Below are 72,089 nucleotides of genomic sequence, written 5' to 3' on the forward strand. Positions count from 1 at the left end.
CGACCACAATTTCTTGCATCAAATCTGCAGCTTCCCCTATGACACCCTGCTCTTCTTTAATCTTTGCTAGTTTTTTAATCAACCGAGCTCTCTCAATTTCCACATATATCTACAGATAGCAAATTCGATTTGTAGAGATAATAAAACAACAAACCAAATGAGATTACTGAATTGCATTAGTTTACCTTTCCTGCACAAACATTATTTAGCGTCTTGGTAAGCTCTATATGAGTTTCAAGGTTTGGTGTCTCATCAACATGTTGCATTCCTTGCTGAACAATTGTCATTACAGCCTAGGAACAAGCAGATTTTGTTAGAAAAAAACGTTTTAGGACAAATATGAAAAATGAGAGATATATTTTCCATTCAACTAAGCATGCCTTTATATAGGCTTACAAACATAACCATAGGAATGCCAATGGTTTAAAGCTATAAATGTCATCAAATGCTCATAACTCACATAACTCCTATAACTCAAAAATCACTATTGGTTACAAAAAACTAAAAGTCACAAAACCCAAAAGTCACACTAAATGCCACAAATAAGGTTTAATAATGACAAACTTTTCAACATCCCCCCTTAAACTTGATTTGTTACACCAAGTAAACTCCTCATTTTGATAAAAGTCTCCAACTTGAGGGGCTTTGTGAAAATGTTCGCCGCTTGGTTTTGTGACTTGATATATTTGAGTTCCACTTCTTTTTTCGTAATGCAATCCCGAATGTAGTGAAATCGGGTATCAATGTGCTTGCTTCTCCCATGAAATACCGGATTTTTGGCTAAGGCAATGGCCGATTTGTTGTCAACAAAAATCTCCATTAGACCTTCCATTTGAAACTTCAACTCCTTCACTAAGTTTCTTAGCCAAATTGCATGACATACACATGAAGTTGCTGCGACGTACTTTACCTCGCATGTTGATAATGTGACTATGGGTTGCTTTTTTGACATCCATGTGAACGCCGTTTCACCAATAAAAAACACAAACCCCGTAGTGCTCTTTGATCATCCAAATCACTACTCCAATCACTATCACAATAACCAACAATATCAAAATTGCTAGAAGAGACATAGGAAAGACCATACCCAATCGTCCCTTTGATGTAGCAAAGTGTCCTTTTTTCCATTTTGCAATGTGTTGCTGTCGGTTACTCCATAAATCGACTAATAATTCCAATCGAATAAAGAATATCCGGTCTTGTACATGTCAAGTATCTCAAACTTCCAACAAAGCTTTTGAAATATGTAGAATTTACCGTCTCTCCTCCATCTTGCTTGGTGATTTTAACTCCACATTCCATCGGTGTTCCAACTGGATTAGCATCATTCATATTGATCTTCTTGAGCACTTCTTTAGCATAGCCCTCTTGGGATATAAAAATCTCATCTTCACCTTATTTGACCTCGATCCCAAGGTAGTAACTCATGAGACCAATGTCCGTCATTTCAAACTCCTTTGCCATCTCTCTTTTGAACTCATCAAACATGCTAGGACTGTTTCCGGTAAATACTAAATCATCAACATATAAACAAATGATTATTATGCTTTTACCTTGCATTTTGATGTAGCGGGCATGCTCATAAGGACACTTCATATACTTTTTCTATTGAAAGTACTTGTCAATCTTCGAATTCCATGCTCTTGGTGCTTGCTTTAAACCATAAAGTGCCTTCTTTAATTGAAGCACTTTATCTTCTTCACCCTTGACTTCATAACCCAATGGTTGTTCCACATAGACCTCTTCCTCAAGAATTCCGTTCAAGAATGCTGATTTGACATCCATTTGATGTATCTTCCAATGATTGTGGGCTGCCAAAGCAATAATCAAACGAATAGTTTCAAGGCGAACAACAGGAGCAAATACCTTATCATAGTCGATGCCATGTCATTGGCTATACCCTTTCACCACTTGTCTCGCCTTGTGCCTCTCAACATCGCCATTGACTTATCTCTTTGTCTTGTATACCCACTTCACTCCGATCGGTTTGTGCCCTTTTGGAAGCTTGGTCAACTCTCATGTGTCATTTTTCTCTATCGCTCGAATTTCTTCATCCATTGCATCCTTCCATTTCTTGCTTGCAATGGCTTCTTGAAAACTAATAAGCTCACAATCACCAAAAAGACAATAGAGAATTATGTCATTTTGATTTTCATTTACCTCATTAAGTTCCCGTAGACTTCGAGTTCCTCTTGGGCCAATTTCGTTCTCCGAATCGCTGGATGAACCTTTAGATGATGATCGAGGTGGCACTGAAATGGGCAAACCTTCACCCATTTCATCCTTAGTCGGCTCATTTTCATCGTCTTCTTCAAAATATGGAAGGAAAGCATACTTCTCCTCTTGTATATTCCAATCCCAAGAGGCTTCCTCATAAAAAACAACATCATGACTAATCATTACCTTCCCATTCAAAGGATTGTAAAGACGATAACCCTTTAAACTTGCATCATAGCCGATGAAGATGAGTTTCTCGCTTCGATCATCGAGCTTGGTCCTTTTTTCTTCTGACACATGAGCATATGCAATACTCCCAAACACCTTGATGTGACCAGTCCCGGGCTTTCTTCCATTCCATGCTTCTTGAGGCGTCTTGTCAAGCACACTTTTGGTTGGTGCTCGATTTGTCAAATAAACTGCACAAGCTACGACCTCCGCCCAAAATTCCTTCGACATCTTCTTTGTCTTTAGCATGCTTCTTGCCATGCTCAAGATTGTCCGATTCTTCCTCTCCACCATGCCATTTTGTTGTGGTGTCCTTGGGACTGTTAACGGACGTCGGATGCCTTTTTCATCACAAAATTGTTTGAACTCATTTGATGTGAATTCACCACCTCGATCGGTTCTCATGGCCTTGATTGTAAGGTTGCTTTCATTCTTCACACATGCCTTAAATCTCTTGAAGATTTCAAATACTTCTGATTTTTCCTTAAAAAAGTACACCCATGTTTTTCTAGAAAAATTATCAATAAAGAGAAGGAAACAAATCTTCTAGACTTCCAAAATTGAGGTGCCCGAACCGTAGATGCCATAGCCAAGAGAGATCTTCATAACACGTCTTCAAGCATTTTGGAACATCATTACATATATTCAAAGGAAACATTCGGTTTTTGGTTATGGAGACTTTAGCAATAAGTCTCTCATGATTATCCCTCAAATACAAACAATTGTTTTTCATTTGAACTTCAAAACCTTTCTCTAACAATTGTCCTACTCAATATATTATATTTTACATTGGGAATGTAATAAACATTTGTGATATATTGATTTTCTCCATTTTTTAACCGAATGAGAATTTTACCTATTCCTTTGATGGCGGCCAAAGAATTGTCTCCAAAGGCAATATTACCTTTCTCCATCTCGTTCAACTCCACAAACATCTCGCGTTTTCTACACATGTGATTCGAGGATCTTGTGTCAAGATACCACATACTATCTTGACTCTCTTCTTCTCCCTTTGAAACCATAAATAAGGTTCCATTCTCCTTTGCATAATTGGATTGCCCTTGATGGGCTTTTGATGTGCTAATGGTTGATCGGTCCTGATGCTTTTGATCAATCAACTCTGTTTGAGATGAGTAACACTCATTCGTATAATGTCCATATTTGTTACAATTGTAACATTTTACCTAAGATTTATCTCTCCCGAACCTTCCACCACGTCTTCCATGACCTCGACCTTCTCTTCCTCTTGAGGATTCAGACGAGTTTTGAGAAACATCAGTGTTGGCTTCACCTTTTCCACCATGGCCTCGACCACCACGACCTCTTCCACGTCCACGACTATTCTTCTCCTTGATTTTGAGTTGGAGAAGTTGCTCAACGATCTCTGTTTGCTCCATCCTCATTTTCTTTTTCTCCTCATAGGCTTGTAACGAGCCTATAAATTGTTCAATTTTCATGTTCTTGAGATCCTGTGTCTCCTCGATCGTCATGGCGATAATCTCGAACTTTGTATTTAGGCTTCATAGAGCCTTCTCCATGACACGAACATCGGTGATTTCTTCATCATTCCGTCTCAATTGGTTGACGACAGCCATTACTTTTGTGTGATATTCCGCTATCACCTCCGTCTCCTTCATTTGTAAAGATTCAAACTCACCACGTAAGGTTTGCAACCGTACCTTTTTCACACTATCGGCTCCTCTATGAGTCGATTGGAGCTTATCCCATGCCGCCTTTGACGTCTCCGCATTGGTGATGGTCTTAAACGTATCTTCGTCTACCGATTGATATAAGATATAAAGAGCCTTCTTGTCCTTCTTTCTTGTCTCCTTTAAGCATTTATTTGCGCTTGATCGGCTCCAGCTTTTGCCTTTTGGAAACCGTTCTCCACGATCTCCCACATGTCTTGTGCTCCTAGTAACGCTTTTATCTTGATGCTCTAATTGTCATAGTTGAGCTTGGTAAGCATTGGTAGTTGAAGTGGACCTATCCTAACGTTGGCCATTTTCTCTCTCAATAGTTTTGTGTGTTGTGATAGTTTGTGTTTGAGGTGTAGACAATTTTTGTGTGATAGAAAATAGTAAACATTGTAACAAATACTAAAAGAGCGATTTAAAATAGTATTATTGTAGTTGATTCTAATTTATAATAGTTGAAAACACCAACTATTATAATTGGAGCCTCCATGAAGCAGATTCACTCCACCCCCTTAAAGTTGGGAGCTCAAACAAATCCTTAAATACTATGAACTAGTTGATGGAGGTGATCGTCGTAGTTGGTCAGCGAAGGGAGTCGTTGGAGCTAACCATCTGTTGCATTGAATATTGATAAAGAACAATGTGATCTATTTCCTACAAGCTTTCCTAAATTAGACCCAAGTATAAACTTAATGAATGTGTCTTAGTAAGAACCAAGGTCGAACACAGAGACTTGTAACTAAAAGTAGATGTTGAACTTTGTGGATGAAATGAACGTAGACACAGGTTAATCAAATGAATGCAATGATAAATGTTCGTACAACTAAATTGATGAATTCATTATAAGTGATGGTCAGAATGAATGAAGGTAAATGGTGAGAGTGGTAGTGGAGATATGATGCGTTGAATGTGGGTGTGTGATGGTGATGCCTTGAGAGATGGAAATGGCGGTGGTGGTGACAGGAATACAACACAAATGGAGCAGTGTGCATTGAAAAGGGTTGAAAACAAGTTAACGAAGTAGGGTTGAGAAGATTTACTAACATTCTCTTAAGTGATGCATAAGTATTTGTTCATGCCTTTAACTTATAAAATAAAGATCTCACCCCTTGGTGTTCTATGCCACATAACTCTTATCTTTAGGATGCATGCTCAAGTTAAGAATGGACAAAAGGTTAACTTTATCTCTAAAGCTACTTTTTCCTTTATTTAATGAATTCCACAACTACTTACTTGAAGGATTGTAAGGTTTGATGCGGAAGCGGAGATCGGTCCCAATTTTCAATTTTCACAAAAATCAAAATTACAAAGACCTAAATATGCATTCTAGAAAGAATTTACAACATGCTTTTTCAATATGCAGTAAAAAGAAAAAAAATTTAAGGTTAGGCACACTTTTGAAGCCCAATAATTCTTCACGAATTTTCTCTTGATCGATCACGAACAAATCTTCCTCCTTATGAATCACGATCAAAACCCAATTCCATATTGGAATGCCACTAAAAGTGAGACCTCCGTATTCTTCTTAGTGATTGAGAATCACATAAAAGTGTGGGGCTCTGTGATAATTTTGGGGAGAGGAAGAGTCAGAGAATTTAAGAGAAGTATATTTTTGTTTTTTTAAAGGAAGAACTTGGGAGAGCGTTATTGATCCACACAGACCATCTGTGTCTTTGGGAAGAATAAGAGATCAATCCCTCTCCAACCGCCCTGATCCCACGATCGAAACTAGAGAGAGAGGATGGAAGTTATTTTAATAACTCCCTCCCTTTTAATAATAAATTAAAACAAATTTTAATTTAAATAATAATAATACAATAACTAATTTATCATCTTATATATAACTATATATTATACAAATATAACACATAACATATAGTTTATATTATATCAAATCTAATATAACGTATAGTTTGTAATTCTTTCAACAATCTACGGTATTGGATTCATATAATCATATTCGAATCATATTCAAATATTTATTACCTCTCAAAATAAACTTTATATTATAATGTATCAAATACATTATATTAATTATATACCCCTAATTAATCCAAAATTAATTTGATTCTCAATGATCACAATCGAGCTACTGAGGGAACCTTATGAACCTGTAGATTGAAGCTTCAATGGTACTTGGATAATTAGTTAAACTTCTTTAATTAAATTAACTAACATCCATTAACTGTCGGCCACTCCACTAAAGACTGACAGTTGCACTCTTCGCACTACAAATATATTTTTGTGTCCATTGGATATAACCAGTCAACAGTGCGATGATCCTTCACACATTTCTCGTAAGTACAACTGAGCCAAAATAACTGTTTTGCCCCTTGATAGATCTTTAAGAGAGATATATTTTCTACGTTAATTCCCTCAAAATTGTATTATTTGTTTGCTTTTAATATTCATTTTGTAGGTAAAACAGTCCCGAGAGCGATTATGAGTCATTTTGAAAAAATTGGGTTAAAAAAGATCAAGAATAACTAAGAAATATATAAAATTGAAGAGAATCGAAGTAATTACCAAAATGCCATTAGACCCAACGTCATGACCCTCCTAGAAGCGTTGAGCAATGGTTGAAGACAAAAAGCACCCATCTACTGCAAAAAAGGGCAGTATTGCAACGCTCTCAACAACGTCGCTGATAGAATACACAAGCATGCAACGGAAGCAAACGAAATCAATAAGCACTCTAATTACATTTAATTTGAGTTCCAAAGCATGCTATTTCAGAAAATCAAAAGTGGGTTTCAAGTTTCACATACCTTATGAATTCTCCCAAATCCAAGCTGCTCATCACGTCAGTTCAGCTCCAAATTGTTAGTGAACCACTAAGAGATCTTCTCTACTATTCGCAGCCTTGAATTTGAGTGGTGGAACTCGAATTTGAGTGAATTTGTGAAGTTATTTATCTGGGTTTGAGAGAAAAAAGAAGATGCGTGCAAAAAAAAAATTTCTTCAGCTCAATCATCTGATATCTTCTTCCATTCTGAGGTTTTTATTAATCTTTAACATGTAAGCACTCACCAAATACCACATTGCCACTAGCTGCTTGAAGATGGAAGTGGAATTGTGTGTGATTGCATGAAGAACACCTCATGCTTGGGTATTTTGTGGAAAAACCCACTTAGCCTTTAATTTTCCAATTTCTCAAATTTTAAATTTAAATTTCAATTAATTCTTTAATTAACTAAAATCTGATTTGATTAATTCATTATTAATCAAATTTAGAAAAACAAAATCCAAATTTCTTAAATTGGATTAAAATTAGAAATTAATTAAACATATTTAATTAATTAATTAATTTAATATCAAATATTAAATTGATCACACAACTAATTTTAAACATGCAACCTATTTATGTAATTAATATTGAAATTAACATTTAAGTATTATAAACTCTCAAATTTTGTTTAATTTCAATAAATTAAACGTTAATTATATCATATATAATTATACAAACCCTAATTTGAAATCGAATCTATTCAAATTCAAACCATAATTTCAATTTGAAATTTTTCAAATTGAAATTCAATTTGAACAATTCAAATTGATATTATTCCAAATTCACTCAATTTATTAATTCAAGGTTAAATTATGTGGACACAAATATATCTACTTGATAGTTAACGAATACTGACTAATTTGGTCTAAAAAGTGTTAGTCAATTAATTTTAAATCGTTGGAGCTCATGATCTGTAGGTCCATAAGGTCCTTCTACTACTTGTTAAACATGAACACCTAGAATTAATAAATTGAGTGAATTTGTAATGATATCAATTTGAATTGTTCAAATTGAATTTCAATTTGAAAATATTCAAATTGGAATTGAATTTGAATAAGTTCTAATTCAAACTAGGGTTTGTATAATTATATTCGATATAATTAAACGTTTAATTTGTTGAAATTAAACGAAATTAGAGAGTTTATAATATTAAAATATTTATTGATTACATGAATGAAATTCATGTTTAAAATTAGGCGTGTGATTAATTTAATATTTGATATTAAATTAATTAATTAGTTAAATGTGTTTAATTAATTAAAAAATCAAATTAATTTCAAAATTTCAAATCAATTTGAGAAATTGGATTTTGAAAATTTGAATTTGATTAATTGTGGTTTTAAATTCATTTGAGAATTAATTAAAGATGGAAACTAAGAATTTGAAAAATATTAAAATTGGAAATTGGATGTTAGAGGAAACATCCAAACTTCTATCAATAGGATTGGCAAAAAAAACCCGACGGGGTGGGGACCCACCCCGTTCGGGTCAGGAATTCCCCGGTTTGACCGGGGATGACTGGGGAATTTATTCGGGACCCCCTTCGGGGACGGGGACAGTATCCCCGTCCCGACCCCGAATTTATATATATATATAATTAGAAATTTTATAAACTTATATATAAAGAGATCCAAAAATGTAAAAGCTCAAAACTCAAAAGCCCAAATCCCTAAATCCCTAAAATTATTACTGCTACTGAAAATTGAAATGAAAAAATAAAAATCCCTAAATCCCATCCTTCCCTCCCCTCCCCTCTTTGTCAGTGTCGACTATTGCCTTTACACCTACTGCCTCAGGTCAGCGTTCACGGTTCAGCCGACTGCCTGCTGTGCCGACCCTCTTGCAGTCTCGCTCTCTGCCTGCCGCTGTCGGCTGCCGACCTCTCGCTTTCTGCATCCCGATTCCCTCCCTAGTCCCCTCTCGCCCAAGGCCCCAAATCCCTCCCCTCTTAGTCTTGCCCAAATCCCTCCCCTCTCGCTCTCACTCATAGCCTCATCCCTCCCTTCTCGGCTCTCGCTCATCCCTCCTCTCTCGCTCATCCCACTCCACTCCATAAAACAGGCCCTCTCCACTCCATCCTCCATTGAAGTCTGCCTCAGTTGAGAAGTCTATCCGGCAGCATTTCAGGTGAAGATCTAATTTCTGTGTTTGGCCGTTTGATAATGAGTCTTTGTTTTTTATACCTATTTGATTGTTCTGAGAAATATGTTTATGTATGTTTGATATTTGAATGTTTTGAATTTTAGGCTTGAATATGTTTGGAAAATATGTTTGTGTATGTTTGAAATTTGAATGCTTTCAATTTTGGGGTTGAACCGTTGAATGCTTTGAATATGTTTGAATACTTTAAAAATGAAGTCCAAGTTTGAAGAGGGGTTTTTAAAATTTAAATTAAATTTTTGGTAGGTTGAAAACAATGTCGTCATCACCTTCTACAAAAAAGATTCTTCAAATCCAATTCCAAGTCCAATCCCAGATTCAACCTCAAATTCAACCCCAAATTTAACTCCATGCTCATCAAATGATGATAATTTTGTTGTTCTTGATGAGGATATTGAGAAGGGATCTTTAAAGAGGAGATTGACATCGGTTTTTTGGAACCATTTGAAGAAACAAAAAATAGATGGAGTAGACAAGGCAATTTGTAATTACTGCAAACGAAAATTAGGGGGTGAAAGTAAAAATGGAACCAAACATTTGCATGATCATATTAAGATATGCCCATATTAAGGACAAAAGGACATACGACAATCCCTATTGAATCCTAATAAAGAGAAGAACAATACATTGAGCTTATATAACTTCGATTAGGAAGTTGTAAAAAAAGCATTAGCTAGGATGATAATAAGACATGAATATCCTCTCTCAATAGTTGAGCATGAAGGTTTTAGGGAATTTTGTAATGTCATCCAACCATTATTTAAGATAGTGTCAAGAAACACAACAAAGAAGGAGATTTTGAAAATTTATGAGACTAAAAAATGGAAAACAATGGTATTGTTGAATGAGATCAAAGGAAAGATTACCCTGACAATGGACATGTGGACTTCCAACCACCAAACAAAAGGTTATATGACCGTCACTGCTCATTTTGTTAATGATAGTTGGGTTTTGCAAAACAAAATAATCAGGTTTATATATGTTCCTTCTCCACACACTTTTGAGATGCTCTATGAAGAAATAATGGAATGTCTGGTAGATTGGAATATTGATCGAAAATTGTCATCAGTAACTGTAGATAATTGTAGTACCAATGACTCTATGGTTAATATGCTTGTTGATAGTTTGGGTGGAAACTTAATATTGGATGGGAGTTTATTTCATATGCGGTATTGTGCTCATATTCTAAACTTGATTGTGAAAGATAGGTTGACAGTGATAGGAGATGGGATCGAAAGGTACGTAGTAGTGTGTCTTTTTGGGTGCATACACAAAAAAAGAAAGAGAAATTTGAGGAAACTGCTCAACGGTTGAATGTTTATGATGGTCAGATGTTGAGTCTTGATTGTTGTACTAGGTGGAATTCTACCTATTTTATGTTAGCCACTGCATTAAAGGACAAAGCGGTTTTTTATCGATTAAAACAACGAGAACTAAAGTACAAGTGTTTGCCTTTGGATCAAGATTGGGTATTAGCAAAAGAGATATGTGAGAAACTGAAAATATTTTATCACGTGACTGAAATATTTTCTGGATCCAAATATCCTACCGCCATTCTTTTTTTCCCAAAAATTTGTAAATTAAAATTGGCTATTTCTGAGTGGACTAATTTTGGCATTTAAGAGATCAGAGACATGGCTTCAAATATGATGTCAAAGTTTGATAAGTATTGGAAGACAATTCATGGGGTAATGGCCATAGCTACAATTCATGAGGTAATGGTCATAGTTGCAGTTTTAGATCCACGTTATAAATTAAAGTTGATTGAGTTTTACTTTCCTAGAATTTATGGAGATGGTTTTTTTCTTGAAGTGGAAAGGATTAAAAAAAATTTGTTCAGATTTGGAAACAGAATATCAGCTGAAGCATGAAGGTGAAAGTGATGATTATCACGCTAGAAATTTAGATGGAACCTCACAGAATATCGAATTTGATGATTTTAATGATTATGATTTGTTTGTATCAAATTCCAATAATATGAATCAGAAGCAATAGTTTGATGCATATTTGGATGAACCTGTCTTATCTCGAACATCCGATTTTGACATTTTAAGTTGGGGGAAATTGAATGGTGTCAAGTATCCAATTTTACAAGAAATTGCTAGAGACATATTAGCCATCATGTTATCTAGTGTTGCATTAGAGTCTGCTTTTAGTACCTGTGGTAGGATTGTAAGCTCACATTGTAACAAATTTCATCCAAAGACGATAGAGGCTTTGATGTGCGCTCAAAATTGGATTGCAACTGAAGTTTTGACAGGTTAGTTTGTTTATTTTGTTTTACATCTTTCTATCATTTAATATATTAATAAATATTTTCTTTTATTATAAATATTTGACAATGTAAGGTACTAGCACGGGAAAAGAAATGGTTACACATTTAGCAACTGTTCTAGAAGATGCAGACGATTCTGATGAAGATGGTGTGGTGACTAAGGTATATGTTCAAGGATTAACATTATTTCGTGGTCTAGTTTTTTTTTTTTTTTTTTTGGTGACATTATTTGTTTATTGCATTTTAAATGTAGGAATAAATACAACTAAGGATGGGATGATGCCAAGAAAGGAGATGGTGAAAGATTTGATTGTGAAGTCGTTGAAGAGAGAAGGACGAGTTTTATTGAATTTTAAGTTGTATACTTATTTGAATGTATAAGACGTTTGCCTTTAATTGACTTCCTTATTCAAACTTTATTGAATTTTAAGTTGTAAAGTTATCTAATGGATTTGTTAGCTTTTAAATTGTCAATTGATTGTCAATTAATTGACAATTATGTTTATTTCATAGAATAGTCTATTGTTTTTTGTTCATTTGTTGTGCATTAGTCAAATTTCAAATAAAATCACTTGAATTAAAAAACGAGGAATTCGATAAAATTTTTAATGAATTTTTCGTGAACTAATAAAATTTTAACTAAAAAAAATGGGGAATCCCTGCGGGAAATCCCTACCAAGAATCCCCGCGGGGACCCCGTTTTCCCGATGGGGGACAATTTCCCCCACAGGGCCAGGGACGGGGGACGACCCCCCGCCCCGCCCCGCCCCGACCTCATTGCCAACCCTACCTATCAAGTAGGAGGTGTTTCCAAGCAAATTCACCACATATTTCACTCATTTCATGCAATTGAAGTGGCAATCTCTTTGTCTCTTGAGTGCCTGCATGAAAGGGTTAAATAAAACTCTTCAATTTGAATATTGATCTGCTGAAATGAGTTTCTGCAGATAGGCTAGCTTATGACCTGCAAACCCTTATTTTTCCTTCACAGATTCACTCAAATTCGAGTTCCACCACTCAAATTCGAGTTCTACCACTCAAATTCAAGGTTGAGAATAATAGAGAGGATCTTTTGGTGGTTCACTATCGTTTTGGAGCTGAATTAACTTAGCAGCTTGTATTAGGGAGAATTCTTCAAAATGTTGCACTTTATTTTTTTGCATTAAGCATGCTTTATAACTCAAACTAAATGTAATTAGAGTGCTTATTGATTCTATTTTCTTCCGTTGCATGCTAATATATTGTATTAGTGAGCACTTTCTAGGGAGATCTTTGTACCTCTCCCAACATTCAAATAATTATTCATCCGGTTGTTGAGAGAAAGGAACAATTACATACCTCAATTTAGAAGACTTGGTAGGAGGAAAATATTTGTTTTAAAATTCTTGAGCTAACTCCTCCCAAGTGGTGATGCTTTTCGATGGGATGGTCTCTAGCCAATCCCTAGCCTTCTCTCGCAAAAAAAAGGAAAAAGAAAATAGTCTTAGTCTAATTGCATCATTCGTAACTCCATTAATCTTAAATGTTCCACAAGTTTCAAGAAAAGATCTAAGGTGCTTATGAGGATCTTCAGTGAGGAGTCCTCTAAAAGCAATCTCCCTAGCCATTTAAATCAGATTTGATTTTAGTTCAAAACTATTTGCATTAATGGGTGCCTCCACAATTCTGGGTTGAGCTATAAGGAGAGATGTTTGGAAGTAATCTCTAATTTCCTTCTCTCGTTCCTCGGCCATCTCCTCTTCTACTTCTTGCTTATTTCTAAAATTTCTCCTCAAGGTATGTTCAATCTTAGGGTCAAGAGGCAAAAGAGGGGTGTCCTTACTATGGAGCATGCACAAGAGAAAACCAAACAAGATTAGAACAAAAAATAACCCTTAGTCTAGGATATCTTCAACTCTTAAAATATTAAATAAAAACCATTATTTTGATCGCCGACAACGACGCCAAAACCTTGGTGTGGTGATTTAGTGTGCATACAAGTGTACATGGTCAAGTTACAAAATAATACAATGGCTTGAAAGGTCAAGTATCTTCCTCAAGGATCAATTAATAATTATTGTTTAGCTATCTTATAATTGTGTTAATTTTCTAAAGAATCGAAATCGAGTTTGAATTTGTGGTTTTATAAAGCAATAAAAGAAAACAATAAAAGTGTTCTGAAAATCCGAGAATAAAAGTGTTATAGGGTATTGAATTTGTTAAACTTCATTAAGTCAACTATAGTCAATTCATGGAATCATGCACAAACATTATGCCTAAGTCTAAAAACTTATTCAAGATTACTCTCTGTCAAAACAACCTATTCTTATGCAACTTTAATAAAAACTAATTTCTTGAGATCGAATTAAGAAGCAAGGTATTAAGAATTGTCATCAACAACTTTTACTATTAACCTGACTATTTTCATGAAAGACTAATAATGATTTAGTGATATAGATCCATTAAACATTTAATCTCTCAATTAAATAAATAAACCTAACAATCATCAATGGCGAAAAATAAGAATGAAGCACAATATCATTCAAAAGCATAGAGTTCAACAAACATCCATGAAAATACTTAATTTAACCTAAATTCATAATAACTACATCAATACCCTAAAATAAGCCAGTTTAGCCACTCATGGCTTGCACAAACATATTTTCATACATAAATTCAAACAAAGATGTTAAAGAGAAGAAAGAAAACTAAAGAATAACTCTCTTGAAGACTTCTTTGATCTCTTGAATCCTCCAAGCTCGCCTTGGTTGTCACCTCAGGAACTTGAATGATCTTCAAAATATTCCTAAGTTCTCTAATCTTTTAGCATAAACTTTCTCTTTAAGTCTCAAGTTAGGTCATACTTTTTGTCTTTGATGTATAAAAAATGCCGAAGATCATCCAAATATACAAAGGAAGCAAACTTGGAGCTCAAGATCTTTTAAAAAATGCAGAAATTTCACTTTTTCGAGCATTGCAATGCTAGTCTAAATTCTGTCGCGGCATAATGCTATGCTTGATAGCAACGTTGCAATGCTGGCTTAGCGTAGCAACACTTAATTGAAGCATTGTAATGTTCTTTAAAACCATGCTCTTGAGTCTCCAACATAAAGAAGCAGTGTCGCGACGCTATGCGTTACGGTACTCTGCCTTTTCAATGTTGGTCTTTTACATCTCTTTTCTTCACTCTCTTCAATCCATTTGCTTGGTTTTGACTTCTTTACGCATATTTGGGTATTTTTTTTTGGCTCATTTTGAGTATAATTCAATTCTCAAACATAAAACCTAAAAATCACTAACAAACATATCAAATCTCATAAAATCATATAAAAAAATCATCCTAAATCTAAGGCATGCACATTTTATGTGCATTTCAGTGTAGATGGTAAGGTGCAAACCTTTAAAACTGGACTAGTGGTAAAGGGTTATGTCCAGATTGAAGGAGTGGACTATGAAGAGACTCTCTCACCTATTATCATGCTTAAGTCTATATGGATTCTTTTGTCCATTGCCACATTTTATGGCTATGAGATATGCCAAATGGATGTCAAGACTGCCTTTTTAGTTGTACTCTTGAAGAGACCCTTTACATGCAACAACCAAAGGATTCATTAAACAAGGTCAACAACAAATGTTTTGCAAGCTTAATCGGTTCATTTATGGATTGAAATAGGCATCTTGATCTTGGAATATAAGATTTGATACTGCGATCAAACCTTATGGATTTGATTAAAATGTTGATGAGCCTTGTTCTGTTGAGATGTATGACCTAAAGCCCCGTAGTTAATGTGTTATTTGAAATAATGATTGATTATTTTATATATGTAATTATCCATTAAAGAAAGATCTGAAGTTATTTTATGAAACTTGAACAGTATGTGGTAGACATACATGTGGATTTTGTTCAAGTAATAACCTAGGTCGGATGCCTTATCCTGGTGATACTACAGATACGACTCACTTTGTAATTGTTACAAAAGTTGTAAAGTATTACAAACGATTTGATCCTAATCATTCATGTGGAGACATGCGAGTGCGGGTATCCTATATAAAGAGTTTATATAAGATTGGATCGTGTAATGATTAGTCTCTCTTTATAACACAATTGACTTGAGAGATTAACATTCATAGGATGACCATAGGTGACACGACCTTAATCTTGAATGAGTTATGAACTTCTGTCTATGAGGACAATCCTTTGATCTGTATGAGTGAGAGTGACCAGATTCGCTGACTCAATATGCTTACCATTTTGGAGATTTGTTCGAGTTGGGAGTTGGGAATATAGCTACACAAGATGAAATTTATTATTCTCGTTTTTAGATAAGTAGATGAATTGCTCTCTTAAGTACTGGCTCTGGATCTTGAACAATGGGACCCCTTTCTCTCACTAGCTTAAAAGGGTTTTGTTTATGGTAGGACCAAAAACAGGTTGTTCATTAGAGGATCAATGGGACTTAAGGAGTTTGATGTAATTACAGGGGTAAAATGATAATTTTGACCTAATTATACTTATGAGCGATTCGTGAAGGGTTCGACTTACTGTTTATTGATTATATTTGTGGACATAGAAATATATCTATAATGCAAATAGTGCAGTTGTGAGTCTTGAATGGAGTGACCTGCAGTTAATGAATGTTGACTTATTTAATTAAAAAGTTTAATTAATTAATCTCGTATCGTTGGAGCTTCTAATTTGTAGGTCCATAAGGCCCCCTTGCTAGCTCGCTAAGGATAAAACAAGAATCAACTAATTTTGGTTTAATTTGAATTGTTCAAAATTAAATAAGGGAATTAATTATATGAGATATAATTAATATAATATATATAGATACATTATAATATAAAGTTGATTTTGAATAAGATTCAAAATTATACTTTATAATATATAAGAGATAAATATTTGAATAAGATCAAATATTAATTATATGAATAAGATTCATATTAAAACTATAGGTTATAATTAATATGAATAAGATTCATATTGAAACTATAGATTATGTGAGGTTGTTATTTGAATATGATTCAAATTAAATTAAATATATGATATTTAATTAATTAATATTTATTTATTTATTTAATTATATATATTAAATTTGATTTAATATATAAATGATTTAAATTATTTGAATTTAAGGAAATAACTCCCTTGTGAAATGTGGAAGGGAGTTATAACTCCCTCTCTAACCACTTCATCTTCATTCATGCAAAGAAAAGGAGATTTTTTTTGTTTTTATTTTGTAATGTTGATTCATTGGTACGTATCACAAAAAAATCTTCTTCTCCTTCACATTAAAAGACTCTCTCTCACAAGAACTCTCCCTTCCAAATAAGGATCCCACCATCCTTGATACTTGTCCGAGTAATAGCGAGAAAACCAAGTGGTAGTGTCTCACTCAGTGTTCATGACTGTTCGTGGAAATTGGAAAAAATCTTGAGTTTACGTTTGTTTGTGAGATCAACCCAAGGAGAAGGATTTTGTTGAAGATGGTCTTCAAGAGGTAATCTTCTCATTCCCTAATAGCATGCTATAAAATTAATGTTTATCTTATAGACATTTTATGTATTTTCTTTGTTTTTCAAGTTTTTCAAAACAAATTTCATTGGCATATGAGTTCACATGCTTCCGCTGAGGAATTCGATTTTTTTCATTATCTACAAGAAGATCATCAACAGTTCAGTAGCTTTTCAAGTGTTGTATGTGGATGATATCCTACTCATTGGGAATGATGTAGGTTTACTGACAAATATAAAGAAATGGCTAGCCGCCCAATTTCAAATGAAAGATTTAGGTGAGGTGCAGTTTGTTCTAGGGATCCAGATAATTAGAGATCGTAAGAACAAAACGTTGGCCTTGTCTTAGGCATTGTATATTGACAAGATACTTGTCAGATATTCGATGCACAATTTTAAGAAGGATTTATTACATTTCAGGCATGGGATTGTGTTGTCTAAGGAATAGTGTCCTAAGACTCCTCAAGAGGTTAAGGAAATGAGACAAATTCTCTATGTATCGATTGTGGATAACCTTATGTATGCCATTCTGTGTACAAGGTCTCACATTTTCTATGCGGTGGAGATTGTCAATAGTTATCAATTCAATCCAAGATCTGATCACTGAACAACGGTCAAAATATTCCTCAAGTCCTAATAAGGCTAGATAAAGAGTATAATCTGATTGTGGCCACAATTCAAGGAATAGCTGACAAAAAAAAGGTCTGATTTGCCTTCTGAACTACTGTGCTTTGAGAAACGTCTAAAGTTACAGAATACCAGCAAGTCCATCTCTCTTGGCAGCAACTCTTCTGTGAATCTTACAACTAGTCATGGGTCTAATTCCAGTGGAAACAAGCAACAAATTGTTGTATACCTTGTTGGGATTGTTGGAATATGTGGAGACATAAAAGTGGATCAGGTTCGAGTAAATAGTCAAAATGAGCTTTAGTATATGGATAAGGTTGGGTACCTTATTCTAGTAACACTATTGGATGCGACCTGCTATGTAGTTGTTACAATGAGTTGTAAAGTGCTACAAATGAAGTGATCCTAATTCGTTCATGTTGGACGTGAGAAGTGGGGGTATCTTTGTGCAAAAAAGTTTGTACAAGATCGGACGACGAAATGAGTCATTCTTACATTATAACGTTGTTTACTGTTTAAGACTGACTATTTCAAAGCAATGATCTAGGTAACTTGACCTTAATCCTGAGCTAACTATAAACTCCTGTTTATCTGGAATTACCCTTAGATTTGTATAGGTGAGGGTTGGCTTAACAGCGCCGACTCAATAAGACTTCCATTTTAGGGGTAAGACCAGATAGATAGCTGGAGACATAGGGTGCAAGAGGGAATTCACTCCTACCCATTTTAGAGATAGTAGAGAGGTTGTTCCCTTAAGTACTGATTGTAAGGCTTGAAAAAGGGATCCCGCCCTCTCATTTGGCATGAGAGGGACTCAGTTTTGTGAATGGATCACAAAACAACTGTTCATTAAGGGATCATTGGAGACTTAAGGAACAAGAGTTAATTTCAGGGGTAAACAGAGATTTGACCTAGCCGTTATTGCGAACAACCTGTGAAGGGTTAACTTACTAATCATGGTTATATCGAGTAGACATAATATATCTAAGGGGAGTTCAACTATGGGCTTTATTGGAGTGACCCATTAGTTAACGAATGGGGGTTAGATCGATCTAATGAGTTTAGCCAATTAATCTCGGATCGTTGGAGCCCATGATCTGTAGGTCCATGAGGTCCCTCTACTAGCTCGAAAATGGATTAACTCTAGAGTAGCGTGATAAGTTAATTTGAAACATTCAAATTATAATCAAACGAAATTGGAGAAAATATATTTAAATATTATTTAAATATATGAAGATGAATTTCGTAAAAAATTAATTTAATATTGAATATTGAATTAATTAGAATTATTTAAATTATATAAATAATTATTTATTAATTTTATTAGAAAATTAATTTGTGAAATTAATAAATTTTGATTTTAGAAATAAAATATGTTTTTAAAATCAATTTTGGATTTTTTGAAAATTGAAAAATTACACAAACTTGAAAAATGGGTTTTTCAAGTTCATCTTCAACTAGCTTACAATGAACCTACCTCTTCCTTCATTAAACTCCAAGCATGAGTTGCATCTCATGCAACACATCTCTTTGTATGATAGTCTGCAATATATTGAAGAGATTGGAGTGATGTGAAGGGTGATAAACCGATTGAATTTTTGCTGAAAATTTTGGATGAAGAAGGTTTTCTTCAATGGGTTGGTTCAGTGAGCTTTCTCCATATTCTCTTTGATTTCAGCTTATTTTGAGTCCCACAACTCAATCTAGAGCACCAAGAGAATAGTAGGGAAGATCTTATGGTGGTCTACACAATGATTTGGAGGATTTTGCAGCTGGAAATAGAGATTTCAACGGTTCGGCCAAGGTATGTTCTTGAAACCCATTAAATCTATTTTAGCATGTTTCTTTTCAACAAAAATGAATGAATTAGAGTACTTATGGATCATGTTCCCTTCCGATGCGTGTTGGTGTTGATCCAACAGATAATTGTTGATGGGTCGTACTTGAAAGAAAAATACAAAGGCACTATGTTGGTTGCGGTTTCTATGGACGGAAACAATCAATTATACCCACTAGCATATGCAATAGTGGACAATGAAACCGATCGATCATGGAAATGGTTTATGTCAAACTTGAAATGCAGTATCGGAGAACTCGATAATTTGATGTTTGTGTCTGATTGGATGGTATATATCAACAATGATATTCGTGCATTTTTTCCCACGACATTTCATGGATTGTGCACATGGAACATAGAACAAAATCTTGTTACAAACTTTAAGGATAACATGGTTGTTGGGATATTTAGAGATGCAACAAGGGCATTTCGCATAACAGAGTTCCAGACAAAATGGGACCAACTCCATAATTTTCATGACAGTGTTGTCACGAAATATCTGGAAGACATCAGTCTTCAAAAGTGGGCACAGATTTAATAAATAGAACGAAGATATGATAAAATGACGTCCAACAGTGCAAAGTGTGTCAATTCGTTAACTTAAGAGTATCGATTATTGTCCATAGTATGCTTGATTGAACATGTTAGAGGAATGCCCCAATCGTGGTTCTATGAACGGAGGAATTACTGGACATCTTGAACAATATTGCACTCTAACTACTGTGAAACCTGATTGGCAAGTGAGGCCAATAGGGGCAGACGATATCGGGTTGAGCCTATTAATTGTTATCGGGTCCACATGCAAGATAATCGATTGGATGATATTGTCAATCTTCACACGAAGGAATGCACGTGTAAGGAATTTAAGTGTTGTGTTCGCATGCAATTGTTGCTGCCAAGGAACGAAATATACCCATTCGGAGTCTTTACAGTCGATTTTATATAGTGGACTCTCTAATGACTGTGTATGCGGAGCCTATAAATCCACTTGGGCACATATCTGAGTGGAAGAAACCTCTTAGATATGTAGAAAAGACTATCCTTCCTCCGAAGTTTGTGGCACAAGTCGGGCGATGGAGAGTGAGAAGAATACCATCAAGAGGAGAATTTTGCAGACAAATGAAATGTGGTCGGTATAGGAATTATGAGTATAACTGCCAAAATTGTAGCAAACCGCTCACAACTGTGCGATGTACTGAAAATGCCAGAAACCGTGACACAAACACCTCTCATCTAGTTTAGTTTATAACTAACTTGTAACATACTTCATCTTGTAACATACTCTCATATTATCTTGTAACGGTCTGTTGGTATGTGTTATAAATACCATTGATCAGGGCCAAAGAAGAGTTTTTCATACTTGTAACATACTTCATCTTGTAACATACTTTCTGTAAACAAAAAACAATAACAAGTTGGAGGAAACAAAAAACAATAAGAAGTTGGAGAATTTCTATAATAGCAATCTTCATCTTGTAACATACTTTCTATTTTTTCAAAGCCTCGCTCTCTCAATCTCGTTCTCTTTCAAAATCTCGCTCTCTCATTGTTTAGATTTTGAACTTTGAACTTTGATATAATGTTTTATATACCATTGATATAATGAAAAAAGCAGTAGCTCAATTATACATGGTTTGATAAAATGTATAATATTGAACTTTGAACGAACTTTGAACTTTGATAAAATTATTTTATACATGTTTTACATATATAAAAAATACGCGTTTTTATATATACAAAAAATACATGTTTTATACACATAAAAAATACGGAGTGTTCGCCCACAATTGACACGCTAACTGCATCTTATATTCACTCATTTTCTCCTGAGTGATTGCGGACGGATCAACATCAGTCACCAGATGTTTTAGTAATTTTATTGTAAAGATGCCACAATCAAGCGACCCGTGTTGTATGTGGACATTCATAGGTCGCGAGATTTTCCAACGGGGTGTGGATAGGTCCGACTTTGAACGATCCACGTCACAGTAGTGAAGTAGGGATGGTACTGTGACAGTCAATGGCTTCTGCCAATTCACCAGCTTTTTCATTGGTGTGTACGATGGAAGTGAATTGAACATGAATATGTGGCCTCTGTTAATGTCCATTGTAAGGACCATCCAGTGCTCACTGATATTCATTGCCATATACACGAAATCCACATCTGCCCATTTGACATCGAATTTACTAGTGACATAATCCTTGTACGTGTCTTCATCCTCCCACGCTAGGGTAGCCTCCAGTCTCATCTTATTCTTTATTCGTTTAAATACCCCGCCACGAGCATTAAGGTAACTCTGCCAAATAAAATGAGAAGTTAAGTAACGAAATATACCATAGTAAGATGACTCTACACAACAAAATATATCAAAATTTACCATTACACCAATTGGCAAGATAGTGAACTTGTGCATGCACATGTCAGATTGGGTATAAAATTTTTCTTACATAAAATGAAATAAAGTATTTATGGTCTGCACAAAAAATTACTATGTCAGTAAATGAAGGAACTCTTATTCAAGAGTACCTACGAGCGGAAGTGGATCTTTCCAATTCATTGTGACAGAATTACCACATATACATTCAAAACATACTAATATGCATTCATAATACTAAAGAGATCAAGAGATCATACCAGATGAAGATTTCTTCTTCACAACGAGTCTAAAACCCAACTATCTACCTTGAACAATCACCACTCGGACAAAAGGAAATGGAGATGACATCACCACTCAGAGCCCTCAGTATTCTTGGAGTGAAAATCCAAAGTGTGGGTTTTGTTCGGATTTGGTAGAGGGAAGGAGGAAGAGAGACCGTACACAACGATTAAACAAGTGGGAGATGAGGTCGTCTATCGCATAGACAAGATGCTTGATCATTTAAGTGAAGTATATGATCGTGTAGAAAAAAGTAAGCGATCATCTAAACGATCGTGTAGGAAAGGGTAAGCGATCGTATAAACGATTGGGTAAGAAAAGCCTGAGCGATCGTCTAAACGATCGCGTAGGAAAAACTAAGTGATCGTCTATACGATCGTTTAGTAAATATCGTGAGCTAAGCGATCGCTTAGGAAAAGGTAAACAATCGTTTAGTTAATAGCGCGCGAAGGTGTAATCGGTAAGCGATCGCTTAGCAATATCATATATGTAACCGATGTGCAAGCACTAACGTATAGGTACTGATTTTCTAAATGATGACACTCTCTTTAACACAATGTCCGCGCCTTTATGCGCAACACAACGTAAGTTATTTATGCATCTCAAAGTGATCTTTCAATACATTCATCCATTATTTAGAATAGAAGAGACATCGTCCCATTTCCTTTATAACCATCTGATGAATGTGATCTCATCATATTCATAACATATAAATTAATATCATATATTAATTATAATATTTTCCTCTACTAGATATAAATCATATTTATATCCAATTTCCTCTAAATTAATGTATCTTATACGTAAAGTTAATTATATCATATTTAATTAACTCGTTCAATTATATCATATATAATCGAACTCCCTCTTGTCAATTTGAACATTTCAAACTGACCCAAAAAACTGACTCTCAACTTGTATCCAAGCTATCAAGGGGACGTTATGGACATATGGCTCGAAGCTCCAACGGTACGTGAATAGTTGACTAAACTTTTTAATCACGATATCCACCATCCGTTAACTGCCAGGCATTCCACTAAAGACCGACAGTTGAACTCTTCTTGCCACAAATATATTTCTATGTCCATTGGATATAACCAATCATTAGTATGATGACCCTTCACAGATGCTCGTAATTATATCAGGCCGATTTACCGTTTTACCCCGTAATTACATCTTCCTCCTTAAGTACCACTTATCCCTCTAATGAACAATACAACATAGTCCTACTATATGTGAACACCTTTCGGTCCATAAGAAGGTGCGTGGCGCCACATCGTTCAAGCCCCGGGATCAGCCCTTAAGAGAGCAATATATCTACTTACCCCTACTTTGGGGAAAGAGTGAACTCTATCTTGTGAAGCTGAGTTCCCAGCTCCCAAATCAGTCGAATCCCCAAAATGGTAGATTTGAGTTGGCGCTCTAGCCACTCGCACCCATACAAGTCAAAGGACCACCCTCAATGACAGAAGTTCCCAACTCACTCAGGATTAAGGTCTGTTACCTATGGTCATCTTAGTGAAGTGAAGTTTCAGTCATGAACGGGGTTATATGACAAGACATTAACACTTCGAGGTCAAGTCTTATACAAACTCTTTGTATAGGACGCCCCTGCTCGCATGTCTACTACACGAATGATCAGGATCAGACCATCTGTGACAAGTCGCAACATTTGTAACAATTCCACAAAGCGGGCCGCATCCGTAGTGTTACCAAGATAAGGTTTCCCTCATATATCCATATACTATAGACTATTTTTGTTGTCACTTAAGACATGATCCACTTGTATGTCACTACATACATACTTAAGTTACATAAAGATAACTAGGGATATTAAGTTTATTGGTTTGTGGTAAAATAAAAAACATCTAAATGTGCAAAGTCAAGTAGTGAAATAAATATCATTTATATTATACATCACAAGTATTCGTACAAAATTGTTTACAAACTACATGACACGATACTTTAGGGCACAAACCCCAACAGTAAAAGTATAAGATATCCAACTGTAAAGAAGTCATGACTAGGAACATCATGTGCTACGTTGTACGCGACAATAGCTCTGGTTCGTGACATAGCGACATCTGGGAGAGGATTCTTAACCACACTTTTCTTCTTTACTTGAGCTGGAGGTGTATATTTATCAATAACTTTCCTCTTACGAGTAGTTCTACGAGATTCCTACATAAACAGATAACAAAAAATTACTCATCAACAAATATAAAAGTATAAACAAAGATTACTGATCAATAAATTACTTACCAGTGTAACTCTTTCTGTGGTCGTAACAATACCAGAAGTGTCGGCCTCTGGGATGTCAGGCATGTCGGCCTCTGTATGTGGCATGGTGAGTAAGTCAGACATGTCAGCCTCTGTTTATGGGACGTCAGCCTCTATAGGTTCGACGTCAGTGGGTGATGTTGTGGTGGTATCGGGCTCTAGAGGGGGATGGGAGTAGGTGAAGTGGTGGTATTTTAAGGCTCTATAAGGGTGATGGGAGTATCAGAGGCGTGCATCAGTGGTATTGGGATCTCGAGATGGGATGAGTGACCTTGTTGTATCCTCATTCATCGTGGAACCCTTCAATTCGTAAAGTAAAATGATGAGTTCACGAACATGTAAAAACTAAACACGTAAAGACATAAAATGATAGTAAATACAAACATTGCACATAGACTGCAACAGTGACAGGATTTCATATCTGTCATGTTTTCCTCCATATTGGATACACGACTATTTAAACTCGATATACGGCCATCCAACCTTGATAGAGAGCTGTCAATGGTCCGCACGTATGAACAAATAGAATCGTTGGGATTGGCTCCCTCCCTGTGGGTAGCACACTCAAGACACTTTTCATCCATAGATCGCTCTCTATGGGAGTCCACAAGATGGACATCAGGTGGGTTCAACTCGTTCTCATCACGTACATCCCACACCACATCATGGAAAATATCATCAATAGGTATGTATATCCCTCCTTCCACCTTTCTACATTCAGCATCCTCGTGCTCAGAATGCTCGTGTTCATCCCCTCCCTCCACCCTTCCACATTTATCATTGTTACCTCCACGATGATCATCACCGTCACTTTTGGAACTACCCCCACTACTTGTCATATTGCCACTTTCAGCACTATCATCATGGGCACCTAGATCAAATATAGGTCGTCTGTCCACTGGGGTATCCCGAAACTCCCTCTCAGCGTTTGTCATGACAATACCCTCTTTAACCTTTTTCTGCATTAACAACCCAGTAAACTGGTTAGTGTCAATTTAAAAACCAAATAAAATATTATGCATAGAGTAAACGTACATTGTTAGACTCGAATATCTCTCTCTTGAGTACTTTGAAGGACACTAAGTGGGAGCATGACCATCGTAATATGCGAGGCAAAGCTACCTTGCTCCTTCGCTCTGCAATGTTCCCAGCTATCGATGCAGCTAGGATCTCGTATGTCTATACCTAAATAAAATTTAACATATATTAAGAATAATAGTAATGTTAAATCAAACAACACGATTATTTTGTTAAGCAAATTTACTTGGAACGCTTGTGGAAATCCACGCAGAGAGTACTTCACGACTAATTTTTATTTCTTTTCACCTTCGCCTTATATAGACTACTCTTATCATTCAATGCAGTCTTTAGGGCATTGAGTGTCTTTTCCCAAATAATGGTACCCCAAACTAGAATGTTGTAGTACTCTATGTTTTGAACGTCCTTAAAACGTTTAAGGTCCACTGCATTTTTCTGTTTGTTCTTTCCCATCATTGCAACCTCAGTATAGTATACTAATTTGATCTTCACAACATCCTCATCATTTTCAAACTCCAACTCCTTGTATTTTTCTTCTAGTAGACGGACATGTAAGGTGTCCTTCGTCACTCGATTACTAAAATACTTGATTGCAAGTTCATACGAGGACTGCTCATTCTGATCAACTCGCGTAAGGAATCGCCACAAACCAGTCATCAACAAAAAATCATCATTCGAAAAAGTGACGACCTTTCCACAAACAAAGCATGGGTTTGAGTCAGATCTCATCCTCTTCACTTATCTCAACAACATATGATGGATAATTGGGCTATCAAACACCATGTCAACGTTTACAAATCGCTCAAAAACTATTCTCTTGAACATCTCTAACTACCTCGGGGTATGCTTCTCCTTCACAAACTTGTTTGCATTAGCAATGTGGGCCAAGCTCGTTACTTGACCGGGAAATCGCTCGACTACGGGTATTCTGAAACGTGTTGCCATCTTAAATCACTCCTGCATGAAATAAAAATTCAATCAGTAAACTCCTTCAGAAAAATTTTGTAAAAAGACATTATATTTAAATCTCACTGGTATCGCTCTCTCTGGTGTCGCTCTCTCTAGTAACTCTCATTTATCTCGTTCACATTTTCTTTTTTTACTTGTCTTCAACCACGGAACACATCGAAAACTAGAAAAACAAACAAAAAACCATAGGTTCACAGTATTTCTAAACCCTAGAACGACCCACCATTTATGGTGTCGCTCTCTCTAGTATCGCTCTCGCCGATTTCACTCTCACTTATCTCGCTCACAAACTCTTTTTACTCGTCTTGAACCACAGAACACATAAAAAAAAACAAACAAAAAAAAAACATAGGTTCACAGTATTTCTAAACCCAGAACGACCCATAAAAGCCTCATAACTGATCAGTTTAAGACATTTTCAGGCACAGATTGAAAGATTTATCGATCAGATTCGATTTTTCAGCGATAGTGGAATCGTTTACAAGCCCAAATGATAGATTCTAAAGAGTTTTTAGTTTATGAGTGATACGAAGCTGTTACGCTTGAAAAATTTGAATGAAGAGTTTTTAGTTTTGGTTGGTTTTCAGTAAAAAGGTAAGAAGAATAAGAGGTAAGGGCAATTTATGTAATTTGATATGACGAAGATGTAAGCATAGGGTCAATTGACATTATTTTTAAAAAATGAGTCATTTGACATTTTGGACCCAAAAAATGGGTCATCCATACAAATTTTCTTAAATAAATGTTATTTTTGAAATTAGGGATTAGAGAGAAAATAAAATAAAATAAAATCTAATCTAATCTGGCGCTATCTCGATTGTTCGATGTATAATACCCATCTGGTTCTCAAATATTTAGCCGTCATCTGCCGAAACCCTAATTTACTCTATAAAACCGTTCTATCAGCATTCGATCCTCTTCCGTAGCAGTACACGCAGTCTCTTTGCCGTCGATCGTTATTCTTTTTATTATATTGTTTCTGTCTTCATACTTTTCCTCCCGAAATTTGGTCCATGATTGTTTTTTATTTTCTTTTATGTGTTGTGGAAATTGTATGTACTCTGGATTCATCTCACTTATGCTGTAGATTAGCTCTGATAGTTCGTTAATGCGTCTCTGATGATAAATTTTAAGGCTTGTTTCTCATAACATTCGCAGTGGCCGCCTGAGAGCTTTCGCCATCGCCGGGCTTGAGAGCTTTTGCTGTCTTTATCCTTCCTTGGATGTCTGAGACTCTAGTAAACAATATACATTCATGTTTTCGTCTCTTTAATCTAAATTCCAGTATGTTGAATCTTCCGATTTCTATGAATTTTGGATTTGGGTTTTCAAATTTTTACCTGAAAGTGGCCAATTGGGACTTTGCTTCTGCCTCTTTAGCAGTGTTCTGGGTGCTTTAGGGATGAACAAGGTCCCCCATATTCATATCCATCCTTTTCACTTTGTCAGCTCTGTCTTTCATGTCTTGCTGATCATTGTTGGATGGAAGATCTTCACTTTCATTATTCAATTTCACTTTATATCTTAAAGTTTGATTTATTATTGACCCTTTGAAGTTCTCTTCCCAATGATGATATCCTTGAGGCTTGTTTCTCAAAACATTCGCAGTGGCCGCCTGAGGGCTTTCGCCTTCGCCAGGCTTGAGAGCCAATGCTGCCTTTTTCCTTCCTTGGATGTCTGAGTCTCTTGAGAGCTTACGAATTATAAAATCCCATTTGATTTAATCTGCTTTATTCATGATGTTTGTGTCATTCATTTCTTGAAATTGTGTTAGCAATGATTATATGCTTGGTTGTTAGTATGACATTGATTTTTATTAATCTTAATGTGTTTATGATGATAATTCCAAAGGCTTGTTTCTCAAAACATTCGCAGTGGCCGCCTAAGAGCTTTCGCCTTCGCCAGGCTTGAGAGCTGGTGCTGCTATACTCCTTCCTTGGATGTCTGAAACTCTTTCTGTCATTTGTAATTGTTTCTTGTTTCTTTGTTTATTGGGTTTTTCGTTGCATTTAAAAGTGCTTGAAATCTTATATAAACTTCACTGAAATGGAGGGCTTTGCAGCATGGAAGCAGTACGTTCCTTAGAATCTGAATTTTTTCTGAATTGGATAGGTATTCTTGCCAGAATGAACTTGCAGATGTGACCAAAATGGTTTTTCTTTGTTATTGTTTCTACCCCAACTACGGATCAGATCGAAGTCATGAACTGCTGATACTAGTGGTGGTTCTGGACTCTGGATTCCTTGATCAAAACTATATGTATTCACCACAATTGAATAAATATGTTTAATTATCAGTCTAATGAAAATTAAATTTACATCTTGGGATTTTTTGTTTCGCATATCAGAAATTTTTAAATGATTATATAACTTTTAGACATTTACATTAAAGGATATTATAAATGGAGCTTATTTGACTGAGCGGAGGACCAGTTCAATTTGATCTTATTTTGAACAATAGATGGCTTATTTATGTTTGAAATTTGTATATTCATATAACACACACACATGGGTTCTTGAACTGAGCAGAGGATCGAAAACTACAAACAAAAACATAATACTTCAGAAGCTTCTTGTGAAAAAGAATTGAAAATGTTGAATGTAGACTCAACATTAAAACTTAAATTCGATGGTGTGTTTTGAGTTATAAACAGTAGAAATGTCAAGTGAAGCATCTTTTGTTTCAATTTTCTTTGTGGTATTGTTTTCCTATATACTTTAGCCATTAATTTAGTTGTGGATTGGAGGCCTCCTTGAAGCAGGATTGTAATCCATTGCCACCAACTCATCACTGCCTTGAATCTTCTTGTCCTTATTTTTATCTACCATAAGGTCTCCTGGCTTTTCTTCTTCTTCCTTCGTCAACGCACCTCTCATGCTTCTTCCTACAAATCATGACAAAGAAACTAATTTAAGATTCATTTGGAATGATTTGTCTTTTTTTTTTTGTCTTCAAGTCTTGAAGAATAGTTATATTTGGTCTCTGAATTTTCAAAATATGCATTTTTAGTTTCTAAATTTTTAGAAATTTGAGGGTGTATTTGGAGACCTTCTTTCTCTTATTTTGTACTCGAGCTCTTTTAAGCCTAATATCATGAAAGTATTATTTTTGCATCTGTTCTCTTTTTCCTTCCATGCAATTTTCTTGTATGCTTTTTTTTCTTGTGTGCGTGCTATGGCAACCAATATGATGATATTAAGCCAACCAATTTAGTACTCATTAGGACTGCATTGATCACAAACTTTATAGCATTTCCAGAAATTTGTTTATCAACTCTAAATGATAAACCTGAGACCTTTATTATGACTTCCCAGTTTAGGGTGGGAGAAAATTGATTTGATGATATCGAAATGCTTTGAGTTGTGAATGACATTCTTCCGTAGCCGGATGATTCGCATGACACTCATGTGGACAAGCTAAAATGAAGGTGAGGGATTAAGTTAAATGCCTAATTAAGTAATAACTCTTTAATAAAATAACGAGTTGGAAAGAAACTTTGAGAACTTCAAACTCATTACTTAAAAATTCAAAACCAAGTTGATTCAAAGAAAATAAGGAAAATAAATTTGAGGATAAGATTTGTTGAGTTTAGAATTAGGATATTTGGTTGGCTTGAGGACAAACGATTCTAAATTTGGGGTGTGATAATTTGAACAAGTTATTGTCTTTTGAAATTAGAATATTCAAAAGTATCTTGTGAGAGAAACATGTAGGTTAGAAGAAAATTAGCCAAAATCATTCTTCGTGGGTTTGTTAATCTTGAAAGAGAGCCAAAGTGAGAAGATGTAATGCGTTTGCACGAGAAAAGACTAGAAAAAAAGTCGTGCTAGGATCAAAGAATGGCCATGCGAATGGAAGTACATACAATAGAAGGAAATTGCGGAGGTTAGAAAGATAGAATCAAGAAAGATCAACAATAAGGCACGTGCTAGAGAGAGGAAAACAACTAAAATAAAAGCCTGTAAACCAACTTGTTTTACTAGTTAATCAAATTAATGGAAAAGTAGTTATGTGTAGTTTGAAATATAAAATAAGGAAAATTTCCCAAGTGTTATGATTATATGTAGGTTCTCAGGTGAAATATGAACAAGTTAACACTTAGAGAGAGGAAGGGGTTCCATGCATTATTGGAACTGGTAGGCGTCATGTGACCAGCTTGGTAAATGATGCGTCCAGAGGCTGAAGGAGGGCATTGTGGTTAAGTATAGCAAGTGGTATGTAGGGTTCATGTAACCAACTTTGTATACCATTGTTGAGGGCTAAGCTTATGAAGGATGCGACAAATGATCATGCATTAAAGGGAGAAGTCCTTGTGGCCGTAAGGCCATGCGATCAAGCTTAAAATGAGGAATTCAGCTTAATTAACGAGTAAGTAAGCCAAGTGGCAACCTTGTAGACGTCAATGAAGGGATAAGCTCGCCAGGTGGCAATTAATTAAGCAAACTCTTCATGTAAACCCAAGTATAAATAAGTTTAATTAAGAAGGTTGTTTTGCCAAAAAAATTTTGACGCCTAAGTAAGGGAGTGTTGTTACCATTTGAAGATTTTGAAAGTTGAAGAACTCTCGACCAACAAAAGGAGAATTTGAAGGATTTTCGATCAATTCTGGAGGAAATAATGTTCAAATTCTAAGGTAAACAAACGTTAAGATGTTTATGAGCATTTCTTTAAAGGAAGGTTAGTTAAACGAATGCTAGAGTTAAAGTTATGAAATCTGGAAGTTTGATTTTGAGATGATGTTGTGGATGAATATACAAATAGCTGCATACGAAGAATAAACAAGCAGCTAACTCAGTGAGGTTATACGTTAACACATACAACATAGCAAATTCATAATGAAGGCAATCTAAGTACATTACATAGCAGATATATGTCGCATAGGCTGAAAAGTGTTTCATCATTTACCCGAGCATCTTGGAAAGGGATTCCCAATTGTCATTTAAGTTATAAGCTTAGATGGCTAAGGAATAGTCTATGCGTTAAGGATGATTTTTGATGCGTTGAACTTAGCTATGATACGATAACCATCCATATGTGATAAAATTAAGTTATGCGTTAATCTAAAAAAGGAGCTAAGTATACTGACCAAGGGACCTTTCCTTTTCAAGGCAAACGAAAATAGGAAAGGCGTACAACCCCTTGGATAAGTAGCTTAAGACAGTGAGTGACAAGTTTTAATAAATATTTTCTAATTGCAAGTTTATGAGTGATTTCCAACACATAAGCATTTTATATGAAGCTATTATATTAGGATTTTCTCCAATTCATGCCTTAAAATGAATTTTGATTGCATGATCTATGTTTTTAAATGAGAAGAGTTTAACATGTGTTTTCCAGTTGTCTATGCCATGTTTTATCACATGATGAAATTGATCAAGTATACTCCATGTTTTACAAGGCACCATACGTTGAAATGAAACTATAAGGTATAATTACTTTCAATACGCATTTTCTGTGCATGTTCTTAAATGCTTAAATGTTTGTACCTTGTACAAACCCTACTCCATTGTTGGTACTAAAGGTATGGTAAGATACCCGGATTTCAATGATGTTAGGGATCCTTAACAACGAAGGTATGGTAAGGTGGTCAAGACCCAATTTAGCTATGTGTGCACGTATGACTATATTATCGACGTTGATGAGATCAAAAGTGCTCTCTCTCAACTAAGATGATTAGGGATTGAACAAAATGGCTCTCCCACATGTTCAGGCAGTGGAGTAAAGTTTTCCATAATGATGTTTATGGGTTTTATTACCATGTTTTACATGATGTTTTTTACAATTTTAGTTCCATTTCCAAAACCCTGATTATGATTTTATAAATGTTTTCCTTGATAGGCTTGTTTATGTTATTTATGATTTAAAGTATGTTTTATATAAGATAGTCACTCACTGGGCTTTCTAGCTCACTCTTTAAAAATGTTTTCCTTCCTAAGTAGCAGTCAACGTCCCGAGGCCTAGGGGTTCTGCCAGTCAATCACTCCTCAGACCTTCAGAAAGATTGCAATTTAGGTGACTCATAACGTTCTGTTTAAGTTTTATATCCATGTTAGGGGGAGAACAGAGTGGAGTTTGTGTTGTATATAAGTTTGGTTTCTAAATCTGTTATGTGTGTTCATGTTGATATTTCTGACTAGCTTTAAACTATACGTTAAAGTAGTTGCTGGAATTATGTGTTGAGTTCTAGAAAATTATAAATTACTAATCAGGTTTAACAGGTGCTAAAAATATAGGTTTTTATGAGTATGTTGGCAACAATTGTTATAAGAGGATTGGTAATTGCTATCTTCACATCTCTCTTTGGATTAAGAGGGTAATCAGGGGAGGGGTGTGACACCGATGCACCTGAAGGGGACCACCGACAATTGCAAGAATGGACACACACATTTCCTGGTGCGTGTTTGCCACTGTCCTGTGTGGCAGAAGTGGTCCCCGCAACCAACTTTATATATGTACCTTGCCCAAATGAAAAAAAAAAAAAAAAAAAAAAAAAAAAAAAAAAAAAAAGCTACAGAGTTAGAAAGTTTTAAAAGGGGTGACAAACAGTTTTTGAAGAGGTTACGGAGAGACAATGAAAGAGATTGGGGAAGTGGAAAGAGTTTTGGAAATCAAAAGATTCCAAGAGAGACACATATCACCTTCTTCCTCCATTTTCCAAGGAGACCTTCCAGGAAAAGTCCACCCACACCACCAGAGAAGAGGACTCGAGAGAGCAACTCCCCCATCATTAAACGCAAAGTACATATCCACATCCACTTACATCGACATAAGCTTGAGAAGGCCGTCGGTGATCCTCATTATCAACCTTTCACCTTCGAGTTTACTTTGTTCTTGCTCTTGTAACGAACTATAATTTTCACATTTTAATATCATATCATGGCTTCATCTTCTATCTTTTTCATTTTTATTTTATTTACCACGAGTAACTAAATCTCTAATGAGTTGGGATGAGTTAATCCTCATTCTGGCGAGGTTAATGATTAAGCAAATGTTCATTCGAATAATGAAGCTTCAGATCCAACTAGTGAATCTTTTAACCATTGGATTAATAAGATAGCATTAACTACTTGAGAGAGCAAGTGATGTGGATTTCATTAGCCCGAGTAAGTGAAATGTTTAGAGATAAACACTTTCTTGTGTTCCAAGTAACCTATGCATGCATCATGGAGGGATGATTAATGTGGCTAACTCATCGAGAGGTGAGATCCAAAAGGTTATGAACATGAACATGAGTTTGTCATTAAGCTCAAAAAGTTTGAGGATTGCTTATTCCAGCTCAATTTTCTAATCTATTTCAAATCTATCTATTATGTGCTACACGTTCACAAATCCACTTACATCCACATATTCTCTTAGCATCTTTCCTTGCATTCTATGTAGTTCATGCATTTCACCAAATACATTACCATCTATCAACATGCTCATCACTCTGCGTTTAAAAGTAGAGATTCATTAACTGACTTTGTTCTTATTTTAATTCCAATCCCCATGTTCGACCTTGATCCTTACTGAGACTATCTCCTAATTAGTTTATACTTGGGCTATTAGGAGTAAAACTTGTGCAATTTACTAGAATATCATTATGCTTTATGGAACACGATTAAACACATGACAAGTTTTTTGTGCTTTTCGTCTATGAGTTTTGAAATTGTACCTTCCTAGTCTCAATGTTTTGAAGAATATGTTTAAAATGTTTTGAACTATTTCTTTTTATTGTTTTACATAATTATATGAAATATTGATTTACAAAAAAATAATTTTAGAGAAGAGAGGTAATTCTTTAAAAATATATTTTTCTAATTTAAAATAATAAAAAAAATTAATGAAGGACCTTTTAAGCGTATTTTTAAAAATTCATGGACCGAAAAGGAATATTTTGAAAACTTAGGGATCAAATACATCTGCTCTAAAAAGCTCAAAGACAAATAAAAAATTATATTTTGAAAACACAGGAGCCAAACACGCACATTTTTCAAAATTAGTTATTAGGACCAAAAAGATCATTTTTCTTTTCACTATTTTTGTTTTTGTTTTTGGTTTTGTTTTTTGTTTTTGTTTTTTTTTTGAAGTGTTAAGAAAGTTGTTAGGAATGAATCCTTAGTTTAAAAGAAACTAAAAATCATTCAAATCATCACTATTTGATAAGAATTTTAAGAAGGAAACAAGATATGTGTTCTCAACACTAGAGTTAGAAAATTGCTATTGAAAATCAAAATTGTCATTGTCCAAAACACCAACAATCCCAACTCCAAGAAATTGGTGAGATGATTTTTACCTTACCTGTAACTGTGGTTGAAGCAAAATACAGCAGAAGCAGAGCCACAAACACAAGAAATCTGCAATTCATAGCCATCTCAAACTCTCTTGATTTTGAAGAAAACCTTATATTGTTTAGATTACTCTGTTCTTCCACATTAAGAGCAAATTGCATTTGGTTTTGAGTGTCTTTTATATGGATGCATTTGGGCAATGCCATGGAAGCTTGAAAGCTATGTAGACATGTGGAGCAATGGACTGCGATGTTAAACAGTGTAATTACTAAATAATGGTGTGTTTGAGTCCTTATCAATGCTCTCTTTGCTGTCTTGGGATGAAAAAGATGGCCTCTTGCTTTGACACATGGTTTTACAATTATAGATTATTTGAAAGGTTGTCCTAATTTTCCTCTCAATTATCTCTGTTTATTTTGCGTGATTTATGTAGAATATATTGAGGCCATTGAGGTTGATCTTAGATGACAAACTCTTATGTTTACTCGTAGGTTGATCTTAGATGACAAATTCTTATGTTTACTCGTTCGCATGTATTGTAATTTCAAGTGTGCCAAGCTTAGCTAAGATTTGAATATGTTAGCAACCAAGATATCTGTTGTTTGACTTTGAATCTCTCTACTCCTATTGTACCAAAAGAAAACAAAAGACCTCTTGATACAGAGACCTATAATAATACTTTATAGAAACATGTACAATAAACATGTAAATGAGTTTTGAAGTTTATGGGTTTAAAGATGTGTTGAAGTCGGTGTTTATAGTCTAGAAGATGAATCTAAAAAATGGGTAAGATTTCATGCTCTCATTTGTGAGATTAATAAATCAATAGTTTGGTTGATCAATTTCCAGGGCAGTACCAACAGTGGAAAGAGAGATGTGGGGAGAAAATCCAATAGAATTAGGTGTACAATCACTATCTAAAAATGCACCCCACAACCTTTGCTTGAATTGTCTAAGAAGCTCGTCTAGATGAGATGCACATCATCTTCAGTGGGCTTCTTTTGCCCTCAAATCTCTTGGATTTACTTGATGTGTTCATCAGTTATAACATTATGAGAATAATGTACTTGACATTCATGAAAAAAGTGGGCCTGAGACTTCATTTGTGTAATAATTAACAAAGAAACCGAAAGGAAAGGGGACCTTTTCCAAAGTTTCAAAACATTAATTCATCAGTTATAACATTGTTAGCACTCTAAAAGTGCTAATTTCGTTAGCTTAATTTGAGGTTGGGATTTGACATGTTTATTATGCTATTTTGTAGATAATTGAGCAGCTAAGAGACAGTAATGGACCATCAAAGTCGAAATGGGACGAGAACGAGTCAAAACGGCACTCTGGAACATCAACCATGAAAAGAAAAAGGGAAATGACTAAGAATGCCCCTGGCTGAGCACAACTGCGCTTTCTATGCATTGCGCTCGGCACTCAAAGATAGTAGCATGCAAATCAAGGAGCATCATAGCTCTATCCTAGAGCACAGTGGTACTCCAAACATTGATGGACAAGATAGGACATGCACGTGCTCGAGAGCGCCAGCTTAAGCGCAACGACGCTCGAGACAGGCACTACGATAAGGCCAAGAGTGCAATTGCACTCTCCCTAACTACAGTTGCACTCGACCACGTTTATATAAGTGTCCTGCCTAGAACGCAGTTGCGCTCTCCCTAAGCGAGTGGCGCTAGGCCACTTTTATATAAGCATTTTTAGCCAAATTAGGTCAATGAATCTCAATTTCAACAACCTCCACACAAAGTTTCCACTTACTCTTGTATCTTTCATTAATTTTGGATATTGTGGCTCATCTTAACACCTCATGAGTGACTAAGATAAGTTATTTCTAGCTTAGGGGTGGATTAAACTCATGCATTTTGGTTGAGAGACTTGTTTATTTTGAACTCATGTTGGATTTATTGGTTCTCAAGAAAATTTAATGTTTTTTGCTTGGAATTTATGCTTGACTTGATCAAGCATGATATTTTCTTTGCTTTGCTAGAGGTAGATGTGACTATTCATGTTAATCTCAATTAGGGCTTAAATTTGTGCCTTGCTTATAATTAAGTTCTAAATTGCCTTAGCAATTTCTTTTGTAGCATTCAAAGTCATCTTTCAAGAATCTAATCAATTGATAATTTAGGCGATCCAAATTGCTATTGATTTGGTTTATTTTCCTAGACTTAATTGATTAGGCTGCTATTGGAACCGATTAACTGAACACCTAGACTAATTAGCTAATTAATTAGTAAAGTTGATAGTTATAGTCTTCCATACAAACAAACCAACAACAAAATCTTGCATGTAAATTAATCAAGAACATGAGCAAAATCTAAATTTCCTAAGCTAGATTCCTTAATTGAATTTAATTCTCTTTTAAATTACGCATTTAAATTCATGCTATTTAAATTCCTTGCGATCACAACAATACCAAACTCTCTCTGTGACCATTCGAATTCAATTGTTAGCTAAAATTTTCAGATTCCATTTGGAGAGGACCAAGTCTTGCACTCATACTACGTTGTAGTGTGAACTGAACAATACATATTAGAGTTTATAAATTTTATTTGATTAGTGGTCTTTTGGAAGCAACACCAAAAAGATACTATCAAACATTAGGAGAAATTTTTACTAATATCAAACCACTTTTAATTGTGGGATGAACCATCAACATTTGGTTAATCATTCATAAAGTACAGTTTTTTTAAAGAAGATAATTGAGTGTATACAGAAAACTAAATAGCGCATTTGAACGTATGAACGTATCAGTAGTTCTCAGGACAAGTAGATAGTCCAATGGGCAGAGAGGCAATTCAATATAACTGCAACAGTTAATCTAAGATTCTAAAGGGAAGTTCCCAACAGATTCAACTCACTTGTTTCAAGGATTCAAAATGGCAGAGTTGGAAGTGAAGGTGATATAAATACTAGTGATACAACAGAGAATCAGTATTATTCCACCTTATTTTACCCGAAATAGTTCTATGGAAATGAGCAACTGCACTATAATCTTCCTCTCATCATCTTTTTTAAGCACTTGGAAAGTCATTATAAACAGACTCTTGTTTTCTCAAATCTAGTTTTTGACCTCTACAATACAAAGATCAAAAAAACTTACCGAATGCAGAGAATTAGAGGAAAACTGCCAATTGAGAATAATTAGGACAGGCATCACATCATTAATTAGCTGCCAAAATTTTCCTAATACGTTCCTTGGGTGCTGTGATCAACAAGAGAACAAAAGGTTCAGATGAAGTATCAAAGGAGCAAAATACTTGAAAGGAAGATGCTAACTTGATTTAGATATATTCAAACTAAAAGGTTATTTTGACTTTCTTACCAGGCAGGCCAGTGAACCCTTCATATTGTTCATATGCTTGCCTGATGAACATCTCCAATCCAGGAACAATAGCTGCTCCAGACTCCTCAGCTTCCCGCAAGAGTCTAGTCATCCTTGGTTTGTAAACAGCGTCGAAAACCAGGGAGTAGTATCTTAGAGCATGCTGCAAAACAGAGTCACTTAGTTCTTTTCCCTTCATTTCGCGACTGCTATTGAAGTATGAGAATGTGTAAATTGTTAAGAGTATGTAATGGTTTTTATGGAATTTAGTTCAATTCGCCTGATCAAATTAGGCCGCTCTGTTATATTTAATTTTTTCCAACCAGATCCATTTTTATGATTTCGTCACATTGGTTAACTACTATTTCACATACACACCCAAATGCTTGGCACTGGGTGAACATTAGATTTTGAATGGCAAGTTTCATTCAATACAACAATGACTAGAATGAAAAACCTTTGGAATGGGAGTTTCATCAACTTTTGGCTGCATTCCAATTGGTGTTGCGTTGGCAAGAATCATGCCATCCTCTGGGTGAAAATTTTCTAAGGCAGCAAGAGACACAGCCTGTCCCCCAACACAGTCTGCAAGTTCTCTAGCCCGATCTTCATGCATATGAAAGAAAAGTGTCATATCCTACTCAATCTATAGATAAAGTTAATAACCAAAAGTCAGGGGTGGGGGAGAAAGAAAAAGGAGCATCCAGTTCATATGTTATTGTTCACCAAAAGGAAAAAGCAAGAGTATAACATATCATGCAAAAAGAGATCATGTCTGGATAAAGAAAAGGTTATTGTAGAAAAGTATTACTTATTAGTTGTTGCATTAGAAAAAAAAAATTGAGGAATTTACGACAATAATAGAATAGAATTAGAGTGGTATGGATGTCTTGAGGAAGGTTGAATTGTGACTGGATTCAAAGCCTAACGTTTGAGTATTTATAACAAGTTTTACTTATTACTGGGCCATCTTCTTCAAAGATATGGTTTTTTTTAAAACAAAAAAAAATCCTTCGTTTGAAATAGAGTTATTGATTTACATTTACCTAAATAAGAGAAGGAAGGTAACAGGAAAATGCTAAAAAGCTGATATACAAAGAAAGTAATCAGGCGAAGAAAATCCAATGATTAAGAAAAGAATCACTCCACTCAATAGAGGATGATAGGCTGAAAACGCAACAATTATAAGATAGAAGGGAAGTAATACACTAAAAATGAGTGTTCAAAAAAATATGCTGACGAAACTAAAAGGGAGTACTCTCATCCCAAGTTTTATGTTGTTTATGGTTTGACAATATTATTTTCAAGTAGATAATGATTACAGACACAGAACAGTAACAAAAGTGAGTGTATTTGAATTAGGTGTTGACAGCAAAACTGCTCAAACCGAACCAAATTGCAAAACTGAACCGAATCGAACTGATTTATAAGCAAAACCGAATTTTTTGGTTCGTTGCGATTTGTTGGGCTGTTGAAACCGAATTTAAACGGTTCGGTTCAAAGCTTGAAAACCGATTTCTAAACCGAACCAAACCATTTAAATATAAATATATATAAAATCATAAATATATATATAATATTAATATTTATTTAATAATAAATAACCTAAATTTAAAACTAAAGCGAAGACCAGTAGACTACATGCACAACGCACGCAACGCAAATTCTTCCTTTCCATCTGGCGTTTGCTTTCGATTTCTTCCTTTAGAATTTCTTGGGTTTTTTTTGCTGCCGCCGCCACAGTTCTTCTTTTGTCGACCAAAGGAAATTTTCGCCGTTCTTCTTTCGTGAACCAGAGGAAAGACTTTCGCCGGTCTTCTTTCGTGAACCAGAGGACACACGAAAGATCAGTAGACCGCCGCTTCCGTTCGCTTCGTGCTCAGGAACGTTCGTCGTGCTCAGGAAAGGAAAATAACCCTACAGGCCGCAGCTCTAGTACATGTAAAAATTTTCTCCCTCATTTAACTCTAGTACCACATTAATATTTTTCATTTAAGAATTCTTAAATACATGTAAAAATCAGGTCTTAATGATTTTATAACAAAATTTTAGGTAAATAAAATTTGGTTCGTGCTCAGATCACCACCCGCAGGCCGCAGTTCGTTCAAGCCAGTCCTCATCCGATTGAATTATTGAAATTTTAGGTAAATAAAATAAAATTTTAAGTAACTAATGAAATTATTAGGTAATCATTATCTTATTTTAGCACAACTTTTGTTGTTGTTGGTGGTGGTTGTTGTGTTTGAACAAATAAAATCCTATTGATGTTGTCTTGTTATTGTTGGTTGTTCTTGTTGTGTTTGAACTTTTAGTTTAAGTAAATGATTTTGTTTGATGGTAATAAGTTCTCTCTATTTTCCCCTTTATAGGTACCATCGGTCTATCCCAATGAGCTTGAACAAGAGCAACGATTCCAATGATGATGTTGTTGTGATGCCATCACTACCACCACCATCACGAAAAAACGAAAGTGAGGAGACAGTTTCAAAACATATAAGTGGACGAAAGAGGAAAAATCCATCTATGGTATGGGATCACTTTACTAAATGTTTTGAATATAGTGATGATGATCCGCATGCTAAATGTAACTATTGTGGTATGGTGTATGCATGTCATCCTAGAAGGAATGGAAATTCAACTATGAGAATGCATATTGAACACTACTGTAAAAAAAATCCTTATCAGATTAAGAAGTCTAAGTTAGATGTAACACAAACTAAGTTGGTTTTTAAGAACAATGAGGGTATTGGAGATAATTCACAATCACATTCATCCTTAATTACAAGATGTTTACTATTGAGAGTGCTCGGAGACTACTTGCTGAGATGATTATATGAGTTGCCATTTAAATTCGTGGAGAACCAAGGATTTAAGAGGTTTGTGAATAGGACTTTGACGTTAGTAGAACCTAATTTTGTTCTTCCTTTTCGAAAAACAATTGCTAAGGATATTTTGGGAATTTATGATAACGCGAAAGAAATGTTGAAGAGCATTTTTGTGAAAGAAGGATATAGAGTGTCACTTACAACCGATACATGGTCATCAATCCAGAATATGAACTATTTGGTTTTGGCTGCACACTTTATTGATAAAGATTGGAAATTACATAAAAGAATTCTTAATTTCACCCAAATTGAGAATCATATAGGGGAGACGATAGGAAAAGAGATTGAGAAATGTCTAAAACAGTGGGGTATTAAAAAGGTTATGACATTGACAGTTGATAATGCTTCGTCAAATGATACTGTCATTGCTTATTTGAAGAAGCGTTTTAAGCATGGGTTGGTGTTAGATGGTGAGTTATTGCATGTTCGATGTTGTGCACATATATTGAACTTAATTGTATGCAATAGCCTAAAAGATATTAATGATTCATTTGTTCGAATTCGAGATGTTGTGAGGTTTGTTAGATCTTCTCCTGCTAGACTTGTCACATTTAAGAAGTGTATCACAGAGGAGAACATAGATAGTAAAAGTATGTTGTGTCTTGATGTTCCAACTAGATGGAATTCTATCTATTTGATGCTTGAGGCCACTGTAAAATTTGAAAAGGCATTTGAGAGGTTAGAAGACTACGACACAGTCTACATGAATGAGGAAAAACCAACCACCAGGGATTGGGAAATTGCGAGAATATTTACCAAATACTTGTCGGTGTTCTATGAAGTAACTGTTAGGCTTTCAGGGTCTTTGTATGTTACTTCCAATACAGTCTTCCATGAGATTAGTATTGTTCAGAATTGCATCAGAAAATATTCAAGTGCAACTGGTCCTAATGATGTGCTTTTGCAAGAAAAGTTTGATAAGTATTGGGGAAAAAAAGATAGAACAAATTTATTCTTGTATGTTGCCTTCGTTTTGGACCCTCGTTATAAGATGAAATTTCTTTTGCATTGCCTAAATCAATTATTTGATGTTGATGTGGCAAAAGCCATAGGAAGTAAGGTAGAGGGTGTTTTGAGAGCATTGTTCAATGAATACAATTTGTCATTATTGTTGAAATACGTTAAATTAGTCCTAAGGGCATTTTTGTAATTTATGCTAAATTAGGGTTTCACCCCATTCTATTTATATCTGAGGTTGGGTCTATTATAGGTATGACATTAAAATAATAAGTCCTTTTCTACCGTAGTTTTTCTTCCCTGAATTAGGGTTTTCCACGTAAACTCCTTGTGTCGTCTTCTTTTCTTCTATTTCAATATGGTATCAGAGCAAGGTGATGAAACCCTAGCCTCGATAGAAGAAACTCAGTCATCAAACTTGATAGGCGAAGGTACGCTGACTAATGAGGCTGTGATTCAAGCAGCAGTTGACCGCTATCTCCAAACCATCATCCCAGGTGGCTCAGCCGAACAGATCCAGCTGGCGAGCCGATTAGATTCCAGACTCAGCCGTTCCAGCCGAACACCATCGAGGAAGGTTACGCTCTCCAGCCGGCGCACGCGAACGGGTCACAACCGATTGGACCCTCGACTTCGCACGTGACCGTCTCAGCTTCGCAGGTCCCCCAGCCAGCGCACGCAATCGATTTACAGCCAATCAGTACCTCGACCATCTCAGCTTCACACGTCCTCCAGCTGGCGCACGCGATCAATTTACAGCCGATCGGTACCTCGGCGTCGCACAGAACCGGATCTGCACCAGACGGTCGTGGGTTTGCTCCAGCTGCCAGGTCGAGTCAGATTGGCGCGATTTCTTCAACCTCGCAGCCGATCGCCGAGCCTTCTGTCCATTACCCACCATCGTAGTCGTCTGGTAGCAGCCTGGTCACGGGTTGCCGAACTTTGCCGCCAGTGGACTTCCGACAGTAGCTTCTTCACAGTACCATAGTGGACAGCTTCTTCCTCATGTGTATCCAGTTCGGCCTCAGTTTCGAATGGGTGATTCCATTGAAGAAAAATCCCATGGTTTTTAGACAGAAAAATTCCAGATCTGAATCTCATGGGGAACTCCAACAATAATTGGTTAGTCTCCAGCAACAGATGGCCGCCCTTGGAGCCAGATGGAATGGCCATGATTCTTCCCCGACGTATTCAGAAAATCCGGTATCAATGTTTCCTACTCTTCCAACTTCTAATTTTTTATCTGGAACTATTGGAAATTTTACAGGAATAATCACGGGAGAGAAGTTGAATGGGCAAAATTACTTCTCTTGGTCCCAAACAATTAAAATGGTTCTTGAGGGACGCCATAAGTTTGGATATTTGACTGGAGAGATACCACGACCAAATCCTGGGGATCCTCAAGAGCGTGTCTGGAAGGCAAAGGATTCTTTGTTCCGCTCAATGTTAATCAGTAGCATGGAACCACAAATCGGGAAACCTTTACTCTATTCAGCCACTGCCCGAGATATTTGGGATGCAGTCCGACGGTTATATTCGAGGTGTCAAAACACATCCCGCCTGTATACTCTACGTAAACAGGTTCACAAATGCAAACAAGGGAGCATGGATGTAACGTCATACTTCAGCAAGATGTCGTTGTTATGGCAAGAAATGGATCTATGTCAGGAGATCATCTGGAATTGCCCACAAGATGGAATTCAATACTCCAAGATAGAAGAGGTTGAGAGTGTGTATGATTTTCTTGCCGGGCTGCACCCCAAATTTGATACAGTTCGTAGTCGAATACTAGGGCAGAAACCAATTCCGTCTCTCATGGAGGTCTGTTCAGAGGTTAAATTGGAAGAAGATAGATCGAGTGCAATGAACGGGCCGAGTGTTACTACTGTAGAGTCAGCTGCCTTCGGGGTAAAGTCCGCTGGAGCTGATGGTGACAAGCAGAATAGTAAAACACCCCCAGTATGTGAGCATTGCAAAAAACAATGGCACACGAAGGATCAGTGCTGGAAATTGCATGGTCGCCCTCCAAATGGTAAACGTCACCCTCCGAATGACAAGTCGAAATCTGGGCGTGCTCTAGTAGGTGAATCAGTTGAGGGGGCTGCACAACCTCAGACACAACCTCCAGTGACCAATCCTGGTGATTTAGGTACCATAGGGATCGGAACAGTTGCTCAATCAGGTAACCCTCAATCTTTTAGTTTCCTTGTTGAAGGGAATGAGTTATGGATTCTAGATTCAGGAGCGACCGATCACTTGACTGGCTCATCCGACCGGTTTCTCTCATACTATCCAAGCGCTGGAAATGAGAGGATTCGAATTACGGATGAGTCCTTCGCTCCTGTTGCTGGAAAAGGCAGACTGTCACCATTTCAGAGATTAACTCTGCAAAATATCTTACATGTGCCCAAAATTTCTTACAACTTATTATCAATAAGCAAAATAACAAAAGATTTAAACTGTAGAGTTGTCTTCTCACCAGATACTGCTTTGTTTCAGGACTTGAGCTCGGGGAAGACGATTGGCACTGCCCAATATGACAGAGGCTTATATTTCCTTTCTGCAGATGCTTCCTCCAGAAGCTTGTTTAGGACTAGTCTTTTATCTTCGTTTACTATGTCTGAAACAAATTATTTATTGTGGCATTTTCGTCTTGGACATCCTAGTTTTCAATATATGCGATATTTATTTCCTCATTTATTCCATAATGTGAACGTTTCTTCATTATCTTGTGATGTCTGTATACGTGCTAAACAACCTCGCGTGTCGTTTGTTTCTCAGCCCTATAAACCTACCCAGCCTTTTCACCTGGTTCACAGTGATGTTTGGGGACCCTCAAGCATCTCTACTCTATATGGTAAACGATGGTTTGTAACTTCCATCGATGACCATACCCGACTTATATGGGTATATCTCCTTGCTGATAAGTCTGAGGTTTTATCTACCTTCAAACAGTTCTATGTCACTATATTAACACAGTTCAACACAAAGATTGCCTTTCTTCGGAGTGACAATGGTCGTGAGTTTGTCAACCACACCTTCCAGGAATTCCTAGTGTCAAAAGGGATCATCCATCAAAACTCGTGTGTATATACTCCACAACAAAATGGGGTGGCTGAACGGAAAAATCGTCATCTCATTGAAGTTGCTCATTCCTTGATAAGTCCAGCGTCTCTCCCTTTGTACCTGTGGGGAGATGCAGTTCTTACCGCAGCTCATCTAATTAATAGAATGCCTTCACGAGTTCTAAAGTTTCAAACCCCTCTTGAGTGCTTCAAAAAGTCCTATCAGTCTACCCGTCTTATTTCTGAGGTTCCTCTTCGTGTGTTTGGGTGTACAGCCTTTATTCGTACTCATGGTCCACACCGGACTAAGTTTGCTCCACGAGCTAAAAAATGTGTGTTTGTCGGGTATCCCCTTCATCAGCAAGGCTATAAATGCTTTCATCCATCTTCCAGAAAATATTTTGTCACTATGGATGTCACGTTCCTTGAAGATAAACCGTTCTTTCCCGTTAGTCATCTTCAGGAGGAGACCACGAATGAAGAGACTAACTGTTTCACGTACTCCGTACCCATTAGCTTCAATCTTAATGTTCCTGGACTTAGTCTACTTAGTCTTGAACCTAACTCTGCTCCTGTTGTTCCCGTGTCGATTCTTCCTACTAGACAAGTGCCCTGGATAACATACTATAGGAAGAATCTCAGAAAGAAAATTCAGGAAACCTTTGGTGTTCCATCGGAAAGTGTCCAAGCGTCGGAACCAGCTCAGGTTCAAGATCCCGTTGTTTCAGAGGAGAGTCTTGAAGAAAAGTATGGGAACATAGAAAATGATGAAATGAGCTCAGAGAAGGTTGAAACTTCAGGAGGTAATGAGGTGCTGAAAGATCCTCAAGAAGATGCAAAATTGTCTCAAAAGTCTGACACTGAAGAGGGACAAACGAAAACTGACAACTATGATACCACTCTGGATATGCCAATTGCTCTGAGAAAGGGAACCAGGTCATGTGCAAAATACCCTTTGCATAGTTTTCTGATCTATAGTAACTTATCTCCTGGTTTTAAGGCTTTTACTACTCAGCTGAATGCTCTAGCAATACCTACTAGTGTACATGCGGCCATGGAAGTTCCCGAGTGGAAAGCAGCAGTAATGGAGGAAATGAGAGCTCTTGAGGCAAATAAGACTTGGGAGTTAGTAGCTCTCCCTAGAGGTCACAAAACAGCTAGTTGCAAATGGGTGTTCACAGTGAAGTATAAGTCTGACGGAACACTCGAGAGGTATAAAGCTAGGTTAGTTGCTAAAGGGTTCACTCAGACGTATGGGATTGATTATTCAGAAACTTTTTCCTCAGTGGCTAAGTTAAACACGATTCGTGTTCTTCTGTCTGTCGCCGTAAATAAAGATTGGCCCCTACATCAACTAGATGTAAAGAACGCATTCCTAAATGGTGAGTTGGAAGAGGAAGTTTATATGAGTCCACCTCCAGGTTTCAAAGCTAAGTTTGGGAATCATGTTTGCAAACTCAGGAAGTCTTTATATGGGTTGAAGCAGTCCCCTAGGGCATGGTTTGACAAGTTCACCGTGTTTGTTAAGTCCCAAGGGTTTGTTCAGGGGCATTCTGATCATACCTTGTTTACAAAAAATCACCCTTAGGAAAGATTGCTGTGTTGGTAGTGTATGTTGATGACATCATCCTATCAGGGGATGACACGACAGAAATTGCTAAGCTAAAACAAAGGATGGCAGGTGAGTTTGAAATCAAGGATCTTGGTAGTTTAAGGTATTTTCTAGGGATGGAAGTGGCAAGATCAAAAGCAGGAATATCTGTATCTCAGCGGAAGTACACTCTGGACTTGTTAGAGGAAACAGGAATGATTGTATGCAAACCTACTGACACTCCTATTGAGGTCAATAGCAAACTGAAAAGTATTTCGAAAGGAGTTCCTATGAATAAGGAGAGGTATCAATAATTAGTAGGAAAATTGATTTACTTGTCTCGTACTAGGCCCGACATATCCTATGCTGTGAGTGTAGTAAGTCAGTTTATGCAGAGTCCATATGAGGAGCACATGGAAGCTATGACTCGAATTTTGAGATACCTAAAGTCCACCCCCTAGGAAGGGCTTGGTGTTTAGGAAACATGACACACGGAGCATCGAGGCATATACTGACTCAGATTGGGCCGGATCTGTGACTGATAGAAGGTCAACTTCAGGGTACTGTACCTTTGTATGGGGAAATTTGGTAACTTGGCGAAGTAAAAAACAGGGTGTAGTGGCCAGAAGTAGCTATGAATCTGAGAGTGTGTGAAGAAATCTGGTTGCAGAAAGTTTTATTTAATCTTCACGAGAGTAGTCCGGGGCTCATGAAGCTGTATTGTGATAATAAGGTTGCCATCAGTATTGCGAATAATCCTGTGCAACATGATAGAACCAAACATGTGGAAATTGACAGGCACTTTATTAAAGAAAAGTTAGACCGCAGAGCTATTTGTATTCCCTATATACCTTCCGTCCAACAGATTGCAGATGTTTTTATGAAAGGGTTATCGAGACAGACGTTTGAAGCTTGTATTAGCAAGTTGGGTCTTGCCGATATCTATGCCCCAACTTGAGGGGGAGTGTTGAAATACGTTGAATTAGCCCTAAGGGCATTTTTGTAATTTATGCTATATTTGCTAAATTAGGGTTTCACCTCATTCTATTTATATCTGAGATCGGGTCTATTGTAGGTATGACATTAAAATAATAAGCCCTTTTCTATCGTGGTTTTTCTTCTCTGAATTAGGGTTTTCCACGTAAACTCCTTGTGTCTCTTCTTTTCTTCTATTTCAATAATTATCAGTTGCTAAGAAGGGTCAATCTTCATGTACCATTAAAAGTTCTCCATTTAGAACTTCAAGTGCAAGTGCTTCAGAGATTTTCTGTTTTGATTTTGAAGATTTGGATGAAGATGATTCGCAAAGTGTGGATTCAGAAGTTGATATTTACTTTCTGGAGCCTCGTGTTAAACGTGAAGATAACTTTGATATCTTAGATTGGTGGAAGGGGAATTTTTCTAGATATAAGATTCTTAGCAAAATTGCACGAGATCTTTTAGCAGTTCCAGTATCCACAGTTGCTTTTGAGTCCGCATTCAGCACTAGTGGGAAAGTAATTGATCCTTTTCGTACCTCATTATCTTCAACCACTGTTGAGGCACTTGTATGTGCACAAAATTGGTTACGTTCTGAACAAATTAGCACTGGTTTACGACAATACTTGGAGAAAATTAAAGATGAAGAGGAAGGTTCGTATATTCTAAACATATTTATATATATATATTTTAACATATTCATTCATATATTTATTATAGTAACTACTAACAAGTTTATGATTTGTTTCTTAGTTTTTATAACGGGATTGAACGAAGCAGAAAATGCAAAAAACAAGGAGAAGGAGAATCATAATTGACAAGCGAACAAATTTGTTTGTATTGATTGGACTTTTGGAATTCAGCACTAGTGTTTTAGCTTGTTATTTGCTTTTATGTGACGTGTATTGTGTACTTCTACTTTGGAGAACTTTTTAGTTTTTAACTTTTTATTGTAGTCATTTGGATTGATATATTTTTATGAGTTATTGTGGATTGATATTTAAGAAATTTGTGCTATGTGTACTTTGGAGAACTTTTAGTTTCTAACTTTTTATTGTAGTCATTTGGATTGATATGTTTTTATGAGTTATTGTGGATTGATATTTAAGAAATTTGTGTATTGTGTACTTTGGACATGTTCTTATTGTGGATTACTGGATTGATATTTAAATTATGTTTAGAGTATAAAAAAAGAGAATATACAAATTTCAAAAAAAGAACAAGGAAAATAAAAAGTAATTTAAATTATGTGAAAAATTGGTAAAATAAAAAAAGAGAATATACACATTTCAAAAAAAGGAAGAAGGAAAATAAAAGAGAGTGGAACTTGGAAGGAAGAAGGAAAATAAAAGAAAGAAGAAACAAAAAAAAAAGGCAAAAAAAAAAAAAGAAACCGATTCATGAAACCAAACCAAACCGAATAGAACCGGTTCGGTTCGGTTCGGTTCGAACAGCACAAACGGTGCAATTCAGTTTCATGTATAAATAAAAACAGTTCGGTTCGGTTTGGCCTCCAAACCAAACCGAACTGATTCCACCCCTAATTTGAATTAACTTTTCAAGGATTTAATTTTGAAAATAAGTCATTTTGAAGAATTGAAGTGTTTTGGCAACCACTCAAAATAACTTTTGAATTGTATTTTAACTAGATTTTATCAAAAGAGTTAAAATAAAAATAAATTTTTTCTTAAAACTTTTTTTTCTCTAACCAATCCAAACAGGCCCTTAGTAAGGGCTGACATAAATTTGCCTCTAATAGGCCTACAGTTATCCTTATTGTAACTTCTTTCTTTATTCACGATCTAGGTTCACAAGATAGAGATGCTTTTTAATATAAAGAAAAAACATCAAATTGTTACCATATGAGCGGTTAGCAATTACAATCCTGGCTCCCTTCTGTTTTGCACCATAAGCAAGAGCTTTGCCAACTCCACCAGCACCAATGACAACAAAGAGCTTACCGGCTAAGCGTGAACCAACTGTGGAGCTATCATTATGCAAGCCTGCGACATAAGAGTTGGTACCAAGCATCTTGGTTGACAATTGTATTTATGAAAAAGCAAAAGAAAAATGTGCATCTAGAGAAGTCACACAAACTGAGTAATCCATCTTCAATGGCTGAAATAGCAGCATAACAATCTGTGTTATAGCCACATAATTTTCCATCACTTCTTCTAACAACAAAATTAACAGCTCCAGTTGCCTGCAAAAGTTTAAAACTCTTTCCCCAGTCATGCATGTTACTTTGAAGTTTAACCCAAAAGGGAGGGGGAGGGAGACAGTATATCAACCACCTAACTGTAGACGGTCAAACTGGTGGAGAACCATAAAAAACAATAGTCAATAATTTACCCTTGCAACTGGATCGACCTCATCGCAATATTTGAATACTGCTTCCTTGTGTGGTATTGTAACGCTGAGATTTAGAAGGAAAAAGAGAATGTCAGCAATATATATGTTCAAGCCATTTCATAGACTATGCAAGATCACTTATTCAACATCATATACACTTGCAGAATTTGAGAAATGAGATGTCAAGAAAAAATGTCCATTATTTCAACCGATTGAAAACAAGAAATTGTGAAGAAACATTCAATAAGTGATATTTGTATGTTGTAAATACGCAAGTATTCAAAAGTTAGTTGAAGTTGAAACCTGAATCCACCAATATCACTAGATGAATAAGTATCTAGAAACTTTGTAGGATCATCCACCAATAAGGGAACATAAATGGCGTCGAAACCAACTGCCTTGAAAAGTTCATTGTACAATGCAGGTAATTTGCTGTTGCCTACTGGGTTTCCAATAATGCCAAATACCTTAGTATCAGGCCCTATTTGTCTGAAGTTGTATAGATTTAATAGATCTTTGATAGTCGGTTGACCAGGAGCCGAAACTATTCCCTCCTCAAGGGTACCAAAAGTAAGATAACCACCATATTTTGGACAAAGTAGCCGACAAATGAATCCCCTATCATTCATCACCAGTCCAATTATTGGAACCTGAAGAATTTACTGAGAGAAATTAAAACTAAATTGAAGAAATGAAAGAACTTTAAAACTCAAAATTCACTGAATGTTACTTTTTTTATGAATCCCACCAATCACACCAAAGTTAATGATACCAAATCAGAAGAATTGCAAAATGACAAATTTAATCTTCAAGAACTGAAATATAACTTGAAACTGGTTATAATCATGTTTAATGTAGTTGACTTCCTCTATATGCAATATGATTCAGCATATTTTTTGCCCAGAATCAGGCAAGGGATTTTACCAAGAAAGGTCTGGCATCCATGCATAGTGTACAATTCAATTGTACTACTTACTTGTGAATAGACAAGTACTTGAAACACGCGAGCAACATCAGTGATATCCAGTGCAGCCGTTGCAATCTTCACAATGTCAGCTCCAGTTGCTTGGATTTTTGCTACAAGACTCCCTAAATCCTCTAAAGATGGGGTCTTCTTATAATTGTGGGAGGAAACGATGACTTTAAAATTGTTTGGCTTCTCTTGCTGTATAGAGTCAATGAACTCCCGAGCCACCTTCAGAAAGAGATAGTGGAATAATAATAATCAAAATTTGGTGAATCAAATCCTGCTCAAAGTTGCTGTAATTATTTTGGATTATCATCCAACTATCGTGGAAACTAGGTCCATATCTTGGGGGCCTTGTCTGTTAAGATTCAAGATGTGTGGATAAAGCATCTAGAGCCTTACAATTTTGTTGAAACATGATGAAAAATTATATTAATAGCTAAATGTATTCTATGGTGTGAACTGTACCATTTGATTGATGACTGAATGTAATCTCTATCTCTCTCTAAGAATTTTAGACATGGTCGGTTTCTCTAAATAAATAGAACTTATGAACTTCACATATCATCACGATGTTAATATTGCAATTTGCAACTGTTTTTCTCTGATGTATACATAATGAACTACCTGAAGCTCAACATCAATATAGTCTGCTCCCAATTTCATGGCTAATCGAAGAACATCCCGCCGTTGATTTTCGTCACCATCATACTGACCACCCTCCCATTTAGGTCTGGGAGATCAATAGAATATGTAGTAAGGTCATCTTATACAAAATCACACAACAACATAGTTCAAAATGAAATTTATGCAAAAGCTAGCTTGTTGAAATTATTTGCATTGTGATAATTAATCAAGGTTAATATATCATTATATTCCCTACTTCCAAATATTCAAATTTTGCCCTTGTACTTTCAGTAGATCTTAAAATCGATCCTTATTGTTAGTTTGAAGTTAATTTTTATCGAACTTGGTAAAATAAATAAATTTTTTAGGGAAAAAAAATCAAGAAAAAACACAATGTGAATATCCTTCCAAAATTTATAGAGGAGAGATTTATAGAAACTATTTTTTTTTTTTTTTTTTTAAAAAAAAAAAAAAAAAAAAAAAAAAAAAAGTGAACCATAAACTTATAATAGGGACTGCTTTTGTGCTTAATTGAAAATACAGGAACTAAAGTTGGACATTTGAATGTACATGAACTAAATTGGAATAAATCACGGAGTACATAGACCATAAGGGTAGTTTTACCTTGATTAACAAATGTATTCAATGTCCTTCATTAGAATACGGGAGTAAAGGCAAATGTCATCTAACATAGAGGATGCATTTCAGTGCCATGTTTCAGAAGAGGAGAGATTTTGAACAACCAACATACAAGGAAGATTTGAAGTTTATCAATCAAATACATATCCATGAACCATTAATTAGATTGGAATATGGGGGCATAAAGGCAAATGCCAATTAACGTGCCACATGCATCTACTGCCAAGATTTGAAAGAAAAGGAAGGAAAATGAGTATTGACCATGACTAACATGAAATCAGAATGCAAAATTGACCTAGTACACCCCACATGGCCCAATCTAGCAATGAATAACAATGTAATACGATAACTTCATTGGACAAGGGCACATATGTTGTGGGGGGGAATACCAGCAAGATACCTGTAAGTGAATAAGGTGGGCAGAGGGGACTCCTTAATGAGAATTTTAAGATCTTCATGGGGATTGAAAATCTTCAATGCATCCAATCTTATCTCCACAATGTCAGCACCATTCTCCCCTGCTCTCTTAACATCAACAATCATCTTATCAATTGATTCTGACACTATTGGCACACAAATAAGTGTTGACGTCTTCGTAGTCCCTTCAGTTCTGATGCCTAAGCCAGAAAATGCCGGCTGAAAAGCAAACCAGAGAAAAAAAGAAAAAAAACGAAGTCGAAGTTGTAAGAGTAAGATTGCATGCATTTAAACATCAATGCCACACAATTCACAGAAAAGCTTAAATCAACTCCAATCAAGCTGGCAATCCCATAGTTAATCAAGAACCAAGACAGCGAATCAAGTAAATTTCAAGCAGCTTGCATTTTAGGATCATCCATATTCAGTAGGCAGCCAAGCCCAATCCCAAAGATCCAAGGCCTAAAGTTTCATTTCATTACAATCCCATTTCTCAGCATACAAGCCAAAGAAGGACACTAAAACTCATCAAACAGGAAATAGAACATGGGTGTGGTAGATTCAATTCAGAATTTACCCCAAACTCCATTTTTCTTCGGCGTGCTTCAGAAATTTGGCAATTGGGCGACGTTGAGAATGTGATTGAGAGCCCGACAGATAGAACTTAGAAGAAAGGGATGAGGAGGTAGGTAAGCCGTCAGGGGGGGTTGGTAGGGGCAGCAAACGAATTGGTACAAAAAAAAATTGGAGGGCCTGCCATCATTGACTGTCCTTGAAAAGCAAATGGGGGATAGTTTAATTGAATAATTGAACACGAACATTGGAATAAAAGCCCAAAGATGATGAATCGAACGATGAGTGTAGTAAGAGACGAAACTGAATTTTGTCGATCCTAGGTTGGCATCCACATCTTTGCCCCGAAAAAGGTGGTACTGGCAGCCACATGATGGGTCTTGTAAACCCTAGATTCGCCATTTTCAAAAAAACAAACCGACGAAAAATGAAAATTAAGGTTCAGGTTCCGGTGGCCTCTATAACAGAGGTGATTTGGAGCCTTTAATTCTTGTTCGGTATGTTGTTGCTGTTGTTGTTCTTGTTTCTAACTCAATCTAATAGTATTGAATTGATTTACGCATATAATTCATCTAGAAGTCAAAATATTCGAATTTTCCAAATTTTACGTATCAAAGTTTAGATTTTAAATTGTATTAGTTCTTTAAAAAAAATTTGTATTAGTTTAAATTTAAATTCATGTCATTCTCGAAGTTGATATAAATTGAAATTTGACTTTCGGGAAAAAAAAATTGCAAGTAAAATGTGTATTTGAGAACTTTTTAGGTAAAATTGATTTTTTTTTAAATGATGTTTTTTTAATAAATAATGACAAAAATAGGGTTGGAGGGAAAGTATTCCCAAAAATAAGTTTTTAAATCGTGTATCGCGTACACGATTACACCTTAATCGTGTACCGGGTAAACGATAAGCCTTAAATCGTGTACTGGGTACACGAGTACCTGGCCACCTGGCACGCACAGTCTGGCATGGCAGTCGTATAGGTTTGACTGAGGAAATCGTATATCGATACACGATTACCCTAAGTCGTGTACCCGACTTCCTTGCATTAAAATCTCCGTCCGCCCCTTCTTCTTTCTCACCAAAACGTTTGGGTTCTTCATCGATTTCTGCCGATTTCACCATACCTTCAATCGTTTTCCTCTATTTTGCTTTCTAATTTCCAAAATCTTGTTGATTTTCCTCACCGTGGCCTCTATTTCACCGAATCCTTAATTTTCCTCACCGAATCCTTAATTTTCCTCACCGAAATCTACCAAAATTCCGATTTTGCTTGATTTTCCTCACCAAGTCCTCCATTTGTTCCTCACTGAAATCTACCTCTTTGGCTGTCGATTTTTTCTCGCTTTTGTGGTATATTCCTTTCTCTAGTTGTTTTTCAATATATTTTAAACTTAGAAATATATGTATGTTTGGGCTGATCTTATATTTACGTGGTAAATCTTGGAATTTTTTCTCTAGTTTATGTATGTTTTTGGGCTGATCTGTATGTATATGTATGTTTTTCAATATATTTTAAAGTTAGAAATATATGTATGTTTGGGCTGATATTATATTTATGTGGTAAATCTTGGAATTCTTTCTCTAGTTTATGTATGTTTTTTGGTGTATATGTATGTTTTTTAGCTGATCTAGTTTATGTATGTTTTTTATCTGTATGTTTTTGGACTGATCAATAAAATTTTTATATTTTTTTATTTGTATGTTTTTGGGTTGATTTAAACTTAGAAATATATGTATGTTAAACTTAGAAATCTTATATATATTTGTTGGGCTGATCTTATAGGTATATGTTTGTAGATGTTAAATCTCAAATCTTATGGTTTTTTTTTTTATTTGTTTTGGCTGGTTTAAATATATAATTTATAAATCTTAGATTTGGTCTGATTTGAATGTATAATATTTAGATTTTATATGTTAAACTTAGAAATTGGAGTTTGTTGGGTTGACATATTAACATTTTTTTTTTTATTAACTATAACAGTTGAAAAAATCATAATAAATATGTATGCACCCATGAAAATGAAGGTAATGGAGAAAATTGAATATCCATTTTGTGCAACCATGCAATCTCCAATGACCGTGTCTAGGATTAGATTGGAACCTGCTGATGATTCCAACTGCAAAACATATGTCGGGACATGTACACAACATAGCATACATCAAACTCCCAACTGCATAAGCATATGGAATTCTGTTCATCTTCTCAACCTCTTGAGGTGTCTTAGGACATTGTTCCTTCGACAAATGAATTCCATGTCTGAAAGGTAATAAACCTTTCATGGAATTTTGCATATTATACCTTGACAACATCTTGTCAATATAAGATGCCTGAGACAATGCTAATGTTCTATTTTTTTGGTCTCAAAAGATCTGTATTCCTAGAACATACTAAGCATCACCCAAATATTTCATTTAAAACGGTGATGCTAACCATCTCTTTACATCAGCAAAAAAGCTTGTCTCATTCCCAATGAACAAGATATCATCAACGTACAAAACTAAGAATGCTATAGTTTTGTTGACTATCTTCTTGTATACACAAGGTTCGTCAATATTTTGTTCAAAGTCATAAGATTTGATCGCAGTGTTAAATCTTATATTCCAGGATCTAGACGCTTATTTCAATCCATAAATGGATCGATTAAGCTTACAAACTTTCTATTCCTGTCCTCTTTCAACAAACCCCTCTGGTTTAGACATAAAAATACTTTCTTCAAGATAGCCATTCAGAAAAGTTGTCTTGACATCCATTTTCCATATTTCATAGTCATAATATGTGGAAATGGCAAGAAGTATTCTTATTGATTTAATCATGGCAACAGGAGAAAAAGTTTCTTCATAATCAACTTCTTTTCTTTGGGTAAAACCCTTTGCCACGAGCCTGGTTTTATAGGTCTATACCTTGCCAGTTTGGTCTCGTTTTCTCTTGTAGATCTACTTACAACCTAGGTATAACACCTCGTGGTTGATCTACAAGTTCCCAGACTGAGCTGAACTACATAGACTCCATTTCATCGTCCATGGCTTTTATCCATTATTCCCTATCAACATCTTTCATTGCCTTTTTAAAGGTTAATGGATCCTCTAAACCATCATCTTGTATGATGTTTTTAGTTTCTGTTAAACCCATGTAGTGTTCAGGTTGTTGAATAACCCTCCCACTACGACGAGGCATTTCCAACTCTTGGGATGGACGTGATGGGACAACAACCGTTGTTGATGAACCAGCTTGATCAATAACTCTTGTTGTTTTTTCTGTAGTATCTTTAGACAGTTCTTGCAATATTAGTTTACTGCGAGGTAGATGATTTTTAATATGATCCTCTTCCAAGAAAGTTGCATTTGTCGATACAAACACTTTATCTTCTTGGGGATCATAAAAGTATCCTCCTTTTGTTTCCATGGGATATCCTATAAATAGGCATAATTTTGAACGTATTTCTATTTTTTTAGGATTTTGTACCAACACGTGTGTTGGACAACCTCAGATGCGGAAATGACGTAAACTTGCTTTGCGTCCTTTCCACAATTGATATGGTGTTTCTGAAACACTTTTGGATGGAACAACGTTCAGAATATAAACTATAGTCTTTACTGCATATCCTCAAAAGGATTGATGTAATTGAGCATAACTACTAGATAGTTCTGGAATTGCAAATCCATATACGCACCACCTTGATCAGATTGAAGTGTTTTAATTCTTTTACTGTGAGTTGGGATTAAATTCCATGATCTACTAGATAGTTCTGGAATTGCAAATCCATATACTCACCACCTTGATCAGATTGAAGTGTTTTAATTCTTTTACTTAACTGATTTTTAGTCTCAACCTTAAATTCTTTGAACTTTTCAAGAGTTCCAGACTTGTGACTGATTAAGTAAATATAGCCATATCGAAAGTAATCGTCAATAAAACTGACAAAGTACTGATATCCTCCTCAAGTTTTAACATTCATCAGACCACAAAGGTCTGAATGGATGAGTTCAAGAGGTTCTTTGGCATGAAGACCTTTGTCAAAAAAAGATCTTTTCGTCATTTTTCCCTTAAGACATGATTTACATGGAGGTATGGAACTGTCTTCTAACTGATTTAGATGACCGTTTTTTTACCAATCTCTCAATCCTGTTGAGATTAATGTGACCAAGCCTGAGGTGCCAGAGATAGACGTTAGGAGAAATTTTTCGCTTTTTATTATGAGTTTCAACTGTTTTAAACATCTCTATATTTAAAATAGCTTTTGATTTCATTGGATATAATATGTATAAGTTATTTGCAAGTCTAGCAGAACAAATGAACACCTCTTGAATAAACAAACATTTCATTACATTCAAAAGATACACTATACATATTCTTTAAAAGATAAGAAATTGAGATCAGATTTCTTTTCATCTTAGGTACAAAGAACACATTCTTGAGTAAGATAAAAAAATCTCCAAAAAACAATTTCACATCTCCCATTGCTTTAGCTGAAATGACTTCATCTGTGCCCAACTTGAAAGTCATCTCATATTTAGAAAGTCTTCTCCAAGAACTAATTTCTTGTAGAAAAGTACAAACATGATTAACGGCGCCTGAATCTAATATCCAAGTAAGGTGAGAATTTTCCACTATAAATGTTTCAACAACTAATAAATATGATTTACCTTGTTTATTCTTTTCTGCTTTCTTTTCAGCCAGATATTTTGGGCAATTACGCTTCCAATGCCAACCTCTCCACAATGGAAACATTTTCCTTTGGGAGTTTTGTAAGTTTTTCTTCGCATCGATTTTCTTTTTTCCTTTTCCTTTCTTTTTCATCTATATGGTTTTATCTTTAGAAGAAGAAGAATGACCAGCTTTCTTATCATCAATGGGTTTTGTACCAGACGTAGACCCTTTGTAAAACTTTTTCGGTTTAGAAATAACATTTATTTCTTTTTCCTTGAGTTTCATCATCGATTGATAAGTTTGCAATTCATTCAACAATGTCGTTAAGTTATAAGTGATTTTATTCATGACAACATTTGTCTTGAATGGCAGATAGCTCTTAGGAAGAGATTCCAATATCATGCTCACTTGATTTGTTTCGTCTATTATAGCCCCGTGAGCCTCTGCGATGTTAAAATGGACCATCATATCGAGAACGTGTTCTCTTATGTTGGTCCCATCCTTCTTACATGTCACATACACATATTTAATAGCTTCATGTCTAACAGACGATGACGGTTGCCCGAATATCTCCTGTAATGATGCCATGATCTCACGAGTTGTGGGCATGACCTCATGTTTCTTGTTGAGTACATCAGATATACTTGCTAAGATATAGGCACAGACCTTTTCATTTGCCCTTATCCACCTATCATAAACATCCCGAACATTTCGGGTCGTCGTTGAACTGGGAACTGGAGGACGCTTCTCCGTTAACACAATCCTCAAGTCATCTACTACTAATATTGTATTGATATTTGATTTCCAATTCGAGTAACCCTCTCCATTAAATTTGTCAGAAGTAAGTAGTTTTATAATCGAGTTCGACATTGTCGAAACATTTTAAACAAATTCTATTAAATATGCATCTAAATCCATTTTAGCAAAACTAATAAAATACCCAATAAATCATTATTTATCTGCAACGATACTTAAGTGATTTAGAACAAGTGCTATCGTGGGGCAGTCAAGAATTCCTTCACAAAAGCAAGATAGTTCTTGACCAAATACTATTATCTAGAATAACTCATATCCCAATAATTCTTTTGGCTATCATTTTCGATCAAGATCTTTACTAACACTTAGTAATTCTTGTAAGTGTGACCTGCCATTTTCAGATCTTATAGAACGGTATGAATATGCCTCCGAGAGACAAGACAATATCCAAGATGGAACCATAAGATCCTATTCATTTTACTGAAGCTTGGGTTTTTCCAAATCCTATGTTACAACCCTCCATAGGGATCGTTGCGGTTAACGACTAGCTAGTGCCGCATAAAAACGACAACAAGCGCAACATAGGAATCTCACGGTTCAAACTAATGAAGGAGACCGTAGGACAATGTTGACACGTTTCCTTCACCCACTTACTATGAACCACTTCCCTCATTCACCTTGTTATTGACCCATGCAAACACTTTCCGTATGGAGTAGCCGAGGTAAAATCGACAAGAAGTCGAGCATGGATCTCACGATGTGAACTCTTAAAGACGTGATAGCTAATAACTATAGATCAAATATATTATTAATCTCCCACTGAAGTGTTCTAAATGTTTAGGTAATTTACTTAGGCATGATGACTAATTTCATACAACCTAAGTCTAAGTGGTTTATCCAAATATAACTCTTATAATTGGATTTAACCTACAATGTATAAGTATTAAACTATTTTATTACCTCACATCGCTCGCGCAAGCTCATAAAGTTAGTTAACAACTCTCAATAGTTTGGTCATAATCCCCAGGTAGGAGGTGTTCCGTAAACTGTCAACTTAAGTACCCCCAGCCTTAGAAAGGTTTATGAACTGATATGAGTTTACAACCGTATTTTATAAGGCAACAATCTATTTTAATGTTTAAAATTAGTTGTTAACCTAAGTGAGCATGCAGCTGTTCTTAGTTATGGATTTAAACCGTCTAACCAATTTTATAACAACTTACAAAATTTAAACATGCTTAACATCCACAACATTCAACAAAGGTATCTAATATAACTATTATATTAAACATAACCCTAACATGCATACTATACGTTATAACAATTATGACATACTGTCAATGCATATAACATGCTTCCTATGGTGGGGTTTTAAATCTACATGGCATATGTATGCATATACATGAATTATTTAATTATCACATACATCTCATGCATAAACAACTAAATACTAACTGTTATGGTTTTCGTTTTGGCATAAACAAGCAAACAGATAGCTAACTATTATAAACAACTTCATAACTGTCTTTGAATCTTTCAAACCGCTCCAAACTGAACCTAAAACAACTTGAATCATGCTGAATGAGTCTGACCGGACCAATAGAGCCTGATACAGACCAACCAAAACCATTTGAGGTTGAACCAGATTGAACCTTGAGTAAACCGGTTGAACCGGTTGCTCTCGCTCCAACCTTAATATGTTGCTAAGGCCGATCGTGTAACGCCTGGAGGTAATCGTCTAATGTCATCGCCTTGGGTTGAGAGGAAGTACACGATTGCATAGTGTTTGCTGAAAGCTAAACGGTCGTTTAGATCTATCGCATAGGACTAGACGATCACTTAGCTCCATTGCATAGTACTAAGCGATCGCATGGTTCCATCATATTGCAATCGCTTAGCTCCATCGCATAGTACTAAGCGATCACATAACACCATTGTGCTCCGAAGCGATCTTTGTGACAATCACATCCCCTCGATGCACTATCTCGCAGATCAGATGATACTTTCGCTCTATCTGTTTGTCGTGTCTGTAACTCCGAGGCACCTTGGAGTTCGTCACTGCCCTACTATTATCATAATGGAGGGTAATGGGCTTAGACATATCTGGAACAACTTCCAGATCTATCAAGAACTTCCTGAGCCAAACGGCCTCCTTAGCAACTTTGCAAGCCGCTACGTGCTCCGCCTTCATAGTGAAGTCGGCAATGCACCCCTGCTTAGTGCTTCGTCACACTACAGCTCCTCCATTAAGAGTAAAGACTGACCCTGATATGGACTTGCGAGAGTCTCTATCAGTCTGAAAGTCAGAATTCGTGTATCCAGTAAGGATCAAATCCCTAAATCCATACACGAGCATGTAGTCCCTCGTTCTCCGAAGATACTTGAGGATGTTTGATAACTTATAGAAAAAACAAGTTATTTATATCGTTTTATTTAGATTATATGGCAAACAGAAGGAAAAAGTTGCGTCGACTGTATAGAAATGCAAAAGTTGTAAAGTGTCGTAAGCACACCCGCTAACCCCATTGCGATGGCAAAATGGAATGCCCAAGTCTTTGTTTTGCAGGAAATAGGTCACTGCATGCGATAATCGCTCGAGGACAAAAAGAGCAATACATTCGCACTACATGTGACGCTCAATCGAGAATGAAAAAGAACAACGTAATTGCAGCGCATGCGACGATCGATCATGGACACAAACGATCAACGCATTTGCACTACATGCAGAGATTGATAAAAAGATCAATGGAATTGCACCACATGTGGTGATCGATAGTAGATGAAAAGAGCGATGCATTCGCAGGGCTTTCTGAAATTGCACAGCTTTTTTGTTGTACGATCTGACAAATTGAATGTGGAGCAGAGCGAATGTTTCCACTAAGTCGTGGCAGAAAAAGCAGCTTTTTAGAGTGGGACCACTAACCCAGGAGGTGCCAAGGTCTATAAATAGCTACATCAATTTCAAAGAAAGCGGGCTGGTCTGAAGAGACAACTTAGAAAAAAATCTGGGAGAAAGACGAGACAAGACCGAAAGGGAAGTCTCAGGAGCAAGAAATTCATTCCCATTCCCAAAGAGAAGCATTGTGCAAAGATCACTTCTACCTAGAAAACAAGCCTGAGAAGGAAGTTCTCCACCACATTCCTCCTACGTGCTGGCAAGAAAATCGTCTCCGATCGGGATCCGTGTCAAGACATTGACAAGCTTTCCTTATTTGTTCTTACTTTCTATTCATCAACTGTATTCATTACTAATCTTTCATTCATTATATGTAACAAACGTTTTATCGTTATCTTTCAATATCATTATCATATTCATCGTCATATCTCTGTTTTTCACCATATATTCATCGTCCATTTCCTTCACCATGTGTAACTAATCCCCAGGGTAAGGGGAAAGGATTAAGCAAGTAAGTTAATCCTTGTTGAAGAAATCGGCTAAGTTTAGCTAACGCATGCTCAACGGCATCTTCACCTGTGAGAGCATAAGTGAAGATGTTATTCTACCTCTCGAAAGAAGGTTGGAAGAATGCGTTAACTAAAGCGATAAGTATTTCCAGAGATGGAAACAACCTTGTGTTCACAATGTTCATCCCTGATTCACTATAGACATATGGGAATGCGACCGATCACTAAGAGGTGTAAGCCAAGAGAAAGTGTAATCTTAGTCACGTCCTCAATAGGATTGATGAACTTGTGATGTCCTTTCCCCTAACCCATTCTCTTTCTGATACATTTCACAAGACTTATCACCGTATACCATCAGATACTTGCACATCTTCACAGACAGCCCTCTACTTGTTTATTTATTTATTTATTACCGCATCTTATTACCGCAATTTATTTCATCATCACATTTTATTTTATTATCGCATTTTACTTTTCACCGCATTTTACTTTCCCAACACAATTCATTATTATTTTGTTTCCCAGTCGCATATATCACATTAGTATCGCATTAATCACCGAAATCCCCGTGTTCGACCTCAGATCACTCTGAGAAACTTGCGTTGGAATTATACTTGGTTCCAGCGCAAGAAAACTTGTGACACGTGCATACTACACGAACGTATACTACGAATGCATATCATCATCATTGCATACATTTAGAACGTAGTATCGCATTTATTATTATCGCAAAGCGCATACGTCATCGACCTTACAAGTTTTTGGCAATCAAAATTCCAAGCGAACAAGTTTTTGGTGCCGTTGTCGGGGATTGGCAATTTTTAGTGCTGAATATTTTTGTGATATTTTGCAGGACAGATTTCTGTTGTATAGTCTGTTTATGTGAAGAGCAAGCTGACGATGCATAAGTACTAGAACAAAACTAGAATTCGACGCCGACCCAGAAATCGAGCGAACCTTTTGCAGAAGAGCACGTCAAAACCGTACTAGGTGAAGAAGAAATATGGCGAACAACGAGGGGAATCAGGGAATGAATCAGCCGGTGCAAGATCCAGTCTTTCTGGCCGCTGACCGTAACATTCCCATGAGGAACTATGTGGCACCTAATTTATACGACTTCTCACTTGGTATCGCAAGGCCTATAGTAGAGGAGAATGCCATATTTGAAATTAAATCGGTCATGCTCCAAATGATTCAGACTGCGGGTCAGTTTGGAGGTTTACAAGAAGATGACCCGCATGCACATCTGACCAGTTTTATAGAGATGTGTAATACATTCTCCATCCTTGGCGTGACTCCAAAAGGCATAAGACTATATCTCTTCCCGTATACACTTAGAGACGAAGCAAAGAGGTGGGCTCATTCGTTGGAGCCAAATGAGATCAATTCTTGGGATAGTTGAACGGTTCATGAAGAAATTTTTCCCTGTCAACGCAAGAAGACGACGGAAAGTGTTAAATTTTGAACAAATGAAAAATGAGACTTTGAGCACCGCATGGATGCGATTTAGAAGATTGGTGAAAAACTATCCGCATATCGGGATTCCCGATTGCGTTCTCATGGAAACTTTTTACAACGGCTTGGATAGAGCGACACAAGCTATTACAAACGCCTCCGCGGTAAGAGGATTTATGGATGAGACGTACACTGAAGCAAAATTCATCTTAGATTGCATCTTGTGAAATACAGATGACTGGGTTGATGATGAGTATGGAGGAATAGGTCCAGAGCGAAGGAAAACAGAAAGCGCCATTGTACCAGCTGATACAATGACCACATTGGCTGCCCAGATGGCCGTAGTCTCCTCGCTCCTCCAAACAATGGCTATAAATCAAGGAACTCTCTCCCATGGTACAGCGCAAGCCAATGCGCTAACCTAAGTGGCAACAGTAAGCTGTATACAATGTGGAGGGGATCATTTAGTGGAAGTTTACCCGTCAAATCAACAAATAGTATACTCTATCCAGAATAACCCATTCAGCAACACGTACAACGCAGGTTGGAGGAATCATCCCAATTTTAGTTGGGGAGGAAACAATGACCAGGGGGGCTAAAGAAACATGCAGACCAATCATTCTGGGAATCGAGGCAATCCTTCGATTTTTCATCAGGGTCAAGGTCAGAGTAACTATCAGAACAGGCAATCTCACAACCAACCTTCCTCATCTAATACCTCATCCAATTCATTGTCCTTGAAATCTATGCTTAAGCAATACATAGAAAAGAACAATGCGATCATGCAATCGCAAGCATCTTCCATCATGCAATCAGCTTGCAGCCGAACTTAGAAACAAAACACCTGGTATGCTGCCCAGCAACTCAGAAGCACCTGGATCGAGTGAGAAGAAGCAATGTCAAGAAGTGACATTAGGTAGGCAAGCCTGATCGCCTGCGAGGATGCGGTTGCGGTAACATTGAAAACTCTTTTTAAACAACATCCCTATCAACTATCTTTACTTCTTTATTTACTGCTTTGTTATTACTTTAGTAAATTAGTTTTCCTACCTACTTGAATTTATTTCCATTTCAATCTCAGCTTATGTTGATTTTAATTTTTTGTTGAATGAGTCTTTGATTGTGTGATCTTAATTTATGTTAAATGAATGACTTAAGTGAACACTGCAATGTCTTATCGTTTTGGTTTTAGGATAAGCGTTGCGATGTTGGTGATACATAGTAACGTCAGGTATGCATTGTGTCGACGGGTGTATCTTGCGTCAATAGATACACTTTGCGCCCCTCCTCCAAAGATGGATTACGTTGACAGATGTATTGCACTAGTATATACATTGTGCCCAACCTTTGCAAATATGCACTATGTTGATGGATGTGTTGCACCGGTAGAAGTACCTTGCGCCTGTCCTCCTAAGTTACGTTGCGTTGATGGATGTGTTGCGCTAATATATACATTGCGCTCGTCCTCCGCAAATATGCATTTGCGGTAACGAATGTATTGCATTAACAATTAAACATTGCGCCCGTCCTATAAAAAAAAAGGAAAAAATGATAAAATATTCGTGGAGAGGGTAGTCGAACGATCGCTTTAGCTCCCGAGGCAAATTATTACATAGCAAACCAAAGGACGTCATTTCCTGCTATGTATTAATAAGAAGGTCACGACGGGCTTTTTGGATTACCAAAGCCTGCCAATGCACCGATTGCGTTGTGCCCATCAAGGCCCAACCTATAAATCCGCCTCCTTAGCCCATGGAGTTCACTTTCATTCTCTTTGCGAAAACCCTACAAAAATCTCTTTGCATACCTTGACCGCCATCCGCACTTTCTTCCGAGAAAAGAAAAATTTCCAACTTCTTTCCCTTAACCAAACCCATAGTTGGACAATCATCTCATTCCTCTTCATAGCCATCATCCCCTTCCCACGTCCCTGTCACCGCATGGGAGGCGGCCTTCCTCGCTGCCAGCCATCGCCTTGCCGCCCAACCAAAGCCAACCCTAGAATCGCCGGGAAACCCAGGCGAAAACCCTCCGTAATTGCAACATCGTCCACCCACCATGAGAGGCCGAGCACGGAGAGTGCCCCTACCACCAGACCTGAGGTGGCACTCCTAATACCTTCAACCAAAAGTGAGCTGAAAAGAAAAGACAACAAGGAGGTGTTTGGGAGTATCCTGAGCCATTTAGAGAAGAACAGGGGGTTGCCGGAGGCCAAAATAGTAAACTAACCCCTGCCGACGAAGGAGAAGTTAGCGTTAGCTTCACGGAGGATGGCCCTAACCATTTCAGATCCTAAAGAGACTGCCCCAACAGACTCCAATGAGGGACCTATAAGGGATATTCTGGAGGATGTGGAGACGAAGAAGCGTACAGAGAAATCTGAATAAAAGAAGGAGGAGAGAAGACTTGAAGAAAAATGGGTAGAAGAAGATGAAGTTGCCCGACTGGAAAAGGAGAAGAAAGAAAAACGGAGAAGTGAAAGAAAGCAGTGCAGGCGAGAAGAGAAGCGCTTGAGGAAAGAGGAAGAGATGAGAAGAATGGTGGAAAGTCTGGATGTCGATGGAGAATCAACCACCGCAAGGGTGGAAGTGAGGGTGTCAGCACAAGTTAAACCATCAACGCAACTACAAACTTCATGGCCGCATTCCAGACTAGTTGCGTCGAACAATAAATAAGATCCTGACATCTCCCCTTTAATGCGGTGTCGCAAGGAGAACGCGTCGCAAGGGTCCACGAGAGACCCAACAATTTTTCAACACATAGAAAAGGAGAAGGAAGAAAGAAGAAGAAAATTAGAGAAGAAGGAAGAGAAAATGGCACAAGCACATTAAATCATCGCATCGGCCGATTTAGCCAAAAAGCTTCATGATGAGAAGGTTCATCGTGACAATACAAGGGTAGAAGAAGAGGAGAGAAGAAGGCTCGAGGATGAACAGCGCATTGCGCTCATCTCTGAGCAATTTGAAAAGGAAATGAGAGAAGAAGAGGAGGCAGAGAAGAAAGCAAAGGAGGAAAAATAGATGCGCCGCAAAGCAAATATTCAGCACATCAGAGAGCGAAAAAGAAAAGAAGTGGAAGAGTGGGAATAGAAAAAACAAGAGCAATGCAAGGCGCAGGAACGCATCCAAAGACAAAAATCCTACCTTGCGTCCGCTCAGGAAAAAGGCAAAGCAAAGGTTTAAAGCAGCGGGTTTGGCCGGCTAAGAGGCGCCCAAAGACCAAGAAAGAAAATGATGATTTATAGATGGAAATGGGCTTCTTCCCTGCACCGGCGCCACTATCGGATCTTATCATCAGCATTATGGTGGAACACGGGTGGGAAGCTTTCTGCCAGTGTCCATCCATTGTCATTCCATCAATAGTGAGGGCCTTCTACCATGGCCAGCTCCACGACACCAAAGATGTGGTGATCGTCGACGGGAGGGTAGTTCCATTCAACGCAGAGGACATCAATCAACTCTACCAATTGAATAATTTCCCGGAAGCACCGGGTAACAAACTGATTGATGATCCTACAGAAGAAGATATGGAGGATGCACTGAACGTATTAATGCAACCGGGCACCAAGTGGACGGTGTCCTTAACCGGCATCAAAACCCTCGCATCCAACCGTTTGTTGCCTAAAGCGTGCCTTTGAGTCTACTTGGTGAAGAGACGACTCATCCCAACATCGCATGATAAAACCATTTCAAGGGATCGAGTCATGGCCGCATATTGCATCGCGTGTGACATTCCGATTGATGTGGGCCAGCTTCTTACAAAGCAAATCCGAGGTTATATTGGCCGGATGAGAGGCCAGTACTTCTTACCATGGATGGTTTCGAGCCTATGCCTATCTATGGGCGCGGGCATTGAAAAAGAACCCATGATAGAAGTTCACGGCATCATTAACACGAAAATCCTGAGAATTCTTCTCAAGGATTTGCCGCATTGACCCGAGCCTCCACCGAAGCGGCCCTTCATCGATTTAAATGCGCCACAACCTCCCAAAACCCAAGAAGCAGCGCCCACAATGACAAAGGGAAGGAAATCATCCAAGGAAGTTCACCGTAGAAGCAAACCAATTTACCCTTGAACCCTTTACCCTTAGTCATTCGTCCACCAAGCCCAACAGCTGAACCTCTTTCCCCTCTTCCCGAACAATTTACCAATCTCTTCCTTGCCCTTGACTCCAACCCCGCATCACCAGCAGCTTCCACCCACCATCCATCCCTACCTCACTTTTCACCACAAACATCGCCGCATCTTGATGACCCACACGGTTTGGGAGCAGGCCCTTCCGCTCAGCCCCAAACCGATGCTAGTAAGACATCTACAGCACAGCCCCGACCGCATCTCTAGCTGCTGCACTAGAAAATATGCGGGGCTTTTTGTCTCAAGAGCTATCCTTCTTCCACCATTCATTAATGGAGTTGCGAGAGAGCAAAGCAGAGCTGCATTAGGCGATGGTCAACATTCAACGTAACATTTTTACCCTTTGCCTGAATCAAAGACAGATGGGCGAACGCAACCATGAGTACTTCAATTTCTTAACTGCATATTTACGTGGTCTCATAGTGCCTTAACATCTGCAGCAACCTCTGTACTTTGAAGAAGCACTGCAAGAAGCTCCTCCACAACACCCTCCTCACCAAGAGCCCCCGCCGCAAAGTTAAATTTGGGGGTGTACCACCTTCTCTTCACAATTTTGAATTCTTTTTACTGTCATTAATTATATATATATATATATATATAGCTAGACCTTTGTATTCTTCTGTACATGCTTACAATTTTGTGTTTGCGATCATTATAATTCTGTGTGTACTTATAAAATTTGTATATAACTGAGTGATTATTCTTTCCTTATGCGTTGGCCTATTTATTTATTTCATCCTTTGTCAATTTATTGGGGTAATTCTTTTCTTTTTGTTTGCGTTGTTTATTTGCACTGCCATGACGAGTATTATGCGTAACCTTAGAGCAATATCTTTATACATTGCATTTTTTGCCTAACACTTAGACAATTCATCGCAATAGCTCTACTTTACCTTCTCTATTACAAGACTCTGCTCAAATCTTCTTTTCAAAATTTTAACTAAGTGTTTTGTCTTTTTTGTCCAAAAAAATGCAATGAGGACCTTGCGACTCTCTAAATTTGGGGTTGGGGAAGGTCTGACCAGATGCAATCAAGCGTATGTGTTTATATCAGAAAAATGCATTCATCTTCAAAATGGAAAAAAAAAACTGTTAAGAATTAAGTCGTGAAAGGAACTGCTCGTAAGTTAGATGCTCGCATGACACCCGTGGGAGCAAGCCAAAACGAAGGTAGGTTACCACGATCGACATAATACAAAAAATAAAATAAGAATAAAAGAGACAACTCCACTGACCAACTAAAGTTAAAACTTGGCTAAGGATCAAGAGTTTAAGTTGGGCTGGGTACATAACCAAAGTTGGATGCTTGCATGACACCCGTGGGAGCAAGCAAAAATGAAGGGTGTAACCATGATCAACGTTCTCTATAAGAAGACGCAAACTAGGCCACCGCAAAAAAGGCACACTTCGTTGTTTTTACAAGAATAGGAAAAACATTCTTTTCAAAACAAGAAGAAAACTTTGAGCAGAGGTTTATCTTAGGTAAGAATAAAGTAAAGCATGGTGAAGAAATGTTCAGAGGATAGAAGGAATTTGTAATTTTGAGAAATTATGTAGAGGTGGAGCATTTGGAGTAGCCGATCGATGCAAAGTTAGGATAGGATTTGAGCTGAATTGCCTTAGTCGAGGATATGCTTGAGGACAAGCATATATATAAATTTGGGGGTGTGATAACTTGTAGAAATACAAGTTATTTATACTGTTTTATTTAGATTATACGGCAAAAAGAAGGAAAAATTTGCGTCGACTGTATAAAATTGGCTTAGAAATGCAAAAGTTGTAAAGTGTAGTAAACACACCCACTAACCCCATTGCGATGGCAAAATGGAATGTCCAAGTCTTTGTTTTGCAGGAAACAGGTCACTGCATGTGACAATCGCTCGAGGACAAAAAGAACAACATATTCGCACTGCATGCGACGGTCAATCGAGAACGAAAATGAAAACACAATTGCAGTGCATGCAACTATCGATCATGGATGCAAATGATCAATGCATTTGCACTGCATGCGGCAATCAATAAAAAGATCAACGCAATTGCACCGCATGCGGCGACCGGTTGTAGATGAAAAGAGCGATGCATTCGCAGGGATTTCTGAAATTGTACAGCTTTTCTGTTGTACGATCTGACAACTTGAATGTGGAGCAGAGCGAATGTTTTCACCAAGTCATGGCAGAGAAAGTAGCTTTTCAAAGTGGGACCACTGACGCAGGAGGTGCCAAGGTCTATAAATAGCTACATCAATTTCAAAGAAAGCAGGCTAGTCTAAAGCGAACACTTAGAGAAAATCCGGGAGAAAGACGAGACAAGACCCAAAGGGAAGTCTCGGGAGCAAGAAATTCATTCACATTCTCGAAGAGAAGCTCTGTGCAAAGATCACTTTTATCTGGAAAACAAGTCTGAGAAGGAAGTTCTCCACCACATTCCTTCTACACGCCGGCAAGCAAATCGTCTCCGATAGGGATCCGTGTCAAGACATTGAGACACTTTCCTTATTTGTTCTTACTTTCTATTCATCAACTGTGTTCGTTTCTAATATTTCATTCATTATCTGTAACAAACACTTTATCGTTATCTTTCAATATCATTATCATATTCATCGTCATATCTTTGTTTTTCACCATACATTCACCGTTCATTTCCTTCACCATGTGTAGCTAATCCCCAGGGTAAGGGGAAAGGTTTAAGCGAGTAAGTTAATCCTTGTTGAAGAAATCGGCTAAGTTTAGCTAACGCATACTCAAGGGCATCTTCACTTGTGAGAGCAGAAGTGAAGATGTTATTCCACCTCTCGAAAGAAGGTTGGAAGAATGCGTTAACTAAAGCGATAAGTATTTCCAGAGATGGAAACAACCTTGCTTTCACAACGTTCATCCCTGATTCACTATAGACATATGGAAACGCGACCGATCACTAAAAGGTGTAAGCCAAGGGAAAGCGAAACCTTAGTTGCGTCCTCAACAGGATTAACAAACTTACGATGTCCTTTCCCCCAACCTATTCTCTTTCTGACACATTTCACAAAACTTGCCACCGTATACCATCAGATACTTGCACATCTTCACAGACAGTCCTCTACTTGTTTATTTATTTGTTTATAACCGCATCTTATTACCGCAATTTATTGCATCAATTCATTATTATTTTGTTTCCCGGTCGCATATATCACATTAGTATCGCATTGATCATCGCAATCCCCGTGTTCGACCTCAGATCACTCTGAGAAACTTGTGTTGGAATTATACTTGGTTTCAGCGCAAGAAAACTTGTGACATGTGCATACTACATGAACGCATACTACGAACACATATCATTATCATCGCACATTTAGAACGTAGTATCACATTTATTATTATCACAAAGCACATACGTTATCAACCTTACAAGTTTTTGGCAATCAAAATTCCAAGCGAACAATGTTCTTCACCTAGTGACCCTAGCCTAGGTTAGACTGATACCTACTGATTATGCTCACAACGTAGCAAACATCTAGATGAGTATAGAGCATCACATACATCAAACTGCCAACAAAAAACACATATGGGACCTGTCTCATCTCCTCAACCTCTTGAGGCATCTTAGGACACATGTCCTTAGATAAAGTGACTCCATGCCTGAATGGCAGTAGGCCCCTCTTGGAGTCCTACACCGAGTACTTGAGCAACATATTGTCAATGTACGATGCCTGAGACAGTGCTAGGACTTTGTTCTTATGATCCTTCTTTAGAAAAGTAGTGTTCGTGGAAACAAACACCCTATTTTTCGACGGATCATAAAAAAAAAACCCTCGTGTACCTTTAGGGTAGCCTACAAAGAGGCATAACCTCGACTGTAGTTCCAACTTCTTGGGATTTTCCTCAAGCACACGTGCAGGGAAACCCCAAATGCGGAAGTGACGTAAACTAGCTTTACGCCCGTTCCACAACTTTAGAGGTGTTCTCACAACACTCTTGGAGAGAATATAGTTAAGTATGTATATTGTAGTCTCCACTGCGAAACCCCAAAACGAGTCCGGTAAGAAAGCGTAACTCATCATCGAATGAACCATATCCAACAAGGTTCTATTTCTCCTCTCCATTACACCATTTTGTTGAGCTGTACCCGATGATTAGAGTTGGAAAACGATTCCATGTTCTATCAAATAGTCCTGGAATGACGAGTCTAAAAACTCTCCACCTCGATCCGATCGAAGTGTATTAATCCGTCGAACCAATGCATTTTCAACTTCATCCTTGAACTCTTTGAACTTTTCAAAGGATTCAGACTTCTGTTGCATAAGATAAACATACCGATACCTAGAGTAATCATCAGTAAAACTGATAAAATACTCATAGCCACCTCGGGTTCGCACATTCATAGAACCACAAAGGTCAAAATGTACGAACTCAAGAGGCTCTTTGGCTAAAAAACCTTTTCCAGTAAAAGATCTTTTAGTCATCTTACCCTCAAGGCAAGATTCGCACACCGGTAAAGAATTTTCTTCTAACTCATTTAGAAGTCCATTCTTCACTAATATCTCAATCCTATTGAGATTAATGTGCCCTAATTGAAGGTGCCAAAGTTAGACAGTTTCTTTTGGAGAAATTCCTTGACGTTTAGATTGAATTACGACGATTTTAAACAATTCTATGTTATGGAGGGAACTTATGGCTAACGGTCTTAGCACATACAAGTTACTTTCCAGAAACGTTGTACAAGTATTAACACCATCTTTATGAATAAACGCATTATCCATATTAAACGAAATGGTGTATTTACATTAGCAAG

The 72,089-nt window shown here is 36.8% G+C and overlaps 1 protein-coding gene, 4 non-coding genes and 1 pseudogene across 5 annotated transcripts; 4 read left to right on the top strand and 2 right to left on the bottom strand.

The window, feature by feature from the left end:
* Positions 1-287, bottom strand: part of LOC120073526 (26S proteasome non-ATPase regulatory subunit 12 homolog A-like) — a 2,331-nt pseudogene extending 2,044 nt beyond the window's left edge.
* Positions 288-27,377: 27,090 nt separating this feature from the next.
* Positions 27,378-27,501, top strand: LOC120074838 (small nucleolar RNA SNORD14). The gene has a single exon (XR_005481117.1). It is a non-coding gene; the product is annotated as a small nucleolar RNA SNORD14 (small nucleolar RNA).
* A 156-nt stretch (positions 27,502-27,657) lies between these two features.
* Positions 27,658-27,759, top strand: LOC120074825 (small nucleolar RNA snoR99). The gene has a single exon (XR_005481105.1). It is a non-coding gene; the product is annotated as a small nucleolar RNA snoR99 (small nucleolar RNA).
* A 69-nt stretch (positions 27,760-27,828) lies between these two features.
* LOC120074839 (small nucleolar RNA SNORD14) lies at positions 27,829-27,951 on the top strand. The gene has a single exon (XR_005481118.1). It is a non-coding gene; the product is annotated as a small nucleolar RNA SNORD14 (small nucleolar RNA).
* Positions 27,952-28,094: 143 nt separating this feature from the next.
* LOC120074837 (small nucleolar RNA SNORD14) lies at positions 28,095-28,218 on the top strand. The gene has a single exon (XR_005481116.1). It is a non-coding gene; the product is annotated as a small nucleolar RNA SNORD14 (small nucleolar RNA).
* Positions 28,219-37,319: 9,101 nt separating this feature from the next.
* LOC120073355 (bifunctional 3-dehydroquinate dehydratase/shikimate dehydrogenase, chloroplastic-like) lies at positions 37,320-53,425 on the bottom strand. Its single transcript, XM_039026150.2, has 12 exons — positions 53,226-53,425; positions 52,926-53,114; positions 52,332-52,567; positions 51,293-51,398; positions 50,675-50,893; positions 50,002-50,348; positions 49,699-49,762; positions 49,444-49,549; positions 49,206-49,349; positions 38,328-38,476; positions 37,871-38,033; positions 37,320-37,750 (listed from the first exon to the last, which is right to left on the bottom strand). Exons 2-12 carry the CDS (start codon positions 52,935-52,937, stop codon positions 37,710-37,712), a joined length of 1,587 nt encoding a protein of 528 aa, XP_038882078.1. The 5' UTR covers positions 52,938-53,114; positions 53,226-53,425; the 3' UTR covers positions 37,320-37,709.
* Positions 53,426-72,089: the final 18,664 nt, after the last annotated feature.

Source organism: Benincasa hispida, chromosome 3, assembly GCF_027475165.1.
Source record: "Benincasa hispida cultivar pf3 chromosome 3, pf3_genome.v1.1, whole genome shotgun sequence".
Taxonomy (NCBI): domain Eukaryota; kingdom Viridiplantae; phylum Streptophyta; class Magnoliopsida; order Cucurbitales; family Cucurbitaceae; genus Benincasa; species Benincasa hispida.

Coding starts and splice junctions, on each gene's coding strand:
- LOC120073355 (XM_039026150.2), bottom strand. Junction 38,034..38,327: donor ATGAAACTCCCATTCCAAAG/GTTTTTCATTCT, acceptor TCTGTTTTGCAG/CATGCTCTAAGATACTACTC. Junction 37,751..37,870: donor AGGGTTCACTGGCCTGCCTG/GTAAGAAAGTCA, acceptor TGTTGATCACAG/CACCCAAGGAACGTATTAGG.